This window comes from Blennius ocellaris, assembly GCF_963422515.1.
Source record: "Blennius ocellaris genome assembly, chromosome: 7".
Classification (NCBI taxonomy): Eukaryota; Metazoa; Chordata; class Actinopteri; order Blenniiformes; family Blenniidae; genus Blennius; species Blennius ocellaris.
Genome location: NC_137656.1, coordinates 30,060,017 through 30,132,105, shown reverse-complemented (window position 1 = coordinate 30,132,105; position 72,089 = coordinate 30,060,017). Strand labels below are relative to the sequence as shown.

General features: G+C 44.4%; 1 protein-coding gene across 1 annotated transcript; it reads left to right on the top strand.

The window, feature by feature from the left end:
• Positions 1–17,749: 17,749 nt before the first annotated feature.
• On the top strand, positions 17,750–65,176 carry LOC308132235 (solute carrier family 12 member 2-like; the record flags this gene model as incomplete). The annotated part of the gene is given in 27 exon segments (XM_080499234.1): positions 17,750–18,214; positions 19,876–19,998; positions 20,788–20,863; positions 21,826–21,921; positions 22,910–23,049; positions 23,140–23,250; positions 25,218–25,326; positions 25,418–25,545; positions 25,649–25,733; positions 26,210–26,358; positions 28,662–28,769; positions 28,952–29,075; positions 29,151–29,218; positions 29,221–29,254; positions 29,897–30,052; positions 30,333–30,432; positions 50,752–50,863; positions 50,944–51,084; positions 57,764–57,870; positions 60,514–60,593; positions 60,712–60,840; positions 60,960–61,088; positions 61,590–61,701; positions 61,799–61,885; positions 62,563–62,698; positions 62,789–62,856; positions 64,128–65,176. Coding segments are annotated over 27 exon segments (3,309 nt in total). The 3' UTR covers positions 64,264–65,176.
• Between the last annotated feature and the right edge of the window lie 6,913 nt (positions 65,177–72,089).

Below are 72,089 nucleotides of genomic sequence, written 5' to 3'. Positions count from 1 at the left end.
TTCAGGTGGAGTAACTCCATCAAAGTTTGAATCACATTCAGATCCTCTCAGAGCTTCTCCGTGACTCAGGAGAGATTTTTCCACGTCACAATGAGTCGATCCGAGCTGGACGAAGAGGGAATGTGAGGAAAGGAACAGGAAGTGCAGCTCAGTTTGCATGGCAGTGGAATGAGACAGTGATGGGTTCAGTGACCTGTGACCTCTCACCTCCATTAGAGGTCCTGCAGGCACGGTGAAGGTCAGCTCCAGGGAGTAGAACCTGCCACATCTCTACACTTAGATCACCTACACTTAGATACCTTCTGGAACATGCATTTTAGGCAACAAAAAAGCCCAATAGACAACAGAGATTATCATTCACACTCTTTTCTCATTTCTTAGTTTGTCTCAGTCGCTGCTGACGGCGGAACAGGAACCTTCATGGGGATAAATGTTCATTTTTAGTTTAGAAAAGAAACGTTTTCTCCCTGTTTCACAGCACTTCTTTATAGTTTGAATTGGTTGTGAAGGAAGTGTCTCACTAAAGTAAACAATTGATGACTAAATCAACATTTTAATGAAACCTTCTGGTGCAAAATGTAGTGAAATGACCAGAAGACTTCTCCTATAGCTGTTGCATTATGGGAGTTTTTACAAATCTCATCTTGGGTCTCAGTGTTTATATTTTGTGGGTCTCAGTGTTTATATTTTGAAGGAATTTGTTAAAAAAAAAAGAAGTTTGTTTTGAAGTTTGGACCATGTTATTGGTGGTTTGGTGGTCTTGTACTGCAGTACTCCTCCTCAGTGAGCAGCTATATTCTTTATACACTCGCTGATTCTACACATTCCTGGAATAATGGACAACGTCCACAATTCACTCTTCACTGTCATGTCCTTAAGTTTAACATGAGCTGTCTACTTTTCTGATGTCACGTTTCTGTTTGAGACGGATCCTGGTGTTTCTGCCTGTCATGAGAGAACCACAGCCACTTTGACTGGTCGTCCTCCCAGAGACTTCTCCTTCATCTCTCAGGTCCCACACGTCAGGTTCACAAAACTCTCTTTTGTTTGGCTTTTTTTCTTGGCCGTCGGGGCGACGAGCTCCGCTTTTATTCGCTGAGGTGGTCATTTTTGACCAGTTAGAGACGTTAGACTAACTGAACCTTCCATCTTAGACTAGTTTCAGGTTTAATATTGACGAGTTTGAGATTTCATTCCATACTAGTTTAACGTTTACTATTAGACCAGTTTGAGATTTTTAGACGAGTTTAAGGTTTAATTTTTGACTAGTTTGAGACTTCATTTTATACTAGTCTCAAATTAAGTCTTAAGCTAGTCGAAAAATTAAACTTTAACAGTCTCAAACTAGTCTATTGTCAAGTGCTTTCCCAACTATCCCACATTTGATGGGGCTCAAGACCCACTCCAAAGACGTTTGTATCAAATCAAACTTTATTTATAGAATGCTTTTCATACAATGAAACATGGAACACAAAGTGTGTCACATGAGATTAAACATAAAAATTAAGTAAACACACACACACACACACACACACACACACACACACACACACACACACACACACACACACACACACACACACACACACACACACACACACACACACACACACACACACACACACACACACACACACCAACTGCCCATAACAAAATCTAAAAACTGCTGTAATGTAAGACTGGTCAGGCACTGATGACCCAGGAGAGAAACCACCACTAGGGGGGCGTCCACACCAAGAGGAGCCACAGCCTACAGCTATGGGGGCCCCGTCACAGGGACCACCCCCACCCAGCTGGTCAGGAGCCCCCACCACGGTCAGTGAACCAGAGGCTGAGCTCCACCACCGAGGACAGAACGATCACCAGGACGACGCCCCCCACAGGCAGACCAGACTCAACTCCCGATGAAGAGCGCCCCCTTGAGGAGACACTGGAGTAAAATAAATACGAGCTAATAAAAAATGTATCAATAAATGAAAATAAAAGATAAGATAAGAAGAACTAAAAATTGCCAACCACTAAAAATAAATAAATTGGAGCTTATAAAATGAACTCATAAATTAAATAAAGGCTCAAGGTAAAACATTAACTACAATTAGAAAAACGAATAAGTAAAATAGTCAACTAATTAAATGCTACAATTAAAAAGTAGGTTTTGAGCCTGTTTTTAAAAACACCAACAGTCCCTGAGGCCCTCCAGCAGGCTGTTCCACAAACATTGGCCACAGTGACAGAACCTGGCCTCACCATCGGTCCTGGTCCTGGCACTAGGAACCCGTAACAGGCCAGAGGACTGATAAAGAAGGCCCAAGACTATTAAGACATTTAAAAACTAATACCAAAATCTTAAAATCAAACCTGAAACGCACAGGGAGCCAGTGCAGTGACTCTACAACAGGTGTTACGTCCCGCCTTCTGGTCTTCGTCACTCGTGCTGCAGAATTGTGGAGCAGCTGAAGGCTGCTGAGAGTTTTTTGGGGAAGACCAGAAAGCAAGGCATTACAATAGTCTAAGCCAGTGTTTTTCAACCTTTTTTGAGCCAAGGCACACTTTTTTCTTTGGAAAAATCTGGAGGCACACCACCACCCAAAAATGTTCAAATTTGAAACACTGTAGCCTATTTTAACAATATAAAGTCATTCTCATCAAAGTTTTATCAACAGGAATCAAATAAATACAGAAAAAAGTATTTCCCATTTTTTTTTTTTTTATTTGTACTCCCTCAGTGTGAAACCTGGACCTGATGGATGAACACAGAACTGAGATCCTGGCAGGAATAGAAGACAGACAAACACCAACATGTCTAGTTCGGAGTTCAAATCCTCCCTTTTCAAAAACTTCTCCATCACTGTTACTGACACAGTACTTTGATACAAGATGGTAGTGGTGATTAACGAGACTGACGTCTGTCAGTTTCGATTTCACCGGCACACCCTAATGTCTTGTTTCAAAGTACTGTGCTGCCATCCATTGGCGAAGAGTATTTATACATGATTACTCTGCACACACTGTCGGCTGTGAGAGAAAATGTTTTTTTTAGAAAAAAATGTGAAATTGGATAATTTGCCACGGCACACCTGACTATATCTCGCGGAACACCAGTGTGCTGCGGCACATTGGTTGAAAAACACTGGTCTAAGCAACTGGAGATTAAAGCATCAGCTCCTCCTGCTGGCCAGAGAGAGAAATGGGTAGACCCTGGCTATATTCTTCAGGTGGTAAAATCCTATTTTTGTTACGTTCTTAATATGGTGAATAAAATCCAGCTCAGACCTTTCATTCTCTATAACACTGTATTGAAAATGTCTGTGTAATCGAACATATTATGCATGCAGGTTAGACCAAAACAATGTATTAGACTCATAAATGTTTTTTAAAAATCAGGTTGCAGCCTCGGGAAATTATAACTGTGTCTGCTGAGACAGCTTGAGGGGGCCCAAAAAAGACCAATAGAGGAACACCATTAAAACAGCTTAGTCAGTGTAAATGAGAGAAGGAGTCTCTCAGACTCACTATGGAAGAACCCGGTTATTTCCAGACAACAGGTGAGAGGTAAAAAAGAAAATAGGAGGCCGTTGGAGGTCAAGGGAGGACCGACGGAGGACCTACAGAATTGTATTTAAGAGCCAAACCGAGTGTGAATGTTTTGTGTCCATTGATCGATCGGGGCTCCGGGTTTTAGCAATAAAACTCTACTTTGCATCCTGATTCCGTCTCCCAGCCTATTTTTTAATTAGAGGACTAGCTGTGTACCAGTATAGTTTTAATATTGATTACATATGCTTGTGGAGTCTTCTGACGTTGCACCTGGCCCAGGACAGCATTTCGACAAGAGACCACGACAGAGTCAAAAAGAAGGCCCAGGTTTTTAACACACTGTGAGGTTTTCAAGTCCTGCAGTGATGGTAAAAGCTTCTCTCTCTGTCCTTCAGCACCGATAACTAAAACCTCAGTTTTGTCCTTGTTGAGCTGGAGGAAGTTCTCTACCATCCATGATTTTAAATCTAAACTACAGTTAAAAACAGCGTCTAATGGCCGTGTGTCATCAGGAGACACAGCAATGTACTGTGTTTCATCAGCATAGCTGTGAATGCTGATGCCGTGTTCCTGGTGACGTCCCCAAGCGGCAACATATAAAGATTAAAAAATGTTGGACCTAAAACTGAACCTTGGGGAACTCCACACTTGATTCCATTGGTTCTTGAGGAGCAAGTATCCATACTTACATAAAATTGACGATCTGAGAGACCGGAGATGAACCAGTTAAGATCAGTGCCGGAGAGTCCTACCAGGGTTTGAAGCCTATTTAACAAGATGTGGTGATCTACTGTGTCAAACGCAGCGCTGAGATCCAGTAGAACCAGGAGCTGAGATCCAGTAGAACCAGGAGCTGAGATCCAGTAGAACCAGGAGCTGAGATCCAGTAGAACCAGGAGCTGAGATCCAGTAGAACCAGGAGCTCAGATCCAGTGGAACTAGGAGCTGAGATCCAGTAGAACCAGGAGCTGAGATCCAGTAGAACCAGGAGCTGAGATCCAGTAGAACCAGGAGCTGAGATCCAGTAGTACCAGGAGCTGAGATCCAGTAGAACCAGGAGCTGAGATCCAGTAGAACCAGGAGCTCAGATCCAGTGGAACTAGGAGCTGAGGTCCAGTAGGACCAGGAGCTGAGATCCAGTAGAACCAGGAGCTCAGATCCAGTAGAACCAGGAGCTCAGATCCAGTAGAACCAGGAGCTCAGATCCAGTAGAACCAGGAGCTGAGATCCAGTAGAACCAGGAGCTCAGATCCAGTAGAACTAGGAGCTCAGATCCAGTAGAACCAGGAGCTCAGATCCAGTAGAACCAGGAGCTCAGATCCAGTAGCACAACCAGGAGCTGAGATCCAGTAGAACCAGGAGCTGAGATCCAGTAGAACCAGGAGCTGAGATCCAGTAGAACCCGGACAGAAAGCTTCTGAGGGTCCATGTTCCCCCTGAGGTCATAAACAATCTTCACCAGGACTGTCTCGGTACCGTGGTTCATCCTAAAACCAGACTGATTTCTCTCTAAAATATCAATTCTATTTATAGTCATTTAGTTGGATTAAAACCATTTTTTTTCTAAAACTTTGCTTAAAAAAGATCAGTTGGATACTGGTTGGTAGTTATCAAGAATGTTTGGATCTAAATGACTTGTAAGAAAAGCTCAGGGAGACAGAACACACAGGGAAGAGCCTGAGAGCAATTGAAAAGTTTAAAAGAAAGTTTATTAAATGATTCTTGCCAGAAGAGACAAAGTCACAGTCCAACCTCTGCATGGTTGTCCAGGAGTTTGCCTACCTCTGAAGCCAGACAGTGCCTTGTTAAAGACTGGGTTGTTTGGAGTCTGCATTGAAGGACACCACAAGCAGCACAGGGGTTTCACAGTGCTGACACAGGTCATCCTGGAACACAGACTGCACAATTACACATCATTCTTTATGAGACAAAACAAGATTTCCATAACATTCCTTCCTGTTGTGGCTAATAAAGAATTAATGAAAATGAAATAAAATATAAGGTTCGCAAGCGTTTATTCATTCCAAGAACAGCAGATAATTTAGGAAAAAAAAACACAAATAAAATTTGAAATCAACCAGCCATCAGAGTTGTGAGGGCGAAAAACCTGTCAGAATATTGTGCTCATTTCATAGACAGGAAAATTCCTTCACTCCCCCATAAACCACCCGACCAACCCTGGCGAGAAGTGCAAACACTAACTCTGTGGCAGGTTCAAATAAAATAAAAATATAACAAAAACAAATAAGACAGACAAACTTTAGGACAAACTCAAAAAAATGCATAAACCTTCAGCTGCATCGTCGCCAAAACCAAATAGTTCTATGAAAAATGTCCGCAATTAAATTGATTTTAGTTCATTCATTTTTAACTGGGAAAATATAAGTATATACTCATTAACTAAATTTATTAAAGGTTTAAGCATTACACATTATCATATGCTGACCATGAGACAATGTCTAAAAAGAAATAAAATGCCAAAAGAGGACGTCTTGTCGACCCATCGTACCTCCTACCTAAGGCCAAACAATTACTATCACTATCAAATTAAAATGCAAAAAAAAACCTAAATATATATCTTTTTTTCTAAGCAGTTATTGAAACAGAATTATTAACATTAAACAATTTACGTTGATCTTGGTGGCGGTGCAGCCAACATCAGTTTCTCCTTCAGGATCCACCTGCAACATCTCACATCAGATTCAATAATTTGATCAATGATCGACCACCAGAGAAATACTGACTTTAAACTTTATTATTGTTATTAGAATTTATTCTTTGTGCTCCTTATGATCAAATCTGTCCTTTGTAGATTATCTTTTAACTCTCATCAGGTTTCTCATTGCTGTTATATCTATTTATTGCCATTCCCCCTTTTATAAAAGAAAGAACACATACAAGCATCTCCAGTTGGATCACTGTGCTCCTGTTTTCCTGTGTCAGCGGCTCCCATGAGACCTTTCCTGGACACAACATGGTGTTGTGAGGAGTTCTTGTTTCCACCTCGTGCTCCTCGTCTGTGGTGTTTCCAATGCCTCACAACAATCTCTGCAGAGAACCCACGTTCTGTCCTGAACCTTCTTGTCAGGCAGGTGGTGTTCCCTTCATACCACAAACAACATCTGAGTCTGATGAGGGACTGGAGGACGAGGGTCAGCAGGAGGAGAGGCTGAGGTGACATTTCTAGTTTTAATGATCATCACTTGAATTCAGAGGGAATGGCTTTTGTCCCTCGCATCAGTTTGACTTTTAACAGGTATAAAACCGTAGGACTAGTTATTTTCTTCTTTCCGAGTTGGTTTACTTATTGGTTGATGAACTTTGTTCCCACACTTATTTCTCCCTGTAGAAAGTTCAGGTAAATCACAAAATTTGGAGTGTGAAAGTATTGTCCTGGTGGTGGTCTGGTTATATTGCATCTGATGGTTTATTATTGGACTTTTAGTTCAGGTGAAAAAAAACAAACAAAAAAAAACACTCTGGCTATTGCTTCTTGGGACATTTTCATGCTAACTGGCTCAAGGGTAAAATGTAAAGACACGGCAATCTGCAAGAAAATAGCCGATAAACAGAACCAGTTTCTGCTCAGTGAGCCGCTTGTGACCAGACTGGAAGGAGCAGACGATAGTAGAGTGACGTCACGAGTAGGAGACACGCTGTGCACAAGTTGTGTTTACATTGTAGGGACTTCTTACCTCATAAGGATCACTATTTATATTGTGGTTGCCTATCGATAATGATTAATAATTATCAAAGATAGTTATTAATAATGTTATTGAAATGTAATCTGATGTGTATCAGAACCTCGGAGCTCCACCTGTCTTAACAGGAAATTATAGTCAATTCAGTTCTATCAGTCTCATAAGATATACTAAACACTTAATCAGGAATTTGAATTAATAGTCAAATTAATTACAATTACCAGAATTAACAGTAAAGCTTGAAGGGGTCGACATTTCATTCACCTTTGTGCACATTACAGTTTTTGTCAATCACTTTGAGACTAGTTTCAGAACCTTGATGTCATTTTTCACAACTCGAGATACAAAACTCACAACCAATGATCAGAATGCACTTTTTTTCAAAACTCTAACAGTTTTTTTCACTCACTTGGATGCAATGCACAAAGACCAAAGATCATTTGTCCATTGAACTTTAATCACTGGTTCAAAATGACACAACTTAACATCAAAGTACAATCATTTCAAAATGCCATTCACACATTACATTTCTATTGACTGTCAATTCATTTCAATACAATATTCTAACTATCAATTGATACAACTACTCAAAATGACAAGTAACTGTTGCATTGTAAAGCATAGGCTTGGAAACTGAGGATGAGCATGTTCAGATCATGACATTTTCAGGATGATGACAATGATTGACACGACCTGTGACACCAAGTCCTTACTGATGATTGATCTGACCTTGTCGTATGACAGTAAGGAAGTGACATCCACAACAACATATGTAGTGATACAACATGGAGCGGGCAGGGGGGCACCATAGAGGTCAAGTAGGAGGAGGAAGAGGAGGAAGAAGAGGAAGAAGAGGAAGAAGAGGAAGAGGAGGAAGACGTGAGCAACGGTCTTTGATCATGTCATCAATCATGACATGATAATGATTGAGGCAGCAAGAATGATAAACCAAACCTTAGATCAGTGATTCCCAACCGGGGGTACGCGGACCCCTAGGGGTACGCGAGGGTATTGCAGGGGGTACGCAGAAAGATTATAAATTAGCCTACAGTATCCACACACAAAAAAAAAAATTATACTATATTATATTGTATTATATCATGAATTTTAGTAAGGCCATACGTTTATTTTCCATGAGTAGCAGTTCATCCACAGTGATTGTAACACTACAATGCACATAATATGAAAAGACTATAAAGTGGCGCGCTTTAAAAAAAAAAAAAAAAAAGGTTCACATTCTTGCTGCGGGCGCGCACGATTCGCGAAGCTAGCTAACTCTAGCTGCATACCAACTGTAAACATGGATGCATGGCTAGGCAGGAGTCAACGTCCAGCTACCGCTACTGCTACCATCGCCTCGGACGCAGGCACAGGGGAGCCCAGTGAAAAAAGGAATTATGAAAGACTTATGAAAGACAAGCAAGCGCAAGTGTCTCATTAAAAGGTATGTTTTTACACTCACAATAATTGTTTTATTTAAATGAGCAGTTGGATAGATAGAAAGACAAAGGGTTAAATATAAGTACACATTAAGGCGAATAATCACACACGAGAGAGGGGGTACTTTTCACATGGAAACCAGCTCAAGGGGTACACTGGTCAAAAAAGGTTGGGAACCACTGCCTTAGAAGATCAACGTGGCCTCAATCATGAGAACTTTCCTCAATGAGAACCAGTGAGTGTTCAGCTGCACTACAGTAAACTTTACAGTGTAGTACTGTAGTACTCTTACTGTCATTGTCAAATTATTGTACACTGTACTACAGTAAACTTTACAGTATAGTACTGTAGTACTCCTCTTACTGTCATTGTCAAGTTATGGTACACTGTACTACAGTAAACTTTACAGTGTAGTACTGTAGTACTCTTACTGTCATTGTCAAATTATTGTACACTGTACTACAGTAAACTTTACAGTGTAGTACTGTAGTACTCTTACTGTCATTGTCAAATTATTGTACACTGTACTACAGTAAACTTTACAGTATAGTACTGTAGTACTCCTCTTACTGTCATTGTCAAGTTATGGTACACTGCATGCCAATGTGCAGCACAGAGTAGGAAATGTGACTATTACTGTAAAATGTGTTCTACAGTATGACGACAGGTTCTTCCTGTCAGATTCCTACACAATTGAGACAATTGAGACTTGACCAATGGAGGTAAACTCCTCACTGAGGAACAGGAACCAGTAGTGGAGGTAAACTCCTCACTGAGGAACAGGAACCAGTAGTGGAGGTAAACTCCTCACTGAGGAACAGGAACCAGTAGTGGAGGTAAACTCCTCACTGAGGAACAGGAACCAGTAGTGGAGGTAAACTCCTCACTGAGGAACAGGAACCAGTAGTGGAGGCAAACTCCTCACTGAGGAACAGGAACCAGTAGAGGAGGCAAACTCCTCACTGAGGAACAGGAACCAGTAGTGGAGGTAAACTCCTCACTGAGGAACAGGAACCAGTAGTGGAGGTAAACTCCTCACTGAGGAACAGGAACCAGTAGTGGAGGTAAACTCCTCACTGAGGAACAGGAACCAGTAGAGGAGGTAAACTCCTCACTGAGGAACAGGAACCAGTAGAGGAGGTAAACTCCTCACTGAGGAACAGGAACCAGTAGTGGAGGTAAACTCCTCACTGAGGAACAGGAACCAGTAGAGGAGGTAAACTCCTCACTGAGGAACAGGAACCAGTAGAGGAGGTAAACTCCTCACTGAGGAACAGGAACCAGTAGTGGAGGTAAACTCCTCACTGAGGAACAGGAACCAGTAGTGGAGGTAAACTCCTCACTGAGGAACAGGAACCAGTAGAGGAGGTAAACTCCTCACTGAGGAACAGGAACCAGTAGAGGAGGTAAACTCCTCACTGAGGAACAGGAACCAGTAGTGGAGGTAAACTCCTCACTGAGGAACAGGAACACTGTGGTCAACATGGTCCAGACAGAAATGACATTAGGCTGAGAGAAATCAGACAGAACATCCTGGACCATGAAGATCTCTTCAGGAATGTGGAAGACAGAAGTTTGCACACCTTTGCACGTGTTCTGAAAAGACACCAGGTGTCCCTCAAACTGTTGTACCATGTGCCTTTTGAAGAAATGCAGACAGAGTGAAGCATGAGGATTGAGGATGTTCAGGTATGTTCAGTTTCATGATGCTTGTTTGTGAAAAATTCCCATCATAGTACTGTAATCAATACTGTACATCATAGTACTGTAATCAATACTGTACATCATAGTACTATAATCAATACTGTACATCATAGTACTATAATCAATACTGTACAGTAATCCTCTTTCCAACATGTCTTCTTGTACACAGAGGGTGACGTCCTGGATGCACATGAAAATGATCACAAATGTGTGTTTGTGGATTCAGCAGGCTTCAACCTGCCAAGACAAGGAGGAGAGGGAGAGATTTACAGTAATTGGCCATGGGTTCCACCATGCTCCTCTGGTGCAGGCATGGTTTCAGGGACTACGTCAGGTTCCACCATGCTCCTCTGGTGCAGGCATGGTTTCAGGGACTACGTCAGGTTCCACCATGCTCCTCTGGTGCAGGCATGGTTTCAGGGACTACGTCAGGTTCCACCATGCTCCTCTGCTGCAGGCATGGTTTCAGGGACTACGTCAGGTTCCACCATGCTCCTCTGCTGCAGGCATGGTTTCAGGGACTACGTCAGGTTCCACCATGCTCCTCTGCTGCAGGCATGGTTTCAGGGACTACGTCAGGTTCCACCATGCTCCTCTGGTGCAGGCATGGTTTCAGGGACTACGTCAGGTTCCACCATGCTCCTCTGGTGCAGGCATGGTTTCAGGGACTACGTCAGGTTCCACCATGCTCCTCTGGTGCAGGCATGGTTTCAGGGACTACGTCAGGTTCCACCATGCTCCTCTGGCGCAGGCATGGTTTCAGGGACTACGTCAGGTTCCACCATGCTCCTCTGGCGCAGGCATGGTTTCAGGGACTACGTCAGGTTCCACCATGCTCCTCTGGCGCAGGCATGGTTTCAGGGACTACGTCAGGTCCCACCATGCTCCTCTGGCGCAGGCATGGTTTCAGGGACTACGTCAGGTCCCACCATGCTCCTCTGGTGCAGGCATGGTTTCAGGGACTACGTCAGGTTCCACCATGCTCCTCTGCTGCAGGCATGGTTTCAGGGACTACGTCAGGTTCCACCATGCTCCTCTGCTGCAGGCATGGTTTCAGGGACTACGTCAGGTTCCACCATGCTCCTCTGCTGCAGGCATGGTTTCAGGGACTACGTCAGGTCCCACCATGCTCCTCTGGTGCAGGCATGGTTTCAGGGACTACGTCAGGTCCCACCATGCTCCTCTGGTGCAGGCATGGTTTCAGGGACTACGTCAGGTCCCACCATGCTCCTCTGGTGCAGGCATGGTTTCAGGGACTACGTCAGGTTCCACCATGCTCCTCTGCTGCAGGCATGGTTTCAGGGACTACGTCAGGTTCCACCATGCTCCTCTGCTGCAGGCATGGTTTCAGGGACTACGTCAGGTTCCACCATGCTCCTCTGGTGCAGGCATGGTTTCAGGGACTACGTCAGGTTCCACCATGCTCCTCTGCTGCAGGCATGGTTTCAGGGACTACGTCAGGTTCCACCATGCTCCTCTGGTGCAGGCATGGTTTCAGGGACTACGTCAGGTTCCACCATGCTCCTCTGCTGCAGGCATGGTTTCAGGGACTACGTCAGGTTCCACCATGCTCCTCTGCTGCAGGCATGGTTTCAGGGACTACGTCAGGTTCCACCATGCTCCTCTGGTGCAGGCATGGTTTCAGGGACTACGTCAGGTTCCACCATGCTCCTCTGCTGCAGGCATGGTTTCAGGGACTACGTCAGGTTCCACCATGCTCCTCTGGTGCAGGCATGGTTTCAGGGACTACGTCAGGTTCCACCATGCTCCTCTGGTGCAGGCATGGTTTCAGGGACTACGTCAGGTTCCACCATGCTCCTCTGCTGCAGGCATGGTTTCAGGGACTACGTCAGGTTCCACCATGCTCCTCTGGTGCAGGCATGGTTTCAGGGACTACGTCAGGTTCCACCATGCTCCTCTGCTGCAGGCATGGTTTCAGGGACTACGTCAGGTTCCACCATGCTCCTCTGGTGCAGGCATGGTTTCAGGGACTACGTCAGGTTCCACCATGCTCCTCTGCTGCAGGCATGGTTTCAGGGACTACGTCAGGTTCCACCATGCTCCTCTGCTGCAGGCATGGTTTCAGGGACTACGTCAGGTTCCACCATGCTCCTCTGGTGCAGGCATGGTTTCAGGGACTACGTCAGGTTCCACCATGCTCCTCTTCTGCAGGCATGGTTTCAGGAACTACGTCAGGTTCCACCATGCTCCTCTGGTGCAGGCATGGTTTCAGGGACTACGTCAGGTTCCACCATGCTCCTCTGGTGCAGGCATGGTTTCAGGGACTACGTCAGGTTCCACCATGCTCCTCTGGTGCAGGCATGGTTTCAGGGACTACGTCAGGTTCCACCATGCTCCTCTGGTGCAGGCATGGTTTCAGGGACTACGTCAGGTTCCACCATGCTCCTCTGCTGCAGGCATGGTTTCAGGGACTACGTCAGGTCCCACCATGCTCCTCTGGTGCAGGCATGGTTTCAGGGACTACGTCAGGTCCCACCATGCTCCTCTGGTGCAGGCATGGTTTCAGGGACTACGTCAGGTTCCACCATGCTCCTCTGCTGCAGGCATGGTTTCAGGGACTACGTCAGGTTCCACCATGCTCCTCTGCTGCAGGCATGGTTTCAGGGACTACGTCAGGTTCCACCATGCTCCTCTGCTGCAGGCATGGTTTCAGGGACTACGTCAGGTTCCACCATGCTCCTCTGCTGCAGGCATGGTTTCAGGGACTACGTCAGGTCCCACCATGCTCCTCTGCTGCAGGCATGGTTTCAGGGACTACGTCAGGTTCCACCATGCTCCTCTGGTGCAGGCATGGTTTCAGGGACTACGTCAGGTTCCACCATGCTCCTCTGCTGCAGGCATGGTTTCAGGGACTACGTCAGGTCCCACCATGCTCCTCTGGTGCAGGCATGGTTTCAGGGACTACGTCAGGTCCCACCATGCTCCTCTGGTGCAGGCATGGTTTCAGGGACTACGTCAGGTCCCACCATGCTCCTCTGCTGCAGGCATGGTTTCAGGGACTACGTCAGGTTCCACCATGCTCCTCTGCTGCAGGCATGGTTTCAGGGACTACGTCAGGTTCCACCATGCTCCTCTGCTGCAGGCATGGTTTCAGGGACTACGTCAGGTTCCACCATGCTCCTCTGGTGCAGGCATGGTTTCAGGGACTACGTCAGGTTCCACCATGCTCCTCTGGTGCAGGCATGGTTTCAGGGACTACGTCAGGTTCCACCATGCTCCTCTGCTGCAGGCATGGTTTCAGGGACTACGTCAGGTTACACCATGCTCCTCTGCTGCAGGCATGGTTTCAGGGACTACGTCAGGTTCCACCATGCTCCTCTGGTGCAGGCATGGTTTCAGGGACTACGTCAGGTTCCACCATGCTCCTCTGGTGCAGGCATGGTTTCAGGGACTACGTCAGGTTCCACCATGCTCCTCTGGTGCAGGCATGGTTTCAGGGACTACGTCAGGTTCCACCATGCTCCTCTGGTGCAGGCATGGTTTCAGGGACTACGTCAGGTTCCACCATGCTCCTCCGCTGCAGGCATGGTTTCAGGGACTACGTCAGGTTCCACCATGCTCCTCTGCTGCAGGCATGGTTTCAGGGACTACGTCAGGTTCCACCATGCTCCTCTGCTGCAGGCATGGTTTCAGGGACTACGTCAGGTTCCACCATGCTCCTCTGCTGCAGGCATGGTTTCAGGGACTACGTCAGGTTCCACCATGCTCCTCTGCTGCAGGCATGGTTTCAGGGACTACGTCAGGTTCCACCATGCTCCTCTGCTGCAGGCATGGTTTCAGGGACTACGTCAGGTTCCACCATGCTCCTCTGCTGCAGGCATGGTTTCAGGGACTACGTCAGGTTCCACCATGCTCCTCTGGTGCAGGCATGGTTTCAGGGACTACGTCAGGTTCCACCATGCTCCTCTGCTGCAGGCATGGTTTCAGGGACTACGTCAGGTTCCACCATGCTCCTCTGCTGCAGGCATGGTTTCAGGGACTACGTCAGGTTCCACCATGCTCCTCTGGTGCAGGCATGGTTTCAGGGACTACGTCAGGTCCCACCATGCTCCTCTGGTGCAGGCATGGTTTCAGGCCCATCCACACTTCCTCACTGTGTACTTGTCCTTATACTCTCCTTTCCTTACTGTAACCCCATTGAGGAGTTTTTCTCCACATGGAGGTGGAAAGTATATGATCGGCATCCGCATCAACAAGTGACCTTCTTCAGGCCATGGACGATGTGATGACATCACAAGTGACCTTCTTCAGGCCATGGACGATGTGATGACATCACAAGTGACCTTCTTCAGGCCATGGACGATGTGATGACATCACAAGTGACCTTCTTCAGGCCATGGACGATGTGATGACATCACAAGTGACCTTCTTCAGGCCATGGATGATGTGATGACATCACAAGTGACCTTCTTCAGGCCATGGACGATGTGATGACATCACAAGTGACCTTCTTCAGGCCATGGACAATGTGATGACATCACAAGTGACCTTCTTCAGGCCATGGACGATGTGATGACATCACAGCCCAGGTTCAGGCCTGACACCAGGCACGTAGGTTCTTTCCAAGATGTTTGGCAAAGGAAAAGATGTTTACAGATGCTGATGAGAACCTGTGGCTCAATCCACAAGACAGGGTTGATGGGGATGATGAGTGATTGTTCCTTTGTTTGGCTTTTTTTTTCTTACTGTACCGTATCCAGGTGTGGAACACATCAGTTTGTTTTGCAGGACTTTTTTTTTGTTACAGTAACTGTTACTTTCATTCAACTTGTTGTAATTGAGTTTGTATTCATCAATACATTTTACCTTTGTTCAACTGAAACTGTGATTCCACTGTCTGTGGTGTTCTCTCCACTAATCATTTTACAATGACATTACGTGAAGCACAGGATGAAACATGTATCACATATTTTGGACTGCAATATCTAATGGTTGTACAAACGACTAAACTGTGACATTGCGTGTATGTTGTGTGTGTGTGATTTAAAGAAATGTCTCTATGGTATTTCATGATAAATTAGTTGTTTGAACCAATTATTGTGTGAGTGCAAGCTTTCTTTAAAGATACGAAGAAACAATGCAATGTTTTGAACATTGGACAGTCTATGATACAAGTGCTGACTGTTGTGAGTTTTGTATCTAGAGTTGTGAAAAATGACATCAAGGTTCTGAAACTAGTGTCAAAATGATTGACAAAAACTGTAATAAAACAGCAAGTATGATTCCAAAAATTATATTTATTTACAATAAAAACAAACAAACACAGATTCTAACTACCAATATACAGCTTGGTGTGTGTAGGTGCATGTGTGTGTGTGTGGAGAGAACGAGAGAGAGAGAGAGAGGTGGAGGGAGTGTGAGTGTGTAATTGTGCGACGCCTCTTACAGAGGCAGGCACAATTAATAATAACATTTAAAAAAAGGAACAGGTAGTGTACAACACGCAGAAGTACTCACCTCTTAAACTTAAAGCAGGCACATGTTATAGGTGATATACATGTTATGCTAACACCGCTAACCAGTCATGAGTTTTTAGAGTTCTCAGCAAACTTCTCCGCTTCTGCCACAGAGGTGAACGCGGTGCGAGTGCCGTCAGCGTTGGTAATACGCAGCCGCGCAGGGAACAGCAGTGCAGGCCTCAGTCCCATCTTGTATAGTTCTGACATCACCGGCGCATATTTCTTCCTTTCAGTAACCACTTCAGGGCTGTAGTCCTCATAGATCCTGAATGGGTTGTTCTGGGACCTCAGATCGCCCCTCTTCCTCACCTCACGAATCACCAGATCCTTATTTTGGTACCGATGAATACAGATGATGACTGGCCGAGGCTTGCCTCCAGGTCCCGGCTTGGGGGCGATGCGGTGCGCCCGGTCCAGCTCAGGAGGTGAGGGGAAGGAGTCTAGTCCAAAAACGTCCTGAAGCAGTTGCGAAAAAAAAACGGGTGGGTTGCGGACCTTCAATCCCCTCAGAAAGACCAATAAGACGGACGTTGTATCTCCTGCTACGTCCCTCCATCTCGGTTAGCCTGGACTTTAGCTTAGCATTACAGCACGCCTCCACTTCAGTTAGGCGTTGGTGAGACGTCTCCGCGTTCTCTTCCAGGGAGTTCAGGCGCTCGCCATGAGTGTGAACAGTCTCCTGGAGCCCGTCCAGTTTCCCGTTCACTTCATCAAAAGATTTTTTAATCTCAGCTAGCATGGACGTCTTGAGTTCAGCTAACGATGCTAACAAGTCAGCTTTGCTAAAGTTACCTGTCGTTGCATCAGCCGTCGGCTCGGTTTTGTCGCTCGTCTTTGCGGCTTTAGGTGGCATAGTGGGACTAAAACTACCAACTAGCAGAAAGCAAAGCAGAGTTCATTTGTGAAAGAATGTAAAATTAGTACATAGGTGGGTTTTTAAAGTTGAAGATAGCGGGAGCTCGAGGAGAACACGTTCTACTCCATGCTCGCCCACCCGGAAGTCCTTCGGATGTGTACTTTATTCATATATTTTTTCGGTTATGTTAATTTAGGGTAGGTTAAACACCCCTTAGACTTTTGTTTCAGCCCAGTCCGCCCTGATTGGCTCAATTCGGAGTGGGGCTGGGCCTATTTAAAGAGGCCTGTTGTCAGTGTCAGGATGAGTGAGAGACTGAGAGGGAGCGAGTCTTTGTCTGCTGGCCTGCTGTGAGGCTGAAAGTAAAAAGAGTGTATGTGTAAAGAATATTTAAAATAAATTTAATTTAATGCTTGGAAAACACCGTATACCCTCTCATCCTTACCTCATCCTCCCAACACCCGCGGACCACATCCCGAGTCGGGGTGACCGCCTCGGAATCTCACAGTAACTACACATAAAGTTTCATCAACCCGTCAGAAATAACTACAGTTATGTAAATGCAAACTATTCAAACTAAGAGTCACTGACATGTTCAATGTATTCAAATGTATTATCGACTGTGTGTCTGAAGCATCAAGAACTGAGACAAAGAGAGCTGCTGTTGTTCTCTATGCTAATGCCGGGGCAGCTGCCTCCCCTCATGCGTATCTTGGCCGGTGTGAATGTCTCAGTGTGTCACCAGCACTGATGACAAATGTCTTTGTTTAAAAGGAACGCACACACTTATACACATACACTCACACACGCAGGAGAGGCTTGGTGGGCTTTACACTCACCCGTGGATGTGTCCTGGCACATCCGGCACTGACAGTCAGCCAGAGAAGAGCAGCAGCGTTAAAGTTTGAACTTCACATGTGTCATTCAGACTCCTGAGTGTTTTGCTGCCTTCGTGCTTCAATGCGCCGCTGTGGTTTTGGAGCAGTTGTTTGGTTGTAGCTCTCCGTTTTTCCTCCTGATCATCCATCATCATGTCGGGTCAGAAAGCGCCTCTGGGAACCGACGGTTCAGGTCAGATCCGCTTCCAGGTGGATGTGGTGACGGAGGGATCGTCGTCAGCTGCCCTGGGTCCTGCACCAGCACCACCACCGGGCCTCAGCGATGGATCTAAACTCCCCGAGGAGTCCAAAGGCCGCTTCAGGGTGGTGGGCTTCCTGGATTCGGGCGCTTTGGGCAATGAGACGGAAATCGGCCTCCCACCGGACGTCTTTCATGAGCCGGACACAACGAAAAGCGACTCCGTCAGCCTCCATTCAACTGGCACGGGCCAGACACACATCTCCGACACGCACTCCAACACCTACTACATGAGGACGTTTGGACACAACACCATCGACGCCGTGCCAAACATCGACTTCTACCGGCAGACCGCTGCGCCTTTCGGGGAGAAGCTGACCAGGCCATCGCTGTCGGAGCTCCACGATGAACTCGATAAAGTAAAGTTTACCTTTTTAATTTGCAACGTTGGCCAATGAATAAACAGGATCCAAACTGTATACCTACTGTGGTAATATTGACACAGACAAAAACTTGGGAATAGTTGGACCAACTTAATTGAATTGCTTTAATTGGAAAACACCTAAATGAATCTAGTTCTTGAACTTAAGTCAATAAATTAGATTAAGTTCAAAAAACTTTATTCATTGAGGAGTTAAAATTCAAGCAATTCAAAAAAGTTGGTCCAACTATTTCCAACATTTTTCAGTGTAAGGTAAACAATGAAAAAGTCTTCTACCATTTTAGAAACAACCTTCATGCACTTCAGAAAAAGTCAAATATCAAAGTTATATTTTTTTTTCACAGACAGACTTCTGTCCATCCCTCATCATTTGTCTGTGGATGTGAAATCATATTAAATCACTTAATTCTGACTATATAGGGCTGCTTACTGCTTATGAATTGATTAATAGCACATTTTATAGGCACCCTGGGATCGGGGCCTTTCCTTCGTACTCAACAAATGTCCGCGACAGAGCAATGCTTCAGGCTGCACTGTCTCTTATAGTCCTAATACTGATGACTGCACTGTGTTTAGTATTAGCTAAATTCTGCTCTGAAGCATCTTTTCACTACTTCATTAAACTGCCTGTGATGTATTTTGTAGAAGCGGTCACACACGCTGGCATGTGAATGGACCGACTGTAAAAAAAAACTTTTTTGTTCTTCCTGAAAAAAAAAAAAATTCACTTGGATTGTCAACTTTTTTCTGAAGCGCATGAGATTGGGTTTTATTTAGCCTCCTAGTTTATGATATTTTCTTCAGTGGCCCTAATAGTCTTCCGTACATTTCTGATCAATGGGCCCAAGAGAAATAATTATCAGAACAGTTCAAGAAAGTGAAACGTTCACAAGCCTTTTTTTCTTGTTTTAAATTAATTAAACAAACATACAAACAAGGAAACAGACAGACAGACAGACAAAGTGTTAAGGGTTAAAAATATATTAAGTTATTTATCGTTATTTTTCCTGAACACTTCCATTAAATTGAGGGAAAGTGGAGTGTTTGTGGTTCTTTGCACTAAGAAAAATAAATCTGAGGAGAAGTGAATTGAACTCAACTGAATCTGAAAAAATCCACAATAAAAATGCAAATTTGAACACATATATGTAGTATTGAAGTCAAAAAACATTTGTTCAATATACAAGAGTTGTGAGTTCTTTTTTGGATCATTAAAAAACCCCTCGTAATATGACCAAATTATTTTTAATTCATCCACACAACAAAAAAAACATCTTGTTATCTTTACTGTGTTTCCTGTGGTATTTCAAAACACTGAATGCTACAATATCCATAAACCATCAGCGTTCCCAAGCAGCACAGAGAGATAGAATGAAGATATGCAAAAGCAAAATTTAGATCACTTTAGTTGGACCTTGTTTTTCATGTAAAACACAAAACAATAAGTACTTCAAACAAAGAATAATCTTGTTTGATCACCATAAATACATTTAGCAGAAAACTCTATTTTGTTTCAGTATATCTAGAAAAATGTTTTTATCGATCATGCCTGATTCCACTTCTTTTGTTTTGTCTAGTTTCACTCTGGTTTGGCTTTTTTTGATCTAACTGTCTGTCTCTGCATTGGATATTTACCAGGAGCCCTTCGAGGAAGGTCTGGCTAACGGCGAGGAGCTGTCAGCAGCAGAGGAGAGCGCCGCAATGGCAGCCAAGAAGCTTCAAGGAGGAATGGTCAAGTTCGGCTGGGTCAAAGGAGTTCTGGTTAGTTCACTTTAACACCAAGCCGGGCCGCTTGCAGTGCTACATCCTGCTCAGACCAAAGAAAGATTTTGCTCCAATGGCCATAGGACATCACCATATTGTAACTGTTACAGGAAATGTATTTCTTACAACTTTACAATATTTAGAAATGTTAAGTCTTTGGCCATATTTACACGTACCAGGGTATTTAAGAAACGGCTTTGCATTTACACAGAAACGCAGCTAAGAGTCTCCACAAACAATAATTCCTGAAAAACTCTGGATACAGTGGACATTTAGAAAATCTTTAGAAAAACTCTGTCTCTGGTTGTCTCTGGTTACACTGCCCCTACAGGTTTGACATGCTCATAGTAGCTTTGAACCAAGTGTATATGCAGGTCTGTGTCACTTAAACATTTTTGGGGTAAAAACCTGGGTAAACATCAAATCACATAAAATATTTAAAGTAACTCTCACTGCCATTCTGAGGTGTATAGATGAGCAGATGGCTTTGGAAGGAGAGCAAAACACACCACTATTCTCATGCTGATTTATTGAAAACAGGAAGTTTCTATGACATCACTCCCTTTTGACCCCCATTGATTGAAATGCCAGACTTTGGTGAGCTACTGTATCTTAGTTCAAACCATGATCTAATTAAACGTACTGGAAACATAAACATACATTCACTAGAGTATGAAGTGGATACCTACCTGTGTGTGTGTGTGTGTGTGTGTGTGTGTGTGTGTGTGTGTGTGTGTGTGTGTGTGTGTGTGTGTGTGTGTGTGTGTGTGTGTGTGTGTGTTGCAGGTCCGTTGCATGCTCAATATCTGGGGAGTGATGCTCTTCATCAGGATGTCCTGGATTGTTGGACAGGCTGGAATTGGTAGGTATTCAAAAAACACATGTTGACATATGTCAGCTGGATATGGGAACACTCACATGTGCATATGCGTGCCGTTACCATGGAGTGCTGTCTACACAAAGGTGACCTAATGTGTTGGAAGTTATGAAGCATAACAGATCATTACAGCAAATACATGTGATGTTAACAAAAGTTCAAACAAAGCAATATGGAGATCATGGCTGTAGTTTAGTCAAAATTGTTTGCAGTTACCATGTCACACACCACTGCCCTGACTGCTGAATAGTGTTCTTTGTCTTGACATAATTTATAAGCTAATTGGAGTTTTTGGCTTCATGATAATTTGATGATAATTTAATGGTTTGCAATGATTTTGTAGATTAATTTGGAAGTCGGGCCCAGTTTACACAACACTGTTTTAAGTGAAAACTTAATGTTTTTCATTTTCGTTTCTGAAAAGCTTTGTGTTCACACAGCAACACTCTGAAAACCATGTAGCTAGCATGCTATGTATAAGTCATGTATGAGTAAGGGAGATCACCTTCTTCTTCAACAAAAGGCTGAACTATAAACATACAAACTGATCAAATCACATGTTTGTGTTCATGTTTATAAAAGCAGCTTGTCCATGGCACAATAGTGCAATATTCCCAACAGTTCCTGTGGATTCAACGAAAAACGCATTATTAAGGGCACCAGACAGCTTCACATATTGCCTTTTGTTTGGCCCCTATAAAGGTTCAACAATACCTTGGGCCACAACTGCTTGAGAAGATCTGTACAAATTAAATGTTTTCTTAGGTTTAGAGGGCAAAGTGTTCCCTGTTCTGGATAGACAGTATATTTGTGGGAATCTGTGTAAATCATGTGGTGAGTCACTTGCTCCTCTTCAAGATTTTTCCAGCATTCAACCATTTGATGCTTGAACTTGCAAACACCTTTCTCAGAATGTTTGTGTACTGATGATTTCTCTGTTCAAACAGGACTGACCATTGCCATCATTCTGATGGCGACTGTGGTCACCACCATCACTGGTCTGTCCACCTCCGCCATCGCCACCAACGGCTTCGTACGAGGAGGTGAGAGACTCGTGTATTCTAAAACATATTGCGTTTTTTTATTTTTTGCTCTTTCATGAGTGGTTGTGTGGAGTTTACATGTTCTCCCTGTGTTTTGGTTTCCCCAGCTCCTTTTGTTTCCTCTCAAAGTAAAGAAATGTACATTTTAGGTTTATTGAGCATTAGATTACCTGTAGGTGTGAATGAACAGCTGGAATCGATGAAATCATTGGAGTCATTGTCAGACTCAGATCAGTGGGAGAATTACTCTGAGAATTGGACAGTGGATAATCTCATATGGTGAGAGTGTGGAAGCAGATAATTGAAAATGGATGGATGAATGGATGAATGGATGAATGGATGAATGGACGAACGAACGAACGAACGAACGAACAAACGAATGAATTGATTAACAATGACTGGCCCTTACGCTCGTCTGAAAGAAATCCATTCGTACTCTTCTGGGACTTAGTTTGTGTCCATTCGACATGGTTTGTCGTCTCCTCGGGAGCCCAGACATTTCCAGGCATGTAAAGAGTGAACAAACTACTAAGTACAGTCTCGAGATGCTGCAGTTACAATTTCATCCAAGTGGTCCTGCTGTAATGTCTGTTGGCCTTGTCTTTTGGAGTATCATTTAGTTCAACCCTCTCACTGATGATCTCAATATATACTGCTTGCATATTGAGGCTTAACAGCATTTAGTAGGTACTCGGTATCTGCAAGAAGTTAAACGTTAGTACTCACATTTGTACTTCTCCTTTAAAGCATTATTGTATCACATTGTCAGCTGGTGATGTATGCTGACTACTTTCCATTGGATATACTGCAGTTTTGCTTGCTTGTAGTTTCCAGTACTATGGCCTACACAGGAGCAAAGGTGCTACAGTCCCACTGATTTTTTTTCTTGGGACCGATATCTCTATAACAACTGTTAATACCTCAGCCTGTTGCCTTTTGACAGACATTTCACTCTTGCTATTCTTTTGATGAACACTGTTTTCTCCAGGAGGAGCATATTATCTGATCTCCAGGAGTCTGGGGCCAGAGTTTGGAGGTTCCATCGGTCTCATCTTTGCCTTTGCGAATGCTGTAGCCGTGGCCATGTACGTTGTAGGCTTTGCTGAGACAGTGGTTGAGATGCTCAATGTAAGAAATGCTTCATTGCTCTTGTTCAAAAATTTCCTGTCAAATTAAATTGGCCTGTCACTGTGACCCTGATCTGGTCATTGTTTCCAGGATGTTGATGCCTTGATGACTGATGAGTTGAACGACATTCGTATCGTTGGCACACTGACTGTCATCCTGTTGCTGGGGATTTCTGTAGCTGGGATGGAGTGGGAAGCTAAGGTAAACAAAACTATCAGAGAACTCACAGTTTTTCACCAGCTTATCTACTTTGTCATTCATAAAAAAGAAGTCAACATTACATTTGTATTTGGTCACATTTTTAATGAGCTGAATTCAAAGATCTAAAACATTTTCGATATACACAAAAGACCTATTTCTCTCAAATATTGTTCACAAATCTGTCTAAATCTGTTTGTGAGCACTTCTCCTTTGCCGAGATAATCCATCCCACCTCACAGGTGTGGCATATCAAGATGCAGGTGTGTCTTAGGGTGGCCACAATAAAAAGTCACTCTCAAATGTGTCATTTGATTACACAGCACAATGCTGTGCATTTATATTTTTGGTCAGTATAAGTAGTAGAAAAGAAAAATATAGTCACCTTTTGTCACCTTTTTCAAATAGCACTTTAAAACAACCACAGCTGAAACCAAAGTGCCTTACATAAATAGACATTCGAACCTAAAAACACAAGTGCAAACAATAAAAAATAAGATATATTTAAAAACAATATAAACTATAGTTTTGCACATTTTACTGCACATTCTACAGTAAGCGCGCTAAAGTGTAACTGTATTTAAACATTTTACAGAAACAAGAAAATGTGGAATTCTATAAAAAGAATCTGTAAAATGTTCAGTGAATCTTTTTGATTTTCTTGATCTCTCAAGGTTTTTACCTGGGCCCCGTTTACACAGCGTTTCAAGTGAAAACGCATGGTTTTTGTGTTTTAGTTTCAGAAAAGTTCCATGTTTTGATAGCAACGTTTTGAAAATGATGTCAGTTTACACAGAAATAATGAAAACAATATAGTTAGTATATCAGGTCAGAAGTTGGCGCCGTTGGTTGTTTTTGTAATGAGACCACACACACATGCACGGAAAACAATACGCCAGGCTGTGAGGCTGTTGGAGGTGTTCGTAGTCCGATGAAGAGGCTGTGCGAAAGTGGTTTGGGGCAACGCAGAACCTACACGTATCGTTTGCGTACGGAGTAAGGCCTCATTTACACAACAACAAAAAATGAGTGTCGCTGCATTTACGAGGTGTATTTACACAACATCGGTGCTCGGAGTTCCTGCAACCGCCACTTTTCATACCAGCTCCCAAGATGGAACCTTTCGTTAGCGCTCACCCCACCACAGACACAGCCGGAGGATACGGAGCGCTGTCACTGCACATGCGCTGTGGTAAATAGTTCTGCTCATGCGTGACTAGCAAATATGGCGGCCTTGGGAGTGGCATGGCTCCCAGTCAGTATTCTCATTTCATCGTTGAGTTTCACCAGTAATAGCATCCAATTCATACTGTGTACATACGGATGTTGGGTACTCTTGATTTTGTTGGCATTTATAGCACATAACAATGTGCACGTGAATGTGTGGTTTCATTACAAAAAGAAGCAACAGTGCCCCCTTGTGGCCCGGCAGAGTGACTACATCGTTGTGCGTTTTGCTGTCATGGAAATGCGACACTTTTCTTTTACAGACAAGTTGTTGTCATAAGTGATCATTGTCATGTAAACGGTATCTAAATTAGGCTTCATTACACTTAAAAAGTACTCTTTTCAGTACTTTTAAAAGTGTTATCGTTGCATTCAGGGGAGTTTTAACATGATTAAGCAAAAATTCTTTCTTTTGTTTACTTTTTTCTTTCAAAGACACTTCAGTTACAAACTTCCACAAGAGTGGATCTCAGAGTGATAAATGGTCATTATTAGTGTCTTCTTATTATTTGAAAAATGTAAAATATGAAGACAACAGATACTAGATTAGAAAGGCAAACCCAACAAACTGACATGATGGTTCAGGTGAAGAACTGCTGGACATGACAGGAATAAAAGAAAAAACACCAGACGTTCATGTTTCATGTTGGTGTCTGGCCAAAAGGACCAGGCAGCCAGCAAGAGGTATTTCAATTCAACATGATCAAATGATGTCAACTTTCTCCTATTTCTCCATCCAATAGGCTCAGATCGTCCTCCTGGTCATCCTGCTGGCCGCCATTGCTAACTACTTCATAGGAACCTTCATGCCGACTGAGAACAAAGAGCCCAAAGGATTCTTTGGTTACCACAGTTAGTATAAGCTTTGTTCACTTTGATGATACTGTTGAACATTTACAGTTTCAGAGTCAGAGTTTGTTGTTTCGGCTCTCTTTTCCCACAGCTGCCATCCTCGTAGAAAACTTTGGTCCAGACTTCAGAGACGATGAGAGTTTCTTCTCTGTGTTCGCTATTTTCTTCCCCGCAGCCACTGGGATCTTAGCCGGGGCCAACATCTCCGGAGACCTCACTGTGGGTTTCACTCACATTCATTCTCCTGGATCCTGTATCCTGGATCATGTCTACGAGGGATTAACATTCTCCTCTTCTTTCTTCTTCCTGTCTGTCTCTTCAGGACCCTCAGTCTGCGATCCCCAAAGGAACGCTGCTGGCCATCCTCATCACCGGAATCACCTACGTGGCTGTCGCTTTCTCTACAGGTTCACTATTCACTAGGTTCCAACATTTATTGGTGTAAAGCATTTTTTTTTTTGCCATATGACATAACTCAAATTGTAATTGAAGTTATTCGTCTTTCAATATCAGATGTAAAGCTGCTCCTTTCTTCTTTGAAGCTCATGATAACATTTATCCACACTGACGCTACAGAAGTTAACAAATATAGGAGTGATTAAGTTACAGACTTTTCTCTTGCAGAAGTCAGCCACTTTAATTACTGTACTAAATGACTGTACTAAACGTTTGGAGAACTGCAGAGCTGCTGTCTCACATTTAATGTGTAAGAGTTGGCAGCCCTGTGTTTCTCCAGTGTCCAATTTTATTGAATGATTTTCAAAACAAATACCATACATGCCATCTTAATTTCAGTTTCACTTCATCACCTCTTTTCCAAAAGCTTTGGCCTCTGCCAGTAGATTTTGCTGGAAGAGTTTACATGCTGCTTTCCCACCTGCAGGCGCCTGTATTGTAAGAGATGCGACTGGTGACCACAACGACACGGTGAGCGACACGGTGAACTGCACCGACGCTGCCTGCACACTGGGATACGACTTTTCTATCTGCAAGGAGGGAGGCTGCCAGTACGGCCTGATGAACGACTTCCAGGTAACTCTGAGGCCCAGGAGAGCAGAGCTAAATATTAGATCTTTCAAACCGAATAAATTAAATTAAATTAAGTTCCATTGGATTGGAGTCACACACAGTCACTCACCACTGGGGCGGCTGCCTTGAAATGACAGAAACAACTGTTTTCATTGTTTCTGCCATTGCCATGTTGATTTCAAAATGTTTTCTGAAACGATGTGTTTTCACTTGAAACGTTGTCATCTAAACGGGTTCTCAGTTGTCTTCCATTTTTATAAGAAAACCTTTTATAGCATGTTGGCGAACCTACTAGGTTTTTTTCTTTTCATTTTTGCGTGATCCCAGACCGACTGCATGATGTGAAATCTGCTCGTGAAGATTTTAACCATCTACTGTTTTACTTCTTTTGATCTTTGTGGGTTATTTTCGTGACTCTGGCAAGACATTTCTGCTTGTTGTGACGCCACAGAATAAAAGTGACTCTCTGAAGAAGTAGTTTTCTCCTCTAGGTGACTATGACGCTTTCAACCAAGAGAAAAGAAAAGCATGTTTTATTTAATGATCTGTGGTTATCTGAGGTTTATCCCCTCCGAAGTCTCGGAGAAGTTGAGGAATTTGTATCACATTAAGCTCGGCGCACAGTGGTGGAGTGTGACGTATGTCCAGACACTCACAGCCATTGTTTTGGGTGGAAGCCTACACACTGAGGGTGGTTATGCCGTGTCAGGATACAGCACTGTCCTATTTCCCATTGTCAACACACACTGCAGCGGTTCACCGACACCTAGCAGTGTCAGTCTGTGTGCACTGTGCTGTCATGTGCTCATTTACACTGTAGCTGCACTACGTAACTGCAAAAACAAAAAGAAGCAGACATTGCTGGCGCATCACATCACATAATACTCTCAAGGTTGTGTCAGGGATGTAGAACCAGCATATGCACACCAGACCTGATACTGGTATTGCTGCCTCCCTCCATATTATCACAGTTAAAGAGAAAACAACCAGACTTATTAAACTCGCCATCTTAGTGGGCCACACACTGTAGTTAACAACTAGTAAACCTGAAGTAGGTTTAGATTGAAGTTAGATGTGAAAATTCTTGGTATAGTGGCAGGTCAAGAAGATATTTATTAGCATGTTCCATCCTGTTGGAGATCACATTCAATATCAAAATGATTAATTATCTTGATAAATTGGGAAATATTTTATATAAATCACTGAATCACTATAAAACATACATCCTGGTATTTGTCACCCAATCCTCATGAGACCCACATGTGTACTCAGAACTGGCATTTAAAATAAATAAATACATACACACACACATGCATATATAAATGCTCATACATACTAATATGCCACAATATTTCAGTTTCAATGAAAGAAGCGGTTGTAGGTCAACTTTGGCAGCAGTGTTCAAAGAAGCAAGGAAGTGTGTGTGTGTGTGTGTGTGTGTGTGTGTGTGTGTGTGTGTGTGTGTGTGTGTGTGTGTGTGTGTGTGTGTGTGTGTGTGTGTGTGTGTGTGTGTGTGCGTGCGCATCATAGATAATAGTGACTGTTGTCTGGAGTCACAAGATCCTCGCTGGGTAGAGATGAATGTGAGCATTGACAATATTCACCTACACACACACGCACGCACACATACACACACATACACACACATACACAGTGAGCAGCACTGATAGCTCTTATATGCTCTCATGTGTTGCCATCAACTGAAATGTAGAAACACTAACTTTTCTTTCACAGCACATCAGAGTGAGTGAGTGTCTGTGGACAAATTGCTTCTCTTTAGATGTCATGTGATTTTATAATGAATATAAAGTTTGCTAATTTTGTTTGACAAACCAGCATATTTCTTAGTGTGTTATCACTGTTGTGCACATACATGTTAATGACTGATTAATTCCATTAACGTCTGATGTTAATGTAATTTTGAATAAATATGCAATACATGAATTGTTTATAAAAAAAAAAAGAAGCCAAAGTAAATAGTCTCAAATAAAAAAGAATGAATATAAAATACAAATGTGAATATATAATTTTAGAAAAGTGAGTGAGTGAGTGAGTGAGTGAGTGAGTGAGTGAGTGAGTGAGTGAGTGAGTCCATGTTTTCAGCTGATCTCTGTGGTGCTGGAGTTTGTAGCGTCCGTGAGAGCAAGAATAATAAGTGTGTGTGTGTGTGTGTGTGTGTGTGTGTGTGTGTGTGTGTGTGTGTGTGTGTGTGTGTATGCGTGTGTGTGTGTGTGTGTGTGTGTGTGTGTGTGTGTGTGTGTGTGTGTGTGTGTGTGTGTGTGTGTGTGTGTGTGTGTTTTATCCAGGTGATGAGTTTGGTGTCAGGCTTCGGTCCTCTCATCACTGCAGGGATTTTCTCAGCTACTCTGTCCTCGGCCCTGGCGTCGCTGGTCAGCGCCCCCAAAGTGTTTCAGGTCAGTAATCAACCATTTCTCTCTGCTGCTTCATGCTTTCTGCCACCTCCTGTCTTCTCTCCCTGCTTTTAAAGTTGTAGAAAACTGCTCCTGTCCTTTAACTGAAGCAACCCTGACCACGTGTATTGAACTTCTTCAGCATCAGTTTGATCCAACAACTGATCAGAGTGTTTTGTTTGCAGGCCCTCTGCAAGGACAACATCTATCCAGGGCTGAGTGTGTTTGCAAAGGGTTATGGAAAAAACAACGAGCCGCTGCGTGGCTACTTGTTGACCTTCTTCATCGGCCTTGCTTTCATCCTCATCGGTAAATTTTACGACTGGAGTTTTAACTCCCCATCAACCAGCAGACTTAATAAACTTGTGTGTTCTTATCTGTCAGCCGAGTTGAACATCATCGCTCCCATCATCTCCAACTTCTTTCTGGCCTCGTATGCTCTCATCAACTTCTCTCTGTCTTCCACTCATCCCTCGCCAACTCTCCAGGTAAACGTTCATACTCTCAGGACATGTTTACACTGCAATGATTTCAAGTGAAAATGCGTAGCGTTTTTGGGGATCCATTTATATGACGATTGTGCTCGGAGCCACTGGAAATCACAACTTGTTGAAAACAACTTTTTCTAAACATAAATGCCACAACGGCACGGACTTCGTTCATGTTTCCTGTTTATGATGTGTTATTCTTACGCTTACAATGTCGATTTGCGTCCCCATAGGCTGTGATTCAAGGCTCATTTACACAACAACCAAAACGAGTCTAACTGCAAAACTTTTGCCACATTTGCAATGTCCGTTTACATGACAACAGTGCTCAGAGTCCCTGCAACCATCACTTCTTCATACCAGCACCCAAGGTCTTTGATGCAAAACGTTTCTGAAAAGAATGAGGCGTTGTTACTTGGAACATTGTTGTGTAATCGGGGCCATAGTTCATGTTTTCATTGTGCAATCTGCACCCAGTAAATTTCATGTCGATACATTTATACATGAAATGAGACAACACTTACTCTATAATATATATTGAAGGGGTTCAACACTATCTGTCCATCAACTTGGGGATTCTTGTCATGTAAATTGTTCCGTCTGCTCTGTTCACGTTTGTTCTGATCTCACCTCTCACCACAGGGTGGCGCCCCAGCTTTAAGTACTACAACATGTGGGTGTCTCTTGCTGGAGCCATCCTGTGCTGTGTGGTCATGTTTGTCATAAATTGGTGGGCAGCCTTAGTCACGCTGCTAATTGTCCTCGCACTCTACATCTACGTGGGGTACAAGAAGCCTGGTAAGAACAGTTTAACCTGCCTGAACTCCTAGCAATAAAAAAAAACAACATTTTCCTTGTTGCCTTTTGTTCTTATTACCTCTGAATAATATGGTTGGATGGATGGGTGAATTGTAATATCTCAGATCTACACAGTACCTTTTCACATTCCATTGTCTTTTCTGTGAGCCCATGCTTTCACTTTTAGAGTTTCCTGAGCCCAAACCCCAGAACTGTGCTGAAACACACAGGTACACACTAACACTGACAAATTGCTGACTTCACCCACTGTTTCCTTCAGATGTGAACTGGGGTTCGTCCACTCAGGCTCTGATCTATAACCAGGCTCTGACTCACTGCCTGAACCTCACTGGAGTCGAGGAACACATCAAAAACTTCAGGTCAGTGCAACCACACTTTAAGAATCCTCACAGGTAAGGAGTGAATGCAGATCCCACACTGATTCAAACATATATTCAAAAGGTTCTCCACAGAAATCCCACAGCCTCCTTTATGTCGAATTCAATGATAAAGTATGTTTTGCTACGCACCATCTTGGTTACTTACCTTTTTCCGGGCTCTGTCAAATCATTCAGTCTGGAGAGCTTCGTCCACTCTCTGGACGAGGAGACAAGGACTCAGGCTGAGCCACGCCGTCAGGGTCGATTGTATTGTTCAGCACAGCCAGTCCAGTGGGAGAAGAAGTTTGCTTTGTCTCGGGGAAAGTTTGCTTTGTCTTCGCTTCCACGCAAAATGCCAGCGGCAGACGGCGTGGAGTCTCCTCCATGCCGTCAAGCGATCTCTAAACTTTATGTCTAGCGAACTGGCAAAGGTGACATCGCAGCAGGAGCGCCTGCTCAAACTCGTGGATGAAGTGACAACATTGAAAATCCTCCTGAAAGCAAAGGACACACAAATCTCTATGCTCGAGCAGCGGATTGATGAACTGGAGCAGTATACACGGAGGGACGATTTGGTGATTACCGGGCTCAAGACACGACACCGTACCTACGCCAGGGCGGCAGCTAACACGGAAGCGACGGAAGACGCACCGCGGGAAGAGCTGCAGTCACTGGAGCAACGGGGGGTGGATTTCCTTCATGGGAACAACATAAACATTTGCAAAGAGGCAATATCTACTTACCACACATTGCCCAGTAAGTCCAAGAACTATGTACCTGTTGTGGCCATCCGATTCATTAGCAGGAAGCAGAGGAACGATGTACTATCACAAGGAAAAAAACTGAAGGGAACGAACGTGTATATAAACGAACACCTCACCAAGAAGAACGGAGGCATCGCAAGGGAGGCGAGGATGCTGAGGAAGCAGAAGAGAATTACTGGGACATGGACATGGAATGGAAACGTGTGGATCAGGGAACAAGATGGATCAGCGAAGGTCATCAAGACTCTGAAGGAACTTGAGAAGTATAAGACTGGACATTCACAGCGGGACTGATGGAGTCTCCAGCTTGGGTGGACTGTCAACAATCAGGTTGGATACGCTTGGACATACACTGAAATATGGACACACATGTAGACTCTAACAATGATAAAATTTATGATCTAGAAAATTATATTGAACATAATTTGCTAACCCCTGAAGAAAATGTGTGTAATTATTATACTGTACAACAATATAATGCTGAAATCAACAAAGTTCCTGATGAAGCATTATCTATCATACATTTTAATAGTCGAAGTTTAAAGTGTAACTTAGTAAAAATAAAAGAGCTACTTTGTCAATTTGATAAAAACTTTAAAGTGATTGCTGTAACTGAAAGCTGGTTGAAGGACTCTGATATTAATGATGTCCAGATTGAAGGATACAACATGTTTTATGTCAACAGAGTAAGTAAAAGGGGAGGGGGTGCAGCCCTCTACATTGACGACCATTTAAAATGTAAAATTATTGAACAAAAAACAATTGCTGTGGATAATTTGATGGAAATGCTTACTGTAGAAATAACAAATGAAATTAGTAAAAATGTTTTGATTAGTTGCGTGTATAGAGCACCAGGATCTTGTGTTGAAGTATTTACAGACAAAATCCTTGAGATGTTTGAAAAAATGAATAACAAATCATTAATCTTGTGTGGTGACTTCAATATAGATCTGGGAAACCGACAGCATCGAGTGAATTAAAGAACTACATGAAAAGCACAGATCTGTAGGGATTTACTACCTCATAAGGATCACTATTTATGTTATGGTTGGCTATCGATAATGATTAATAATTATCAAAGATAGTTATTAATAATGTTGTTGAAATTTAATCTGATGTGTATCAGAACCTCGGAGCTCCACCTGTCTTAACAGGAAATGATAGTCAATTCAGTTCTATCAGTCTCATAAGATATACTAAACAGTTAATCAGGAATTTGAATTAATAGTTAAATTAATTACAATTACCAGAATTAACAGTAAAGATTGAAGGATTTTGGAGTTCTTGACACAGAAGAGTCGACATTTCATTCACCTTTGTGCTCATTAATAAAACAGCAAGTATGATTCCAAACATTCTATTTATTTACAATGAAAACAAATAAAACACAGATTCTAACTACCTATATACAGCTGGGTGTGTGTAGGTGTGTGTGTGTGTGTGTGTGTGTGTGTGTGTGTGTGTGTGTGTGTGTGTGTGTGTGTGTGTGTGTGTGTGTGTGTGTGTGTGGCGAGGAAAGAGAGAGAGAGAGAGTTGGAGGGAGTGTGTGTGTGTGACGTGTGATGGAACTACAAAACAAGATGGCGGATCACAAGAAACTACATTCCAAATGGAGGTAATCAGAGAACAGGAAGTCTGTCCTGGGTCTCCACCATGTGCTGATAGCAATGGAACATGGAAGCTAGTCTTTAGCATCTGCTTCTGGTGTGTCTCTGCTAAAGGACCATTTCTAGAATGACTTGATGTGAATGCGATTTGTCTTGTAAAACGTCAGGAGTCGTCAGATGGTGTTCAGTTACTGTGTGATGTTGTCTTTGATGTGATATGTGTAGGATTGTGAGTTAACTAGCTAGTAAAGCAGATTAGCATGCAGACCCTGTGTCTGTGGCAGAGCTAACGTTGGTTTACAGGTTGATAACAGTGCCTAATATCATTATCAACAGAACGTAATCACTGTAACAGAATTAACACATCTTCATGAAGTTAAACAGTTCTATCATAGCATCAGGTTTAACTAATCTCAGGTAATGCCCAGTTGTTGTTAGCACTTCCTTGAAGGAGTTCAGTTGTTGTCCTGCTGGAGGGAAGCTGGTGTCTTCTCCTGTAGTTAGCACCTCCTGCTAACTGTGGTTGCTGGTTCTGCAGGCTGAGGAGAAGAAGATGAAGTTGATGTTTCAGGAGTCCTTCTTTACAGCTCCTGGTTGTTCCTTTTGTCCAGACTGAGGAGCTGGTCGCTCAGGTCTGTGATGGTTTTCCTGCTGGTTCAGGAAAAACACAAAGAAGTTCTGTGAGGGTCCCTGGTCCCGTCCTGGAGAAACCGGTTGGTTTCCCTGGAGAGCAGACTCTGGGTGCTGGTCTCTGGATCAGGGGAAGGTCTGACCCTCGTGGTTGGGTCAGCCGAAGACTTGAGGAGTGAAGGCCTCTGGTTGCAAGAGCGTCTGGTGTTAGCTGTGCTAACACTGGGTGAGTTGAGCTCGTCAGCAACCCACCTACTTGGAGTTTTCTTTGCAAGAGGGGAGTGGAGGCCCCTGCTTGCAGGCCTCTGGTGTTAGCTGTGTGCCAACACTGGATGAGCTGCTCCTCTAGCAACTCACTTCCTTGGAGTTTGCTTTGCAAGAGCCAGAGATGGAGGCTGGCTGAAAGCCTTTTGTCCACGTGTGACTTCAGAGGTGTCAAAGCCTGAGAGCTTCAACCAATCAGTGACTGGCTAAATGCATGGGGGAGAGTCTTGAGCAGAAAGGGGGGGAGGAAGGTCCTGCAGAAGCCCTCCACCCCCACTGGGTGTGATGGTCAATCACATTCCTGGGTCAGAATTCATGTCATGACTGCGTCTCATGACAAATTAATATTGTCTCGAACCAAAAATGAACAAACTTTCTGTGGTCCTGCAGATCCCAACATCCCCCCTGTGTCTTCAGAAGCAGACTCGATGTGTGATTCTGAGGACACACACGTTCAGTCCACAGATAAGAAAGTTCATTCATCATTTCATCAGTTCATCAGTTCATTCATGTGGTAACATCTGGACATGTGGTAACCAACTGGGCATTGTTGGTACTATCTATCTCTGCTATGCAAGAGTAGTACAAAACAATCCTTCAGGTTATGGAACAAAATTCAGATAAACCACAATGACACTGGCATGATGTGAAATAACTAACTTGTTTCCCACTAGGTGTTAGTGAGACACAGGGTTGTTAGTTAGAATGGGTTAAGGTGAGAAGGAGGAGAGGTGTCACCTTGATGACAGCTGCATGGAAATGTATGTATATGATTTTGTGTAAGTCACACTGGGTCCTAACTAGTGTTTCAAACTAGCTATGTGTCTGACAAGGTTGTGAACAATATATAATCCAGTGTACTTGTTAAGTGGACAGTGGTGTTTTGAGTCCAATCAGGAGTTAGGCTTACCAAGTTAATAGCAGGGTGTCTTGCTATTACTGTTTAGGGACGGAGTTTCTGCTGCTGCTGACAACTCAAGTCTGCCTAGCTGCAGGAAACAAGGTGGCTACATTGGATTAGCATTTGTGTTCATGTCGGTGCAGGGATGGACTATGAGGAGCTCTGGAGCGTCTGTGGTTTGCTCGGGGCTCCGGGTGGTAACGCTCCTGGTTGTGGGAGACAGAGAGACGGTCGGAGGCGTTGTCCCTGTCTGAGAAGTCCTGACTGTGCCTGGAACTGTCAGAACTGTCAGAGTGGGCGTCGCTGTCAGACCGGTCACTGTGCACGTCTTGGTTTTGAGACAGAATCTCCCAGTATGGTCTTCTGCAGCTTCTGTTCTGAGCATGACCATCTCTAGGCAGCTGTGGGATGCAGCGGTTACGCTTCTGGGTTCCCTGCTTTCTCTTCACACCCCCCCTCGACCTGTTGTGAGAGGGCTGTGGGGGAGAACATCTGTTTGACACTGTAGGATTGGAACTGGCAGGTTCAGATGGTTTTGCGATGATTTTGGAAGTGACAGCAGTTTCCCAGACTGCTTGTGGGATCTTCCTGAGCTCATGCATGGATGGAATACCTTTAAGTGTCATGAGTGCAACGTGAACACGTATGGAAGGGTGCAGGTTACGCAAGAACATGGATTTGAACTTTGGGTTCTCTTCCAAGCCCGGTGCGTTTCTACCCTGAAAGTACGTGTGTCTCAAACGTTGATAAAAATCCCTGGGATTTTCAAGACGTGAATGTTTAAGTTGGAGAGCTGCAACTATACCGTCAGTTTCGTCAACGGCAGAAGAAAATTCTTCGTGCATCGCTTGGCGAAGCTGAGTGTAGTTGTCTTGCACACTGGGAGGTTGTGTTTGGATAAACTTATGGACCGCTCGTGAGCTGGTTTTCTGCAAAAAGAGAATCCTTTCCCTGTCGGTGGCGTGTGGAAGATCAACTAGGTGAGTGTCTAACTCTCTCAAATAATCCTCAATATGTTGATCAGAGTTGTCTGGATCAAATATTGGCATGTCTTCTGCTAAAAATGTCAGCTCTTTAAACCGAGGGAACTTGGATTTCCTCTCTGATAAAGACAGGACTAAATTAGCATTTGAAAAGGTATGGCTTGAGTCACATACCTCAGGTCTGGGAGGTGTGTCGGGGGGAGCTGTGAAGCAGCTGACCCCCCTTCTCCTGTTGACCTGGGAGTCCGAAAATGGATGAGAGGGACTTGGATCAGAGAATCTGGAAGATAATCTTACTGTCTCCTCAAAATCTGAGTCGGAAAACTGGGAAGTCAAGTCATTGCTGACTCTGTCTGTTGACAGACAGGTCAGAGATGACTGGAGTCCCAAAGACATTGACTCGGTTGGGACAGATTTCACCGTCTGTGGGGATCCCTGCTCCTCTTCCACAGAGGAGGAATCTGAAAAACCAGAGTCACATTGGCTGGAAGATCTGACTGGGGTTAGATTCTCTGATCTAAGCCTGAACAGTTCTTCTCTTTGTGAACAGAGTTCTGACTCTGCTGCGTGTAGATCTTTTAAGTAGTGTAATGCTTTTCTACTCGCCGTTCCAGCTTCATGGAGGAGGGAAGCATTTTGCACTTTTAAAAGTTCTACATCCTTTCCTAAGTCTGCTTTAATTGTACAGGCGAGGGTGGTTTGCCTATGAAAGATTAGAAGCAAACATCTCAACAATGAACCATGGGATGCAGTCTGTGCATTACCAGAACCACTAATTAGAGAGATTATCTCTTCATTGCATTCAACCAGACTCAATCTGCCAATGAGTTCCGTGAAACCAGGTTTCAAGCTTTTTGCGATTGAAGTGATCAATTCATCTAAATTATTGATTTCCATTGTTTCAAAAGGGATGATGATGATGAGGCTAAGATTAAGTTATTGTTTGAAAACTTAAATGTGTGTTTATGGAGTTGTCTAGCAGACACCATAAAATGTTCCTGTGGTTAGCCTGATCAAAGGATTGTTCTTCTCTGTGTGTGAGGGGGACTCCCTGTGGAGAGAGAGCTTCACACACAGATAAGATCAGGTAGGAATTTACGATTGTAAAACAATTTAGGGCCGGCTACAGCGAAGGCTCGGTCCCCTCTGCTCTTACACTTAGGCCTGGGATGGTCTAGAAGATAGTGTTCAGCGGACCTCAGAGCTCGGACAGGAGTGTGCAAGGAAATCAACTCTGACAAATAAGGAGGAGCTAATCCATTTAGACATTTAAAAACAAACAAGAGGATTTTAAAATTTATTCTAAATTCAACAGGTAGCCAATAAAGAGATGCCAGCACAGGAGTGATGTGGTCATATCGTGACGCTCCTGAGAGCAGTCGTGCAGCTGCATTTTGTACCATCTGAAGGCTGAATCGAGGACTGGCTCAGGCCAAAATAAAGTGAATTACAGTCGTCCAGGCGACAGGTTACAAGGGCAAGGACGACCGTTTTGAATTGGTTAGGGGGCAAGTATCGCATAAGGGGCAGACATTATAAGTTTCACTTCCTTCTGCTCCTTTTCATTCATATGAAATGCTGTTGTTGCATTGTTTTAAATGAATGAAATAATTAATAAAATGAAAAAATGAAAATCAGCCATAATTCATGAAGATATATATACTTCTCAACGTCTTAAAACTGTGAGTTCTGAGGTGTGTCAGCTCTCATCTGATTATTATTCAAAAGAAACATAATGCATTACTTTTTAACTGTAAGTGTTTGGAAAAACTGGGTTTCTTATTTCTACCATTTGTTTATATGGATAATGTGGCTCTGTAGGGAAATTAACTAAGGATGAAACTGAAAATCTCCCACTTTCAGAAGTTGTCTGTGTCACCTGCTCTCATGGCCCATTTATGCAGCGATGATTTCAAGTGTAAATGCAAAACTTTGTTGCATTTTGGGTGTGCGACAGCACTGCTCGGAAAAACTGAAAAGGCAATATTTTTGAAATAAAGGTGGAACTTTTCGGAAACCTTTGAGCTCCATCGTCAATTGGGAAAAAACAAGAATTTCTGTAAATGCTTGGCAGGGCCATTTTCAGCTTTGTGGGGGCCCTAGGTGAGATGCTATTAGGGGAGATTCCTAGTCCTTTACAGTTTTCTCTGACAACCTCACATGCTAAAATTAAATAGCTAATTTTGAGCCACTCAGGCAAGTTAAACTGATAAAAGAAAAACCTAGAATAGAAGGAAAACAACAATCTTCCATACCTCAATGATTGAAAATTTGTTTTATTTTAAATCATAAAGTACAACCAACATGTAATTTAAAGTGCAATAATGAAAACCAATCAACTCTAGAAATCAGTCTCACACTTGTTACACTTAATCGATTTAGTAACATTATTAATAACACATTATATCACAATATATTGCCTTCAAAATGTGCTGTCTGGCTTTTTTTACTTTCAATTGTGTGGTCCAATAAATATGAAAACACGAGTCACAGCTCATCGTTGCAGTTTTTCTTATATCTAAAAACACATCATTCTAATTCGTCTCAGACAAGGCTGTGCATACAGGCTCGTGGGGCCCCCTGGTGGCTTGGGGACCCTCGGCACTCGCCTCGTCCGCCTATAGCAGGGGGTTTGGTGTGGCTCCCAGTGTGTTATGTTCATTGGGAGATGGGTTCAAATGGTTCTTTGAGTGTTGAAGGTTGCCAACCCCTGGCCTATCGGAAGAAACGGCCCTGACGTTTTACTCGATTCAAGTGAACATTTCTCACTGAAAATTATGTAGAAAACACAAGACCACGAGTTGGTGTTGTTGATTGTTTTTCGTAATAAAACTACACACATGCAGCAGATGACAATATCCTACAAAGATTAACAATGGGAGAACACAGAAATTTGTTTGGACAGACGACCAAGTTGGATTGTTATGACGGCAACTGTCAACTATATAACTACCAAATCCCAGGAGAAGATGGACTGGGAGGAAACATTGTTCTTATTGTCCCTCTACTGAATCCTGTCCCGCTGGCAGCCCTGTCTTAATCACACATCAATGACATTTACAATCCACATCCTCTTGTTGCTGGTTCACCCTCTAACAGCCACCTATACCTCAACCCTCGCAAGCGCTTTGTTTTAGTGGATGTGGTGTTGTGCTAACGTTAGCCACCTAACAGGCTAACTCCTATGCGGCACTCTCCTTTCATTTTCAATCCCAAAGCCAACTTCAGTAGCATGATGCCTCCCCTCTCAACAGACGACGACCAGAAACTTCTCCAGAAGATTGCAGTGCTGCAGACCACAATTCACCGCTTCGTGAACGTGGAGGTAAATGGACTGTGTGGAAATGAAACAACTTTACCACCAAATCAAAGCAGTATACAAGAGCGAGCCAACACACGGCAAAAACAGCACAGATGATGATAACAAGAATCAGGCTGAATCTGTGCAATGCAAGAGTTGGGGTCCTGCCTGGAACAATCCTGGCGCTAAGCCAAAAAGTAAATCACGTCTCCTGGATATGGGAGGACATGTTACAGGCAGGGCACAGCGTGTTGAGATATGTGATGAGACCGGCTGGCCTGCGCTATCTTCAACCCCTGTACATGGGAGGACACATCCGTGGAAGACTGTGGAAGGGAAGGTTAGCAACAATCCTCCTAAACATACTGTGTGTGAAACTTCAGAACAATGTTGCTTCACTGTCAAAGGACCCTGGATGTCCATCCGATAACCAAGACAACCATTCATCCTCAGACAGCAGGGTAAGAAGTGAGAACACATCAAAAGGCTACATGGAAAGCTAAAGGTGGGACCTGAAACTCTGATTGTGGGTTTATTCTGCTGTGATGGATGTACAAAGGATGTGCAGTAAAAACGTCAAAGTTCTCTGCTTCCCAAAGGACATGGTCAGTGATCTAAATGAGAGAATCCTAAAAGTTGTGGCTGAATATCCAACTGTGAAAAACATTGTGCTGCATATTGGGTCAAATTGTGTCCAAACAACAATCAGAAGTCCTGAAACAGGACTTCACAGGACTATTAAACATGATGAGCTCTCTGAATACTGCTGTGTTTATCAGTGGCCCTTTCCTACCGGTCAGAAGAGGAGAGGAAAGATTCAGCAGGTTACTGTCACTGAATAGGTGGCTTCTATCTGCATGTGCAGGTCACTCAGTGCATTTTACTAACAATTTTAACATTTTCTGGGAACGCAGACATCTTTTCAAGGCTGATGGACTTCATTTTAACAAGTCACGAGTGAAACTGTTCACTTCTAACCTCTTTCACTTCCTGCATCATCTATCTGTGCCCTCTGCCAGACATAAAGCTCAACAGGAACCATCTCAGAGGACAAACAGAACACAGTGTAGCGAAAACCTTGAGGAGGAACTGCATCTGCCCCCACCCGAGGAGACATTTGGGAAGGATAGACGTCAAAGCCAAGATGAAGGATCTCTCCTTGCCTCCAGCCCCCTCCACAGCACTAAAAACCGTGACGGTGCACCTTCCCCACCCCCTAAAATCCCAGACAGGTCATCCAACTCCCCTATTTTTCCCTCCCCCTCCTCCCCTCACCTGGAATTTACCCACCAGATGAAGAAGCTGGTCAATGGCGGTATCAAATGCACCCTTCAGCCCTCTCCCAGTTTCTCCCCCATGAATCCCCATTTTAACCAGTTCCAGTGCAGATGCCAGAACCACAACGACCAGCCCCCCGTCCCTCCACACCGCCATCATGCTTTGTCCCTGCAGTCTGATGATGATTTGGCTGCATGTGCTCAAAATGTAACAAGCTTGAACTGATGTGTTGTGGGTCCAGCCCGCAAGGATAACAGCAGTCGTGACTTTTCTCAAGATGAATCGGAACCCTGTGTGTTAGAAGGTTCCAGTGTTTCTGTTCTGATAGGTAACAGATGAAGAAAGTTGGCTCTGTCAAGACACAGAAAGCATGATTCTGAAAGGGTTTTAAATATGGTCCATATTCTGCATGATAAATAGCCTGCTCCTAAACATTGGGCAGACAAAACTCCTAAAACCTTAAAGGTGGCTTTAGTAAACATTAGATGTTTAGCAGAGAAGACATTTATAATCTATGATTTTATTATTGAGCACAATCTCGATTTTAGGTTTTTAAAGTAAGATAGTTGAAAAGGCTGTTTTTCAACAATTAAGTCATTACCTAACAAAAAGTAGCCACTTCCCTGCCTTCCAGTCAGGTTTTCGACAGCCCCACAGCACTGAGACGGCTCGTTAAAGTGTTTAATGAGTCGCTTAAAAACAGACTGGCAGGATCTCAGTCCTCGTGCTGCTGGATCTCAGTACTGCGTTTGATACAGTCGACCTTGACCTATTACTCAACCGACTGGAGAACTGGATTGGACTTTCCAGCACAATTCTTCACTGGTTCAGATCTTACTTAGAGAACAGAAATTACTATAGGTGACTTTACATCTGAGCAGACGGAAATTACATGTGGCTCCATCTGGGGCCTCTTCTTTTTAACATTTACATGCTCCTACGAGCTCAAATTATTGAAAACAACAATGTAAGTTATCATAGCTATTCAGATGACACGCAGCTAGTGCCCTATAGGGCCTGTATAGCGCCATGGTCTCCTGGGGACCATGGCGCTATACAGGCACTGTATTGAGCAGAAAAATGAGTGGATGTGCCAGAACTTTCTTCAGTTAAATAAAGACAAAATTGAAGTAATGGTTTTTGGAGCCAAGGAGGAGCAATTATAAAATGGGCCCAGAGCTTCTGTCGTTACAGGTAAAAACCACAAACCAGGCCAAAAATCTGGGTTTAGTGACGGACTCAGACCTCAATTTTGTAAAACACATCAAAGCAATTACAAAGTCAGCCTACTATCACTTGAAAAAGATCTCAAGGGTTAAAGGACAGATGTCTCAGCAGGATCTGGAAAAGCTCATCCATGCATTTAACTTCAGTAGGCTCGACTACAGATCTACCTAAATCTACCTAAAAAACAATAAGACAACTGCAGCTGTTTCAGAACTCTGCTGCAAAGAGTCCTCACTAAGACCAAGAAAGTATATCACATCACTCCAGTTCTGAGGTCTTTGCACTGGCTCTCTGTTTGTCTGAGGATAGATTTTGAAATCCTGCTGCTGGTTTTCAAAGCTTTGAATGGTCTCGGACCAAAATACTGTACATCAGTGACCTCCTAACTCGGTATGGACCAATTAGACCACTGAGGTCAATTGGATCAGGTCTTCTATCAGTTCCCAAAGTCAGAATCAAACATGGAGAAGTTGCGTTCAGCTTCTATGCTCCACATATCTGGAACAAACTCCCAGAAAACTGTAGATCGGGACTTCCAGTGTAGCGACTAATGGAGTAGGACGCGCCTCTCTGAGCTCCTGCAGCAACTTTCGCAAATTCTATCTTAGGCACACTTTTGTATCTTTTTCCCGTCTTTTTTCGGTGTGTGTTTCTCCCACCACTAGAATCTCAACTCAACGGCGACTTCTTTTTGATCAAAATGCCTCCAAAAGCCAAACCAGCTACACAACCACAGCGGCCTACCCCGCCCGCTGCATCCCCGCCTCGTAGTGGCTCCCCCTCCTGCTCGGACGCAGCTGCGTGTGGCGGCGGCACCGCTCTGCACCCCGACTTTAAGGCCGAGTTGCTCTCGTCACTCCGCGTCGAGATGGCGGCTATTTTCAAAACCGAGCTCCAGGCGGCCTTGACCGAGAATTTGTCAAACATCAAGACTGAACTACGGGCAGTGAAGTCGGAGCTATCTGACAGTATTACAAACATCCAGTCGGAGGTGTGCGCTCTGAAGGGCACCGTTGGAGAAATGGAAACATCGCTTTCCTCCTGCACTGACGACATCACCACCTTACAAGCTAAAGTGGAGCATCTGTCAACAGAGCTGACAAGATTGGACAATAAATGCGAGGATTTGGAGGCGAGATCCCGGCGCAATAACATACGGTTGGTGGGAATTCCTGAGGATTTTTCCACCTCTTCTACTGCCACAGCTATCTCCTCTCTGCTCAAGGAGGCACTGAAGCTCGAGAAGGAGCCTCTCGTGGACCGCGCTCATCGCACTCTCCAGCCGAAGCCGAAACCTGGTGAGCGCCCTCGCCCCATAGTCGCTCGTCTACACTATCATATGGACTGTGTAGACATACCAGGGCTCAGCAACGGATCAAGATTGGAGACATGAGCTTCTCTATCTTCCCCGACCACACTCCGAGGACGGCTCGTGCCCGAGCCGCCTTCAATGATGTCCGGCGCCAGCTCCGTGAGATACCAGGGATACGTTATGGGCTGCCCTACCCGCCGCGCCTCCGGGTTACACACAACGGTGCAGAGAAGGAGTTTAAATCACCTGAAGAAGCCAGTGCATTCATCAGGTCGCTGGACACGTAAGGGAAATAAGATAACACTGATGTAGTGACTCTTCACAATTAATACTGATAGTAACTATTTTTTCAATTCATATGGACGTGTTTCACGTCTTCACGGGCTGTGTCCCGTTCTCTTTTTTTTTTCTTTTTCTCTTCTTTCTTTTCACTCGTCAGTGGTTCTCAGTTTAACTTGGACTTGATTAGTGCCTTGTTTACCAAATGTTGCTAGGTTTGCAGGAGCTCAAACCGAAGCTTGACTGTTACTATTGGTCTTAAAGCCGTAAGCATTTGTTTTAGGGATTTAACTCCTTGTGGAGTTAGCACTGGGTTCTCCATTGTTTGGGGATGGGGTCATGGTAAGTGCTATGGGGTGGGGGGGGTGGGGGTGGGGGCTGTGTTCTATAAGTGTCTCTTGTTTTTTTCTCTCTCTCTTTCTTCCTTTTTCTTCTTCTTGGGGGCCCACGTTCAGTTTATTTTTATGTCTAAGAACTTAAAAAATGGCCTCAAATCCTAGTACTTCTGCTATCCCATGTATTGGGTCTTCTGTGAGATTTTTGAGCTGGAATATTAAAGGCATGGGGAGTCCAATTAAGAGATCTAGGATATTTGCACACTTGAAGCGTCTTAAAGTTGATCTAGTGTTTCTACAAGAAACCCATATGCGCACCAAAGACCAGGTCAGACTTAAATGTCCTTGGGTTTCTGAGGTATTTCACTCAAATTTCAATTCTAAAGCCAGGGTGGTTGCTATTTTAATTGGTAAGTCAATTGAGTTTTCAGCTTCTAAGGTTATATCAGACAAAAACGGCAGATACTTAATTGTTTCAGGTACATTATTCCATGTTCCCATTTTCTTAGTTAACATATATGCCCCCAATTTCGACGATCTGCAATTTATGAATAAACTTTTTGAATGTCTTCCCTCATTGAATAACAATCTCCTTATAATTGGTGGGGACATGAATTGTGTAATCGATCCCAATTTAGATCGCTCTAACCCGCGAACTCTGACTCCATCATTAATGTCGAGGTCTCTTTCTGATTTCATGTCCAAAAATGGTTGCATTGATCCTTGGAGATTTTACAACCCTAACACCAAGGAATATTCCTTCTTTTCACAGATGCATCAGTCTTTCTCTCGGATTGATTATTATTTTATTGATTCTAAACTAATTCCCAATGTACTTACTGTTAATTACCACCCTATTGTTATTTCTGACCATGCCCCTCTTTCTTTAGACATTCAGTTTTCATCACAACCCCGGTACCCTACACCTTGGAGGTTCAATACACTACTTCTTTCAGATGATAAGTTTAATAAATTCATTGCAGCTAAAATTGATGACTTTATCGCTATAAATAAAAATGACACAGACCCAGTCCCATGCTCATTGCTCTGGGAATCGTTAAAAGCATACCTACGGGGACAAATAATCTCGTACTCTGCCCATTTGAACAAGTCCCATAAAGCCAAATTGCAAGAACTCTCTATTAATATCACTAAATTAGACCAACAACTTGCTACCTGCCCCTCTCCCAGTTTACTTAAACAACGTGTTGAGCTACAGACTGAATTTGATCTTATCACCACTAATGATGCAGAGTGACTTCTCTTACGATCACGCGCCACATATTATGAACATGGTGATAAGGCAAGCCGGCTCCTAGCTCATCAGCTACGTCGCCAGGAAGCCTCACGTATGATTCCCCCAAGTAAAAGATTCTTCAGGCATATTGCATAGAGATCCCACCACCATTAATTCTGTTTTTCACTCATTCTATTCCTCTTTATATAAGTCTGAATCTCCACCCGACACTACTGAAATGAACTCGTTCCTAGATAACCTCAATTTCCCTTTGATAAACCCAGACTCTGCTAAAGAACTTGACTCGCCGTTAACGGTAGAAGAAATTATTCTTGCTATGAGAAACATGCAAAATAACAAAGCTCCTGGCCCAGACGGATTCCCAGTTGAGTTTTTAAAAAAATTTCAGGATAAACTGTCCCCATTACTACATGCTGTATATAAGGAATCGCTACAACAGGGTACTCTCCCTCCTACTTTAAGACAAGCCTCCATAAGTCTCCTCTTAAAAAAAGATAAGGATCCGGTTCTCTGCAGCTCCTACAGACCTCTCTCTTTAATAAATGTGGATGCTAAGATCCTTGCGAAAGCTTTGGCCTATCGCCTGGAAAATATTGTACCAACTATTGTTTCACCTGAGCAGACTGGATTTGTTAAGGGGCGGCAGCTGTTCTTTAATGTCCGTACTCTCCTAAATATTATCTACTCTAAAACTAACACAGCAACACCTGAAGTAGTGATCTCGGTCGACGCTGAAAAAGCATTCGACAGGGTTGAATGGGACTATTTATTCACTGTACTAAAGAAGTTTGGGCTGGGAAATGTGTTCATTTCGTGGATCCGTCTCCTCTATACATCTCCACAAGCTAGTATCTCCACCAATAACATTCAATCCAGTTTTTTCACTCTCGCCCGTGGCACCAGGCAGGGGTGTCCTCTATCTCCCCTACTGTTTGCACTAGCTATAGAGCCCTTGTCAATCTTTCTGAGGTCCTCTTCTATTTTTACTGGAATTTCACGATTGGGCACAGAATTTAAATTGTCTCTTTATGCTGATGATTTATTGCTGTATGTCTCGGATCCTGTTCTTTCCATCCCAACAATTTTATCTACCTTTCAGAGATTTGGATCATTTTCAGGCTACAAAGTAAATATCTCTAAAACTGAATGCTACCCTGTCAATGCTTCAGCGTCACAGCTCAAACAGTCTGATATTCCTTTTAAATTTAGCCTGTCTGGGTTTAAGTATCTAGGGATCAATGTAACCAGAACGCTAAACTCTCTTTTTTCTGCTAATTTCCTGCCTTTAATGTCTAAAATTAAATCTGACCTCCAAAGGTGGGGAAGCTTACCTCTCTCATTAATCGGAAGAATTAATGCAGTCAAAATGAACATTTTGCCCAAATTTCTATTTTTGTTCCACTGTCTCCCACTTTTCCTCCCAAAGCAGTTCTTTAAAACAATTGATCAAACTATCTCTCACTTCCTATGGTGTGGAAAGGCACCCAGGATCCCCAAATCCACACTTCAGAGATGTAAATTCAATGGTGGATTGTCACTTCCAAATTTTCAATTGTATTATTGGGCAGCACATATCCACAAGATTTAATTTTGGTTCAAATCAGTGGATCTGCCATGGAGGCGCAGTCATGTGTTTCATCCTCCCTAACTGCTTTACTTACCTCTTCTATTCCATCCAACCCCTCTGGCTTTACAAATAACCAAGTGGTTCGCTCCACGCTATAAATTTGGTATCAATTCAGAAGGCACTTCAAGTTTAAGTCAGCATCTACCTTAGCTCCTTTATTGAGAAATCATTTATTTAAACCTGCATTTACAGACTCAACCTTTTTTACATGGCATAATAAGGGCCTGAAATGTTTTAAAGACCTTTACAAGGATGGTATTTTTTGCAGTTTTTCAGATCTCTCAGGAGAATTTCATCTCCCACCCTCTCATCTCTTTCGTTACTTTCAAGTTAGACACAGTGCTAATGCTTTGTTTCCAGTTTTTCCCTCTTTACCACCAAGTCTACAGTGGGAGGACCTTCTATCCCACGATCCACTTCAGAAGTCACTCATCTCTAAAGTTTATAATGAAATACTGTCTTTTGATTGTTCACCAGTTACCAAAGTCAAGACTGATTGGGAACAAGAACTGGGGCTACATCTGGGAGATGACTGGTGGGACTCTGCTCTTAAGAAAATTTACACTAGCTCAGCCTGCGCTCGTCTCACACTTATACAGTTTAAAGTATTGTTTAGAGTCCATTATTCCAAAACTCGACTGTCACAAATCTATCCCAGTATCACCGACAATTGCGACAAATGCCATGCTTCATCTTGCAACTTAACTCATATGTTTTACTCTTGTTCGTCACTTTCTCGTTTCTGGCAGAATTATTTTGACACCATGTCAAAAATATTTTTAATGACTATAAAAGTCTCTCCCCATGTCGCCATATTCGGGCTCCCAGAAGACCACAACCGGTTTACCGTTAACCAATTAGATATTTTAACCTTTACCTCCTTACTGGCAAGGCGCCAGCTTCTTCTTCATTGGAAGTCAACTAAAGCTCCATCTAACACTCAGTGGCTCAATGACACCATGTCTTTTCTAAAGCTGGAGAAGATTAGATATTCAGTGCAAGGTAACTCTGATACATTTTATAACAAGTGGCTTCCCTTTTTAACATTCTTTCGCTCTCTTCAGGCTATACCTCCTGATTGATGGACCCCAACCTCCTTTCTTTCTTTTTCTTCTAATCTTATCATTATTATTATTTATTTGTTTATTTTATTTTATATATTTTATTATTATATATATTTTTTTTTTATTTCTTTATTATTAATTTTTTTTTTTTTTTTGTACACTGTTTGTTTGTTGCCCGAACATGTTCCTGTTGGGCTACAAATACCAAACAAGAAAACACCCTAGGAGGCAGACTGTATGTCTTGCTCTTCATCATGATGCACAGTATTTCTACTGTATCGATATGTTTACACTTTCAATTGTGATACAGTTATGTTGCGATACTCAATGTAATTACAACATTGGTTTCTGTTCTAATTTGTGCCTTACCTCCTAATAAAAATATTAACCAAAAAAAAAAAAAGAAAAAAAAGAAAACTGTAGATCAGCTAAAACTCTCCGCACATTTAAGTCAAGGTTGAAGACTCATCTGTTCTCAGCTGCCTTTGACTAAATTACTTTATCAATTAGCTTAAGTCTTGCTTTCAACTAAATTCTGCACTGTAACTTTTCTGTTTTTAATCATTTTAATCTTCTTTATTCTTAAATTGTATTGACTTATTTGAATGATTTTAAAATGTGCATTCTAAATTGTTTTAATCTGCAGTTTGAATGTATTTGTGAAGCACATTGAATCACCTTGTTTTTGAAATGTGCGTGACTTGAACATGTGCAGAAGAACCATTTATGACAGCGACGGTGGGCAGTAGCAGCAGCAGCATTTCTGCCGTCAACTTGGGATGGAGTGTTCCCATAAAGTGTTGCTTTCGCCCATTTCTCATGACAACAGACCCCGAGCACTTTCAAAAAGTTCCACCGATGGAGCCATTTTGTAAATGTGTTTTCAGTGGCTCCGAGCAGCGTTGTCATGTAAAGGGACACAAACTAACAAACAACTTAACTATGGCTACAGAGCAGGTCAAAACTCAAACTTACAGAACATCTGAGGCCGTTCACAAAGTCACCACACGGGTGGAGACATCTTCCTGATAGGGGCAGCATACTATTACTGCAATGCAATATTACGTTATTGGTTGTTTCAAAGAGCTATTAAAGTGGCTCCAAATCAACATGTTGAGAAGATAGAACATGTTATTAATTCTAGTTCTCTGCATTTAACCCATCTCATAATTTTACATACTCAGAGCAGTGGAACCCAATGAGCAAGTGAGGGTGAAGGGTTATGCTCAGGTACCCACAGTGGTGTTGGGGGCCACTCAACCTCATGGAAGGGGGAGGGGGGACCACGTTTTGAGAACAAAGAGATCACATGGTCAGAATGGGAAAAGTTCGCCATTGATCCCGGATCACCCCCCGGATCACCCCCCCTCCAAGGTGCAATACTAGAGGCCAACGGCAGGGGGAGCCTGAGAGCTCCCTCACCAGCTGGAATGTCCAGGGCGGGCCCTCCGTCAGGATTGGTCCACTTGACCCAGAGCCCACTGGAAACCCGACACCAGCCAAAAGGTATAAAATACCCCCGCGGGGGTGATTTCTTCCTCTCCAATGTTGAAACCTGCGTAAAGACGGACGCATCCGTTTTGCACGGAGACGAAGTGCCACGTGTGCCCGCTGACCGGGCCCGGAGTTCCACACCGAGCCGGACGAGCCGACAACCACCGTGGAACTACTTCTACTTTTCCCTTTTTCCTTTTTTTCCTTCTTCACCGGAGTCCGAGTGTGCAGCTGCCAGCGCACCGTCCTCCCGCATGCAGACCTGAAGCCGCTTCTTCTCCCCCCTCCTCAAAAGAAGCGCTTGATCATCCTGGAATCATCCTGTGGACTTTTTCCTGTCCACAGACCATTTGAGCTTGTTTTCCCTGGGACGCCAGAGAGAAAAACAAGCTCCAGCCGGGAAATCAACGGACTTTCCCCGGCCGCCGCAGCATGTTCACCCTCGTCAAACTGAGTAAGGCTTAGAGTCTGGGCAGGCAATGAGAATAACGTGACTGTAATATTGCTGTGTGTTTTATTATTGTGTTGAAGTCAGGGACGCCGATCCCTGTTTCCAACCCATCTGTGTCTGCGTGTTGGATTTGCATCCACGCGAACCTCCGCACTGTGCAGCTCTCCCCCTCTGTCTGCCCCTCTGTGCCTGGAGTCCAATATTGCCACATTCTCAAATTTGGACTCGGAGTGCACAACGCTAGACAGTGTGTAGAGCTGGACAAATCCTGTCCACTGCCCTTCTCCCTCCCTCCTTTTCTTTTCTCCTCTCCTCTCCACTAAACAATCGCGTAAAAGCAGCCACAGCTGATCCCCATGCGCTCTGTGACCGTGTGTAGTTCACGGTCCCTGGGATTTCTCAGCCACGAGCCCCCAGGCGCGCTCCGAGCAGGCTCACGAGCCGTGCACGAGCACAGTGACGTCACGCCGTCCAGACAGAGTGCGCCGAGCGCCTCTGGTGGCCGCGTTGGTGATTGCAAGCTCTTGAAAGACCGCCACTCGGGTGGACAAGTCGAGTCATTGCATTCTCCCTCCGTGCGCCGCCGCGCCCCTAGTGGTCGTTCCGGTTACTACCTCGAACTAGACGCCTGCCGCCATCTCATGTCCGTTCGAGGTCATTACACCCACACACACTGACCCTCCAACGCATGCCGCCACCTGGTGGACGTTCGTGGTCATTACATCCTCACTCAGGCTTCCACACACTCACTCATACACACTCACACACCCACACACACACACACCCTCTTTCTTTGTACACAGTGTTTGCTGTTTAATAGATTAGATCTTCGTGTTTGATTGTTTATTACTTAATTGTGTTGTTTTAATAAATGATTTATGAATTATTTTTGAATAAATACTTTTTGTTAATAAACACATTTTAACTGAATTGATCGATTCTTGGTTATCATTGTGTATTTTTTGTTGACAATTCACTGGTTTGTAACAGTCTGTGCTCGAAGCTCACACCTTCCTTGTTATTTAATATTGTTATATTTATACAGAAATATTAACTTTACTTAAATAACCCTTTTTGACAAACGAGACTGAAATTTGGTATTAGCTATTTCCAGCTTAGCTGGTGGTGCCCCGATTTAATTATTATTTGATAAATAACCAATTTATGCAAATTAATAATTTTTCATTAATAAATTATTTTTGATAATTTATTAACTTTTGAGTAATTACTCAATTACTCTAGGAGTTGCTGATGAGTAACTAACCGTTTACTTCATTAGTAATTCCAATTTTTCCTAAATTACTTTCAGTAATCTATTACTTTCAGTAATCCATTACTTACAGTAATTATTTATGCTAATTACCGACCATAAATCCCAACAGTGGTGACCTGTTTCCTGTGGGATTCTAACCTGCAACCTTCAGATCTCAAGTCTGCTTCTATAGCATCTGTAGGCCACCACTACATCAGTGAGATGACTTCATCAAACATGGAACTGTGAGTCACAATACATCAATGTAACTATGTGAAACTGATTCTTTCAGGCCGCAATGTTTGGTTCTGGTCGGATATCCAAACTCTCGTCCTGCCCTCGTCCAGCTGGTTCATTCATTCACCAAGAACGTCAGTCTCATGGTGTGCGGACACGTCAGGATGGTACGTAGAGTCCGTCCGCTGGAGCTGCTGCACACCATTTAGTTTCCGTCTGACTGCTGCCTCCCTCTGTCCTGCTGCAGGTGACCCGGCGGCCCAACTTCAAGGAGCTGTCTCAGGACTACGCTCGCTGTCAACGTTGGTTGAACAAAAAACGCATCAAGTCATTTTATGCTCCTGTTTTCGCTGACAACCTGAGGCATGGAGCCCAGCTGCTCCTTCAGGTGGAAAAGAACACACTTTAAAAACTTCAACATTCATACATTGTGTCAAACAGCTTATTTCTACCTCCAAATAACATGAGGGCTTCCCCCAAAGAATTTCGAATTATCACCAAGTGCAAAAAATAATGTACAATACAATAATGTAAATAAGGTACTTTGGAGCTTAAGAGCGTATTCTCCTAAAATTCCAAACCTCTTTTTCTTGTGGTGTTGATAAATGATCCCACCCAGCAAAAAATGGTTTAAATGATGTTGAAAAGGTGCCTTTGCTTTCCATCTGAACTACATCAAAATTTGGTAGAACAGAGACAGGTAAAAAGCCGTCTTTTTCAGGTCATTGAAAAGACCTCTTTTCAACGTCATGCTGATAAAACATTTATTTATGTGCATAGTTGAATTCACAAACTCAAAAGTTAAAGTGATAAGTTTCATTGTGTAGCTTCAAATGTTCAATGCTTACAACAAAAAACAAATAATGGTCATAACATTGTGCAGTCTGCCTAAAACGAAGAAGGCCCCGCACTCATTCGGCGACGACGAATTCCAAAAGAGACCTGCCGTTGGCATGGGCCTAGGGCCCATGCCGTTGGCGAGGTCCCTAGCTATTGTTCTATGACTCCCGAATGATCGCCAGAGGTGGCGCTTTATGCACTGAATATCCTCCTTCGCGCATGCACAGTGTGAGTATGTATACCAACAATACCAACCCCTGGATGACCCGGATGAAGGTTATATCTTTGGGTGTCACTCCAGGGCACTTTTGTACAGAATCTTTCTGTGATCACACAAGGATTCTGAGTGACAAAGGCCTCTGGCAGTCATTCGGGATTCATAGAACGACAGTTACAACCGTAACTCTTGGTTCTATTTCATCCCTGCTGACTGCCAAAAGCAGTACTTTAAGCATTGAATGACTAATACCAGAAAGGTCATGAAGAATCCTGCTTCCCACCCTTCAGTATGTAGGGTCATAGGACTCTGGCTGAAGGGCCACAGCCAATGGATGAGGTGTGGCCACATTCACCCTATAGAATCTGGAGAAAGTGCCCGGCGATGCCCATGAGGCCGTGGCACAGATGTCCTCCAGGGACACTTCCCTCAGGGCAGCCTATGACGTAGCAACTCTCCTGGTAGAGTAACACTGCACACCAGATGGGAGGGGATGGTTACTTGGCCGATATGTATGAGCAATTACATCCACAATAAAGTGGGACAGGCACTGTCTGGAGACAGCACAACCCCTGTTAGGACCACCATAAGAGAGAAAGAGCTGATCAGACCCCGAAAGCCTACAGTAGCTGTCGCGTAGGCCGTCAGGGTGTGCACTGGACACAACAGTTCAGGCTGGACCACTGACTTCCGGGGAGGAGGGATGAACCGTACCGGCTGAATGGGCTGGTTGAGGTGTGTGCGGGACAGCACACACCTCAACATTAGGGAGAAAAGAGTTAGTCCTGAGCCAAACGAACTCCACCATAAACATGTGTTGCTGATCGCCAGGGCGTGCAGCTGATGGACACGGTTTGCAGAGGAAATGGCCAGAAGGAATGCAATCTTAAGTGTAACCCACTTTAGCTCTGCTTGCGTAGTGTCTCCAGTACCAGGGGAAGAGCCCATGCTGGGGACCTCGTGGCTCTCACAGGATTCAACCTCTAAGCCCCTTTCAAGAAAAGGGACACCAGCTTGGGGTGTGCCATCATGCCATTGTTGACATCATATGTCGGCAAAATATTGCTGCGACATAGACTTTTAGCATTGACGGACAAAGCCCTTTGTCCAGAAGGGACTGGAGGAATCCAGAATAGTTGTCACAGGGCAGTGCATTGGGTCCTCCTCCCGCCTTGTACACCAGTCAGAAAACAGTTTCCATCTGTTTTTCGTACAGGAGGCGAGTAGATGGTGCTCTCACATTCTCACAGAGACACTGCTGTGAGACTTTGAGCTTCCTGCACTTAGATGCCTGGCATCTAAGTGGAAACTGTTCAGCCTCCTCTGCAGCAGGCGCACCGACAGCAAGCCCTGGGGAAATACCCCCAAGACTGATGTTAGCTTGCCTAACAGATGGAGAAATAAGATATAGGTCAGTCAGTGGCCCTATACAAATAGGGCAAGCTGGTGAAAGATATTGTCTACACGGAGGGAGGACGGTTTTGCCCTCATTGTTACACAGTCCAATGATACCCTGATGAAATTTGTGACCTGGGATGGCACCAGGCAACTCTTTTCCATGTTTACCTTTAGCCTTAGTCCAGCCATATGGGACAGGAGACGTTCTGTGTCTTGGGACACCTGGGCACGTGATGGAGCACAAATCAGCCAGTCGTCCAGGTATGGCAGAACCTTGAAGCCCTGAGACTGCAGATGTGCAAGGGCTGCAGACAAACAGCTTATGAAGACCCTTGGGGAAACTGCTTGTGTTGCTGTGCAATTGGGACAGGAAAGTGAGATCAATCAATGTGAACCAGTTCCCATGCGCCACTGTTCTCAGGACACCTGATATGATTAGCATGTGGAAAGGTATGACTTTCATAAATTTGTTCAACCCTCTGAGGTCAAAGATTTGGGTGAAATCTGCCATGTTTTTTCACCACCAAAAAATATGTGGAGTAGAACCCTCTGTGACATGCCTGAGGGTCTGCAGGCTCAATGACCTTTGGCCAGGAGGGAGGACAACTCCTGGTCTAGTGCGAGAGCCTTCGCTGGGTCACGGATGGATGTCATTTTGACCCGGCCGGATGTGGGGGTTCGGTGGCGGAACTGACGTTTGTACACATGGTTTGGAGTTGCAACCGCACATGGCTCTGAAGCATGAGTCACCCTGAAAGTCCCGGACTGGTCTCTGGGCGGTATGCTGGGCATCACGACGACCAGTGGAATGGGTTGTCGGTGGCACATGGGTGCGAAAAGCAGCTGGGGAGCCCCTAAACCTGTTGGCCGGGGGACCCTTAGGCTTTCCGGCCAGGGGTCTATCAGGAGGTGGCATCCGACTACGCCCGGCAAGCTGCTGCCTCGTCTGGTCTGCCCCACCTGTATGGTTCGTCCCAGTGCTTCCTGGGCTGCAGGACCAAATATATCTCCTTTTTGCACTGGGAGGCTACGCAGCATTCTCCTGGCTGCCTCCATTAACTTTGACTGGGACAGCCAAATCTCATGCTGATGGATATTATTCGTCCAAGCTCTCTAGACATGAGCCCAAATGCCTCCAATGAGGCATCACAGAAGGCAACCGCATCGTCATTCACACTGCCCTTTCGCAGTGAAGCTGAGAGGGTTAACAAGAGGTGTGACAGGGAGTTCCCCATGTGACCAGCACGTGCTCCAACATCATAAGTTCTTGTAAGAAGGTCATCAGTTATTCAGCACTGGGGTTGAGGACACCAAGCATCCCTTCGCAGAGCTTCATCAGGGAACACAATGACAGAAGCAATGGCAGTCTCGTTGGCTGGAGTGCAATCAAGGCCAGCCCCAGCTGCATTATGCATGGCTGCCAAGGTCCGCCCATCTGCAGAGAGAAAGAAGCAAGGCTTACTGTCCCTCCAACAGGACTGCAAATCCTTCAGATAATCCTTCTAAATGGGGAATAGCGAAGGCAGAGGGGGCGGGCCCATGCCTGAAGAAGGTGCTTGCAGGTGCTGCTTCTGCCTGCTGTGGGACAGCTGTGTGCAGCCGATGAAGGGCCAGGTACATGATGGTGTGCATGGAGTTGTCCTCCACTTCAGTCCCTGAACTCTGATTTGAGGAGTGGGAGCCCTGCTCAGACATCTGGGGGTCCCACATCTCCCAAAACCTCCTCATAATGACAGAAATGGCTAGCTGAAGCTGCCAAAGATAGCGTATCCTCCTCAGGCAGCAGCGCTGACATTGGGGGCGAGAGTGGCGCATCAGCCACCAGGGGGACAACCAGCTGGTTGTCAGCCAGCAGGTATCTCATCTCGGCCAATTCGGCAAACAGCTGCTCAACTTTAGAAGACAACCCCCTCTGGCCAGACTTGGCTTTCTTCCTGGTGGGAGCAGCTGCTGTAGCCTCTGCCTGCCGCTGAGAGCATGTCTGATGGGCCAGAGGTGGCTGGCCTGACTTCAGCTACTGGGCTTTCCACCCATGCCAACCTGGCAACCCTTGCTGCCCGAGGCAAGTAGTTGCAGTTCATGCATGGTTTGCCTGACAGCGCCTCTCGTAGGTGCTCACGACCAAGGCAGGCCGGGCATAGGTCGTGGCCATCCTCTGGCTGTAAAGAAGCCACACAGGATGTGCAGATATGAGAGCCATCCATTGTCGTTTCAGAAGCTACCATAAAAACAACTACGCTGGGCTCTTGGTGCATGCACGCAAACAAATTAAGCCATCTAACGTAAATGTCGGGAGGGGCCTGCACAAACATGGCTGTCATCAACAATCTCCTACTCTTTTACTGTTAAAGTAACCTTGTCCAGCGTTTATCAGAGGGACCAAACAAGAACCATAGGCTGGGGGGAGGCGGCGCTCACACGGCCTTTGCCAAGAGAGGTTGCTAACAGGTAAAGCTACCCCTATCCAAAACACTGTTGCAGCTCCTGGAGGGCGAACGCTCACTGCTCTGACCTACCACAGTCTCAGAGCTACTAGCGATGGAAGCTGTAGCAGTAGCTTGTACGAACCATCTTCCAGCCAACTGCATGCGAGAAGAAAAAAAAGGAAAGTGTCCTGGAGTGACACCTGAAGATATAACCTTCATTCGTGTCACCGAGGTATCACAGATGACATTGTTAGTGTTAGGGCTGCAACTAACGATTATTTTGATAATCGATTCATTTGTCGATTATTTTTTAGATGAATCGGTAAAACAAACATTTCAAATTGTAGGACCAGTTCATATTGAACGACCCAAACTTCAAATATGTTATGGTTATTTAAAAGTCCATAACTGAACCAAGATGTACACAATATATCTACATACTGTATATACACATGTATATAAGATGTATACAAAATAATTATTAAATAACATTTAATTTACTTCAAGGACCACATACAGTCCAGTTTCATCCTGAGTGGACCAGACTGGTAAAATATTGCTCTAACAACCTTTAAAATAATTAAAAAAATTAAATAACCTTAACCTTTCAAAGTTTTTCTTTGTCGTGGTCACAGTGTATGGAATGAAATTGTCTATATTCTTACAAGATCAAACAGTTAGTACTGAAAATGTTTACAATCTCAACATAAAGTCAATTTTAATTAAACATCCTGGTGCAAAATACAATGAAATGTAAAAAAAAAACCAACCCAAAAAACTTGTATAAATCCTTTAAAACCTCCTTGCTTGGTGGGACCCTCTCTCTCGCTCTCTCTCTCTCTCGCTTGAGCGTTCCCTCCATCATGTACGGCAGCCATGCCAAGTTCTAATAAACGCAGCAGCAGGGGGAGACTCTTAGTGTCCTCCTGTTGGAAGAGCAAAAACTGTTCTGACATCAGAAGACTCTCAATCACATCATATTGTCTGCCTAAGGTGCTGAACAGGACAAAGGAGAGAAAAAAAATTGTTGCTAACTCTTTTAATAATCAAATTGAATCCATTTTATCAATTCGTTGTTGCAGCCCTAGTTGGTATACATTAGGGCTGCAACAACGAATCGATAAAATTTATGAAATTTGATTATTCAAAGTGTTTAATTTAACCCTAGCCCTTTGATTATCGATCCGTTGTGTCACGTGATTTATGTGCCACTCAGCCGGTGTTCGTGCTCTTGGAAACAGTGCAGCACTCGAGCTAACCGGCTTGCCGCCAGAACACGCGCCGATGGGGGGGAGACATTACCAGAACCGACTGGCGTTTGCTCTTAGAAACAACACGAAAACTGCAGCGCAGCTCTCAAGCGAACTGGCTAGCCGCCAGATGGTCCAATGGTTTGCTCTCAAACAACATGAAAGTTGCAGTGTGGTAATCGAGCTAACCGGCTCGCCGCTGGAGCACGCTCAGATGCGGGAAGACAAAACCAAACAACCAGTACAAAGCGGAGGATGTAAACAACAACAGAGGATTCAAAGGGGAATATTTAGTACTTAAAGCACTGCCTCTAGTGGTCAGCAGTTATGAAACAGAACTCTAAATGCTTACGACTCAACAAACACCCAACGTGATTTAGACAGTGTTCTTAGTAATTGAAAATAGTATATATAGCATTTAAAAAGGTAATGTGTGTTGTGTGCTGTTGAGAGCTCTCTCTCTCTCTCTCTCTCTCTCTGTCTGTCTCTCTCTCTCTCTCTCTCTGTCGCTCTCTCTCTCTCTTACGCCAGGTTCCAATAAAGGCAGCAACAGGATGAGATTCTCAGTCTCTTCTTGTTGCAAGAGCAAAAACTCTTCTGACACTGGAAGGCTCTCAATCACATCATATTCATTGCCTCAGCTTCCCAACAGGACAAAATCAAGAGAAAAAAACCCAAAGAAATTGATGTGTCATTGGACGGTGAAATAAAACCTCAATTTCTATGACTATGTTTGGGCTATATTTGGAAGACATAGGACGGTTCAATAACAGCAACCCAATTTCTACAACTATATCTGGGCTAAGTCGAGGCTATGAAGAGCCGACTCGATTTAGCCCAAAAAGCGTCTAAATCACATTGCATGTTTGGTGGGATATACTTGATTTATATACAAAATAATGAATTGAATTAAAAACAAGCTATTTTTTCTTTCAGGCTGTTGGTTTGGGTCGTCTGAAACCCAATACATTGGTGATGGGTTTCAAGAACAACTGGAGTGAAGGGAACATGAGAGATCTGGAGATTTACATAAACACTATACAGTAAGGACTGGCGTGTACTTAAAGAAACTAACCTCAAAATTAGGGTTGAGCAGATAAAGCATTTTTGACGAGTACGAGCATGATATGAGTAAAACCGTGGGCGTGCTGAAGGAAAATCCTTATTTGGTAACTATCTTCATGCTCTGTGATTGGCCGGACACATAGCGCCCACTCCTCCCTACAGACACATCTCTGCAGCCAGAGCTGTGCACACACATACGCACGCACGCACGCACGCACGCACGCACGCACGCACGCACGCACGCACGCACACACGCACGCACACACACACACACACACACACACACACACACACACACACACACACACACACACACACACACACACACACACACACACACACAAACAGAGTGACTGATCTCTCTGTGCTCGGGTTGACTCTAGCTCATGTTGCTCCCTTCAGTACTCGCCTCTCTTTCGGTTTGTATAATATTTAAAGTTACTTGTTGAACTTGTTTCATGATGTACATTTGTGACGACAGAGCTGAAAACTGCTCGGGTCATTTTTTTTTTTTTTACCGTCTGCTTGCTCATAGTTTGGCTGGTGGTGTAAAGTCAGTTGAAAACTTTGCTGGTACTGACCGTGGTGCTTTTGAGAAGAATACAGTGAACAAGGCTGACATATTATTTCCCTGTTTTCCACCACTGGATGTTTACATGAATCACCAGGTTCACACACATCATTAAAAAATAAACAGTCTTACAGACCACATACATACATACACACATATATCTGAACACACAAAGTAGCCTATATTCATATGTTTATTGTATATGGCTGTTCATAAACATAAATATAATATTATAAATATTACAAATTAAGCTTTATATACAGTATATAGTATATTGTCGGGATTTATAGTAGTTATTAGCGTAAACATTACTGTAGGTAATAGTTTACTGAAAGTAAGAAATCACTGGAAGTAATTTATGAAAAATGTAAATTATTAATGGAAGTAAACTGTCTTTCACTCATGAACAACTCCTAGAGTAATTACTTAAGTTAAAGTTAGAGCATGAATTCCGGGCCCAGCAATATGGTTTTTTATATCTAAAATATTGAATCTCAATTCTGAGGCTGTTCTGTAAATAGTTTTCAAATAAACACTAAATAAAACAACTTCTGATCAATCCATATCAATTTCAGACTTAAAGTAATGTACTGATTTAAACACTTGAACCACGCCCACGTCCGATTTAGGTCCCGCCCACTCCAAGTATACGGATACGGATATAGATCATTTATATGGTCGAACAGATGCAGATACAGATAGTGGTACTCGCTCATCCCTACTCAAAATGCTGCTCAATACAGGGATGCACCAAGACCACTTTCCTTTAAGTACAAATACGAGTACTAATCTTGAGCTAAAGCCGAAGTTATATGCACCTCCAACGGTCTTGCAGCCAAGAGTGCCTTGTGACCAAATGAGCCGCTTTACTTGTATTTCTTTTCATTACCTTTTATTCTATTCTATATATCGATGTATTTGAACAAGTTATTTCAGTTATGCTACCTGTTTTGACTCATAGTCAGTTTGCTTGTTTTATTTCATTTGTGGCTTATTTTTGTAGCTTATTTTAACTGTTTTAGCTATTGGAAGGGTTTTATCTTTTTTAAGCCCTGTTCACATGACAATGCTGTTACTTTAACCACATCCTTTTTGGCCAAAAATCCAAAAGGCATGGTATTTTAGGAGCCTGAAAAAAAATGTTTTTTGTTTGTTTGTTGGTTTTGGGTTTTTTCTGAACCGGGTTCCAGAGTGGAGAAATTTGAAATAGCTGCCTCAGCTTTCTGCGTGGACACACAAGACGCAAATTGACTGAAAACAATGACATCATTGGCCCATTGGACCTGTAACCCTGCAACCCTTGCCACAACGGCACTTAACAACAACAACAGTGGCAGACTACATGCTCCTCACACACTTTCTAGTCAAGAAAGCAATGGCCAAAGCAACTAAAGAGACTAACATAATTCATTCCAGTATTATTTATATATATATATATATATATATATATATATATATATATATATATATATATATATATATATATATATATATATATATATATATATATATATATAAAGAGATGCCGGCTCAGATGTCGCCCGGCCAAGCAAGGTCTGCGTCAGGTGCTGGGGAACCAGAGCACCTTGATGAGAAATGGGCTACTGGAACAAAGCACAGATGGACGAGATGCGAGAACAAGGCTCTGTTGAAATGCTACTACTCAAGTAACCCTAGTCAGAAGGGTTACATGAAAAGGATGTGGGCTGAATGGTTACTTCAAAAGTCACAGTATATATATATATATATAGCTGAGCCATTACAGAAGCACCATGGTACTACATGTTGAACATACTTTAATCATGTTTAGCATGTCGTATCACTGGTGTGTGAGGCCTGAAAGCCTTTAGCATGTAGCACATCAGGCGAACTCTGCTGGTCACTGGTGGTTAAGTTGCTGGCTGTAGTGAATTGAGGCTAAAATGTGATCACAAATTGTTTTTGTACAATGTATAAACTTTTTTGTTTTAGAGAGCCATGAAAATCTATAAACAACTTTGCAAATTTTGATACTGGTAGTTTGCATTTCATCTCACCTTTTGAATTGCAGTGACGCTTTTGACCTGCAGTTTGGAGTGGTGATCCTCCGCCTGCAGGATGGACTAGACGTCTCCCACATTCAAGGACAAGGTAAATGTCTCTTTCATGTGCAAGGTACCTGGGCATCTACTCATTTGCAGAGACGCTTCTTTCTCACTGTAAATTACCTCGTACCCCCAACCAATACCACCCTCCCTGGTTATTACAGATGAGCTGCTCTCATTCCACGAGAAGCCACCGGTGGGCAGTAAGGACAAGCTAGTTTCTGTCAGTCCAGATTCTGACTCTTGTCTTTCAAAGACCACAAACAATCAGACAAGCCCACTCATCATGAAAGGTAAGGAGCAAAGAAAAGGAGGGCGGGGAAAGAAATCTACACGTTTTATTCTTTATATTAAGAGCCTTATCAGAGAAAACTTTCATTTCCTTGTCATATGTCACATGGTGTGTCTGCAGCATTGTCTGCTGCAGAAACCAAGTCTCCACTAAGTCTGATGGACCAGCGTCTGCTGGAGAGCAGCCAGCAGTTCAAGAAGAAGCAGGGCAAAGGGACCATAGACGTGTGGTGGCTGTTTGATGATGGAGGTCAGTTGTATTACACTCATTTTCACCAACGATCAAACTGAAAATATAGCCCATCCTCTTAAAACAAGCACACTGCTATTGGTAAATCATTTGTTTGTTGAAATAATACTGCTTCATAATCATCCAGTGTCATTTCTTCTCCTTTTGAATTGTTTCTTCTCCATTGTTAAAAAGACGCATTTGTGTGATTGTAAATTGATCTGAAGATGTGTTCTAGGGATATGCAGATTTTACTTTTTTAAAGGATGAGCATGAGTACTAGCCTTTGGCAACTTACCGATACTGATTGCAGATACCAGTACTTATTAAATGCCAAAAACTCTACTTGTTCCATACACAAACAATACACGAAGGCCATGTGCTCTAGCTCACTGTGTACACTTTCTTCAGACGTGTATCATGTAATTGTGTTGTGTTCTACATAGAGACCAAAGCATTTCATCTGTCTCTCAAAAATGTTTATGGATAATGTTTAACACGTGCACGTGTGTTTGTTTGCAGGTCTCACTTTGCTGATCCCCTATCTGCTGACCAACAGAAGCAAATGGGGTGACTGCAGGATCCGTGTCTTCATCGGAGGGAAGATCAACCGCATCGACCATGACCGACGAGCGTGAGTCCGAGCGGCTCAAAACTCAGCGTTAAAACAAGTCTGGTCACCATTACAGTAGAGGACGATCCCATTAGTTTTCATCTCCATGTCCCAACAGGATGGCCACATTGCTCAGCAGGTTCAGGATCGACTTCTCAGACATCAATGTCCTTGGCGACATCAACACCAAGCCCAAGAAACACAAGTATGACCTTTGATAGCATCTGATTGAGCTCGTATTAACTGTGTTATACGTATGACTTTATGAAATAAACTTTATTCATGAATGAGCTCATTGCCGGTCTGCTTAGTTAGACTGGATATTTGTACGGACTCCAAAATGTAAATAGTTTTTACATTTTCTACTGTGGTCACATTTTTTTTCATGGTTGTATCCTTGACGAGGGATTGTCCAGTTCCCAATGTTTCCTTCCCTTGGAATCGTTTACCAATTTGGCGAATGATTCACTTATTGAATTACATGGCACAAACGCTCAAAAGTTTGGGTACATTTCAGGAGAAAGGATGACAAGATGGCAACTTGTGGATGTTTCATCAAAGGGAGGAAATATGACCAATAATCAGAACATTCTCACACAGCAACGATAACTTTGAATGAATGTCATGTTTTGAATTTGCTCTGGAGTGAATCTCAACCCAACAGCAGCGGCGACGTTAGCACATCCACTGCTGTTGATACTGCAGGTTTAATTTCCAGATGAGAATCGATAACGAACCGAATCGTCAAGCAGAATCGACAATGGAATTGGAATCCTAAAAATCTTGTCGATTCCCATCCCTGTCCTTGACATATTCCACTTAATAAGTCAGCAGTGTCTCGTCTGAAGTCTTTGCTTTGTGAATGTGTGTTTTCTTTGGCAGTAAGCTGAGTTTCAAAGAGCTGATCGAGCCATACAGGCTTAAGGAGGACGACATGGAGCAGGAGGCCGCCGAGAGGCTGAAGGCCCAGGAGCCCTGGAGGATTACTGACAATGAGCTGGAGCTCTACAAGGCCAAGGTTCACCCTCCTACCACGCAGATACCGTTCGCTGACCACAATGTCGTCTGCCTCAATGTTTATCTCTTACATGATGTGTTTGACCTTCAGAGTAATCGTCAGATCAGGCTGAATGAGCTGCTGAAGGAACACTCCAGCACAGCCAAGCTCATTGTCATGTAAGAACCTCAGCTTTCCTTTTCTCTTGAAAAACAGTCATTCTTATTCTGCTCTCAATACTTCTGGAATTAATTTTAGTTTAGGAGCCACATAAGTCTCAGGTGGGCTGGAACAATAAAATCAGAGTATGTCTTTATTTAAATATTTCATATTGCAGTTTTTTTTAATTTACATAAATACAAATGTACATATTTATATACATAGACACATTTTCATATAAAATAGGCTACATGTATCATATACACACAAACATACATGCACACTTATCTTCACCCTTCCATTAATTCTCAGATGCTGCAATGATCACAGACTTGTACAATAACTAAATAGAAATACGTGGACCTTGTTTTAACTCTAAATTTAATCTGTTCCATGGTTTTACACCAAAGACTAAATAGTATTTCTGTTAGTACTCACATTAGTGCTTTAAATTATGATATTTCTTGTACCGAGTGAATCACCTGACAATTGTGAAATATCTTTGATTAGTTTTTGAGAATTGGTTTTGTATAGCTTGATAGATCATTTAAAGTGTCCTTAATGGAAATACTGGGTTGGTATGAGCTGCATTTGTTATATTTATTGCTGTGGCAAGGTTGAATATGGTTAAACTAAAGAGTGGAGTGATTTGGAACAATTGGCTTCTTGACAGGTTTTTCTCAATGTTGAATGTGATGTTTCCACTTTTTTTTTTTTTTTTAAGGAAAAGCAGTTTCAAAATAATATTTTATTTGAACATGTATATCACTGAACATCTGTAGGGATCTGGTTGCACTACTTTTGGTCGTCAGTTAATTATTCCATTAATATTCATTACGCTTTCTTATTTAGTTCACTCTCAAAAATAGTAACGTGTACAGAAGCACTGCGAAGCTCACTGGAAAATAAATCAAGAAGCAAAAATTTTAACTGAAATCAATTATTCTTTAAAAAATTTGAAGCAGATTGGTTGAGCAAGCATTTTATATTTACTAAGCATCCCTGAAATGTATATTAATAAAAATGTAGCTTTATTTTGACATTCTCAGTCCGTTTCATGTGTAAAATGTTTTTTTTTAATGAGAGAACAGTTTTTACATAAAACAAAATTTCATGTTTGATGTTGAGCCACTCATCAATAGTGAGTAGAGAATGATGAAGCCACCGCCTCATCGTCAATGATTACACCAACTATTAACATGCACAGAAGTATGTGATCACTCATAATCGCGTGTGTGTGTGTGTGTGTGTGTGTGTGTGTGTGTGTGTGTGTGTGTGTGCGTGCGTGTAGGAGCATGCCTTTAGCGAGGAAGGGCACCGTGTCGAGCGCCCTCTACATGTGTTGGCTGGAAACGTTGTCCAAAGACCTTCCACCGCTGCTGCTGGTCCGAGGAAACCACCAGAGTGTCCTGACGTTTTATTCCTGAAACATATACACACACGCACACACACACACACAATTGTTGGTCTCTATGTACATTTCTTACAGCATTACACGACTTTTGTCTACAGAAGAATGCAAATATTTCAGCTTTCAGTTGTTTTGTTAACTTTCCTGCCGTAAAGACAAAATGTGTATATTTGTGTTATTTAACTCATTGGTCATCACCACATTAACCGCCCAGTCATCATTTAAAGGGGTCATATTATTCAGTTTTCCAACACATTCATATGAGTCTCCTTGGTCCAGAAAATTTGTATTCAAAGTTTCTAGCTATTCATTGATTTTCCTTCATTTTAAAATCGGATCACCGGAGCTGCATTCAGAATCTGCTGTGTCTGTGTGAGCTGGACTGGCTCTGCCCACACATGCCCATCTTGGGAAGAGGAGGAAGTACTTCCTCTCATGGTGCCATGTGCCAGAGCAGAGTTGCTTAACTGTGGGAGGGTCAATTAGAGGGTCAATTGATGGGGATTGGCTAAACCCCCGATGACACTATATAGGGTTTGATTTCTGATTGGCTGGTTGGAGCAACACACTTTTTAAAATCTGGAACATGCCAGGGAGAGAGAGGACACACTTTCTTCACTTCTGGCGCATCATTCCAGATATGTGGACATATCGCTGTTTGAAAACCATTTGAAGGTGATTTTTTCATAATGTGACCCCTTCAAAAGTATTTTTGTTTCATCCTAAACAATAATAGGGTTCTCATTCTTTCATGTGAGTCGTTTTGTGAGAGTAACTCAAGCCAATACTAAATTATAAAGCCTAGTATTAGATTTGGATGCAGCAATTTCAGAATATGACATCAAATTGTGATTTTTTTTTTTGTCACTGGTTTTTGTGAAGCAAGAATCTGTATGTCTGGTAACTTTATTTTGCACAGTCTTTCTATTAAATCATTAACACATACTATGGTTTGTGGGGGATTTAAAAAATGTTCACGAGACTTTGTCCTTTGACCTTTTTTCTCGACCAACTTGTCACGGATCATGGACAGGACCCAAGTGCAGGACTCTGGAAACAGGCTGAGTTCAAACAAGTCTTTTATTGACTGACAGCACAGACAGATGAACCGCCGGTTGCTCCTTGACATGCGGGGTGCAGCAGACTGGACTCCAACGCCCTGGACAGACCGGACGAGACATGGACGACGAACACTGGACCGGACGGACAGGACATCAATAACAAACAAACCAACACTGAACAAACACACAGACAGGACATATATAGGGCAGGGTGATTACAGACAAGTGGCCACAGGTGAGGTGCTGGACAGCCCAGACCTATGGCCCGCCCACTCTTAAAGGGGACCTCAGCCTACACCCTGACAGTACCCCCCCCTCCACGACCGGCTCCAGACGGCCCAGGCATCTCAGGATGCTGCCTGTGGAAGTCTCTGACCATGCCTGGGTCCAAGATGTCCCTAGCAGGTACCCAGGCACGTTCCTCAGGACCATACCCCTCCCAGTCAACCAGGTATTGAAAACCCCGGCCACGCCGGCGAGCTGCCAGGAGCCGCCTGACTGAAAAAACCTCCTCACCCTCTACAATACGGGGGGGAGGAGGGGCTCTTGAAGAGGGAACCAGGGGGCTCTCCCGGGCAGGTTTAACCTTCGATACATGAAAGGTGGGGTGGACGCGAAGCGAGCGGGGCAAACGAAGGCGGACTGCAGAGGGACCAACCAGCTTAATTATTGGATAAGGTCCAATAAACCTTGACGCCAGCTTCTTAGCGTCCGAGCGGATAGGCAGGTCCCGGGTGGAGAGCCACACACGCTGACCAACATCATAAGTTGGTGCGGGAACCCGGCGCCGGTCTGCAAGCCGCTTGCGTTCTGTGGAGCACTGCAAGAGCTTGCTTCTGGCCTTGAGCCAAGCGCGCTTGCACCGTCGCACCATCGCCAGAGCTGACGGAACACTAACCTCCGACTCCAAGGCAGGAAACAGGGGAGGTTGGTAACCATACACGCACTCAAAGGGAGACAGCCCAGTGGATGAACACGGAAGGGAGTTGTGCGCATACTCCACCCAGACTAACTGCCTGTACCAAGAAGCCGGGCTGTCAGAGACCAGACACCGAAGGATGGACTCCAGCTCCTGGTTCACCCTCTCTGTCTGGCCGTTAGACTCTGGGTGGTACCCGGACGAAAGGCTCACCGTAGTACCCAACAGCCTGCAAAACTCCCTCCAAAACCGAGACACGAATTGTGGCCCCCTGTCCGAGACAATGTCCCTTGGGAACCCGTGAAGGCGGAACACATGTCTCAGCATGACCTCCGCCAGCTCCTTGGCTGATGGGAGCTTCGCTAGGGGCACGAAGTGGGCCATCTTGGAGAACCGGTCCACTACGGTGAGGATGGTGGTAAACCCTTCTGCGTCCGGGAGGCCAGTGACAAAATCTATTGACAGGTCTGCCCATGGTCGGGTGGGTACTGGGAGCGGCTGCAACAGACCAGAGGGGTGAGACCGCGAGGTCTTGTTACGCGCACAAACAGGGCAAGCCCGGACATACTCACGGACCTCCCTGTTCATCTCTGGCCACCAGAAACGCTGCTTCACCACAAACAGGGTGCGCTGAGTTCCTGGGTGGCAAGACAGAAGGTTAGTGTGGGCCCATTGAATAACACTAGACCGAACAAGGGAACACACAAACAGGCGGTTGGGAGGACAACCTGGCGGCACCGTCACCCCCTCGAGAGCCCGTCGAACCTGCTCCTCAATCTCCCACGTCACCGCCCCCACCACACAGGTCGGAGGTAAAATTGGCGTGGGGGAACGAGGAGCAGGATCCGGCTCAAAGACCCGGGAAAGGGCGTCAGGCTTCACGTTCTTAGAGCCAGGCCGATACGACACCACAAAGTCGAACCGGGTGAAGAACAGCGCCCACCGAGCTTGCCGAGAATTTAATCGTTTGGCTGATTTGATGTACTCAAGGTTTCTATGGTCGGTCCATACCACAAACGGGTGCTCTGCACCCTCCAGATAGTGCCTCCACTCCTCCAACGCAGCCTTGATGGCCAGGAGCTCTCGATTGCCGATGTCGTAGTTCTGCTCAGCCGGGGTCAGCCGCCTGGAGAAAAAGGCACATGGGTGCAGCTTCCCATCCTTACTGCTGCGCTGAGAGAGCACTGCCCCGACACCGACATCTGACGCGTCCACCTCCACCACGAACTGCCGTCCCGGATCTGCCACACTAAGCACGGGAGATGAGGTGAACCTGGTCCTGAGCTCAGAAAACGCCTGTTCAGCCGAGGGACCCCAAGAAAACGGGACCTTGGGGGAAGTTAAGGCATGTAGAGGCGCCGCGACGGAGCTGAATCCCCTGATAAACCGCCGGTAGAAGTTAGCAAACCCCAAAAATCGTAATAATTGCTTGCGGCTACCCGGGGTCGGCCAATCCGCTACAGCCCTGACCTTCTCCCTGTCCATCTCCACCCTCCCCTCTGAGATGACGTGCCCAAGAAAAGAAACGGTGGGAGCATGAAAAACACATTTCTCGGCTTTGACAAATAAGTTGTTGCTGAGAAGACGCTCCAAAACAAAACGAACATGCTTGACATGACTGGCAAGATCTGAAGAAAAAATCAAAATGTCGTCGAGGTAAACGAACAGAAACTTATTCAATGCGTCTCTCAGCACATCATTTACGAGATTCTGGAACACTGCAGGGGCATTGCATAAACCGAATGGCATCACCAGATACTCGTAATGGCCAGAAGGTGTGTTAAATGCCGTTTTCCACTCGTCCCCTTGCCTAATCCGGACCAGGTGGTAAGCATTGCGCAAGTCCAGCTTGGTAAAGACCTTGGCTCCCTGCAGGCGTTCAAAGGCCGAAGTCATGAGGGGTAGTGGGTAGCGGTTTTTAATGGTTATCTCATTGAGACCCCTGTAGTCAATGCACGGCCGAAGAGTCTTGTCCTTCTTTGCCACAAAGAAAAATCCCGCCCCTGCAGGAGAGGACGAGGGTCTGATTATCCCAGCCTCTAAGCCAGACTCAATGTACTCCTTCATGGCCTGATTCTCGGGTTGTGAGAGAGAGTAAATGCGACCCTTGGGAGGAGTGGTACCCGGCAATAACTCAATGGCACAGTCATAAGGACGATGTGGTGGCAGGGATGTCGCCTTCCCTTTGTTGAACACCTCCTTTAGGTCGTGGTAGCAGCTGGGAACTCGCTCGAGGTCCGGATACACAGGAACCTCCACAGCTGCTACCTTAACTCCCGACACTGACCGACCGTGCTCGGAACAATCCCCTCCCCAACTCAAAATAACCCCCGACTCCCAGTCAATATGGGGTTTGTGCAAACGTAACCAAGGGAGGCCCAGGATAACTGGGTAGGACGGACTTAAACCTAAATGAAAAGAAATCTCCTCAAAATGGGAGGGACCAAACAATAACTGAACAGAAAGAGTCTTTTTATCAATAGAAAATATTTTGCGTCCGTCTAAAGCAAAAGCCTTTAAAGGCACTGATAACAGTTCTGTGGGGATATTATGTCTCTCAGCCCACTTAAGGTCCATAAAGTTCTCATCCGCACCTGAGTCAATGAAAACCTCAATGTCCAAGGTGGTGTCGGCATACCTCAGTTGAGCCGGTGTGAGTCTTCTTAAAGGCGCAGTGGAGGAGTTCTTAAGACTCACCGGAGCCCTCCTTAACCCAGGTGACCCTGTCCCTTTAAGAGGACATGCTGCAGCTCTGTGCCCATGCTGACCACAGTGCAAACACAGGCCGCTGGTCAGGCGCCGATGCCGCTCCTGCGTGGAGATGCTGGTGCGGCCAAGCTGCATCGGCTCCTCCGGAGGTTGTGCAGCACTCGGGACTCGCTCCTGCTGGGGGACGGGACGGAGAGGGGCGTGCTCCTCCCGTGCGCTCCTGGATTCTCCTCCCTGCTGGTCAGTCTGCCTCAGGCGATCACGGACCGTCAGACGATTCTCCATCTTGACCGCCAGGGCAATGAGGGAGTCCAAGTCGTCGGGGAGATCCCTCAGGAAGAGCTGGTCGCGAACCGGGCTGGCCAGCCCGTAGAGGAAGGTGTCCCGCAGTGACGCATCGTTCCAGGCGCAGTCTGCGGAGAGGGTGCGAAACTCAATTGCGTAATCGATCACCGACCTCCTTCCTTGACGCAGCGCTGCCAGCGCTCGAGCCGCCTCCTGTCCGCCGGGACGCCGATCGAAGATCTTAGACAGCGCGGCTGCGAACTCGTCCACCGAGTCACACAGCCGGGATTGGCGGTTCCATTCCGCGGTGGCCCAAGCCTCCGCTCTGCCGGACAGGTGGGAGATGATGTATGCGACCCTCGACCTCTCAGTAGGAAACGCCCCCGGCTGCATCTCGAAGTGGAGACCACACTGGACCAGGAAGGGTCGCGAATCCCCGGAGTCCCCCGAGAAGCGTGCTGGGCTTGAGAGCGGTGACGGCGACATCACGATGGCGGCAGCGGCGGCAGCTGGCGGCACTGCGGTGGCAGCGGCAGCCCGAACCTCTGGGACCGAGAGGCGGGTGATGAGCTGCTGGAGGTGACCGGTGAGTTGGTTCAGTTGACTCTCCACTGACGTGTGTCGATGTGAAAGGTCGTGGAGACCCGCCGTTAAACCAGCCAACTGCTCGTCGTGTTGCGTGAGCCGGTCCTCCTGCTGACCAACTGCTCCTAGCAGCTGGTGACCAGAGTCCGCTGGGTCCATGATGGTTGGTTTGTTCTGTCACGGATCATGGACAGGACCCAAGTGCAGGACTCTGGAAACAGGCTGAGTTCAAACAAGTCTTTTATTGACTGACAGCACAGACAGATGAACCGCCGGTTGCTCCTTGACATGCGGGGTGCAGCAGATTGGACTCCAACGCCCTGGACAGACCGGACGAGACATGGACGACGAACACTGGACCGGACGGACAGGACATCAATAACAAACAAACCAACACTGAACAAACACACAGACAGGACATATATAGGGCAGGGTGATTACAGACAAGTGGCCACAGGTGAGGTGCTGGACAGCCCAGACCTATGGCCCGCCCACTCTTAAAGGGGACCTCAGCCTACACCCTGACACAACTTAGACTGAAATGTTTCAATGGGCTTACAGTACAACCAAATCTACAGTCCTGAAACTCCCACATATTTAGACCTTCAAAGGTTGACTTTTTTGTGCACATCTTTTTCATCACATTTAAAACTTTGAGGAAACACGTATGGTAAAAATAAAAAATGAGTATGTGAAGGATAAAACTAAAATATACACATGGACCAAAACAACAGGTATACTATACCGAAGAAGTTCTATCTCCTTTCATCATAAAAATTATTTTCTGTCTTGTGATGATGGTCATGAATTAAAAAAAAAAAAAATGTTCCTCATCGATTATGGTCCATATTGACATAACATCTCTCAAAATGCATTAATTATGCAAACCTATTTGTTTACCCCACTGAGCCAAAACTGGTGTCCAATTGTGGCCCTGAAGCCACAATTGGACACCAGTTTTGGCAGAGGACACAATCCTGAGGAGGACACAACCCCGAGGAGTGCCAGTGTTGGTGATAATGCTGACAGACTGGGGCCTGCCAGTCACAAAGTCCAGGAGCCAGTTACAGAGGATGGGGTACAGTGCAAGGGAAAGCAGTTTGTGGGTGAGCTTTTGGGGAACGATTGTGTTGAGAGCAGCTGTAGTCAATAAAGAGCATCCTAATGTAGGAGTCCAGATGTATTTTCCAGATGGGAGAGGTGAAGGGTGAAGGGCAGCAACAATGGCGTCCAAGGTTGACCTGTTGGGACGGTAGGCACACTGCAGGGGGTCCAATGTTTCCAGTACACTGTTCTTAATGTGGGTCAGCACCACCCTCTCAAAGAACTTCATAATAATTGGAGTGAGTGCAACTGGGCTGTTGTCATTCAGACAGGTGGCGGAGCTCTTCTTGGGGAGGGGGACAATGGTGGTGGTCTTGAAACAGGAGGGGAGGGTGCTCTGGTTGAGGGAAAGGTTGAAGATGCAGGTGAGAATGTCTGTCAGCTTGTTGGAACATGCTCTGAGGGCCCACCCAGGGATGTTGTCTGGTCCTGCTGTTTTGTGGGGGTTGATCCTCCTCAGGGTCGTGCGTACCTGGGCTGATGAGACGACCAGTGGCAGGAGTTTGGGGGTTGTGTGGGTGCCTCCTCTCTGTGCTGGGGGGTGGAGGTTTCACACCACCTTCGGGGGCCGTCCATACCGAGAGGAGCCACAGCCTACAGCTATGGGGGGCCCCGCCCAGCTGGTCAGTGAACCACAGTACAGAGCTCCACCGCCGAGCCCAGAACATTCCCCAGGATGATGCCCCCCACAGGCAGACCAGACTCAACTCCCGATGAAGAGGGCCCCCGTCAGGAGACACTGGTGTAAAATAAATAGAAAATAAGTCAAAATAAAAGTTGCAAGCACCATTGGCTGGGATCTCGCTCAAGCCCGTCGGGGTGGGCACGATCCTCTAGACCGGTTAATTATCATTTTTTAAGTAAAAAAAAAAAAAATTTTTTAATGACTTTTGTTTTGAAAAAACAGCATCAAAACCAGCTAATTAGCTGATGATTTGTGACTGCAGCGCCCCCATTAGGCCACCTACCAAATTTCAGCTCAATCGGACAATGCTTGTTAGCATGCTAACGGACATGCTAGGCCTATCTACGGTGGCCCTGAAGTGCAAACCACAACAACAAATCACTAAACACAACAACAAATTCAAAAACACAACAGCAAATTCAAAAACACAACAGCAAATTCAAAAACACAAGGCCAAATGAAAAAGCACCAGCAAATGAAAAAACACAACAACA